This window comes from Impatiens glandulifera, chromosome 4 (assembly GCF_907164915.1).
Source record: "Impatiens glandulifera chromosome 4, dImpGla2.1, whole genome shotgun sequence".
NCBI lineage: Eukaryota > Viridiplantae > Streptophyta > Magnoliopsida > Ericales > Balsaminaceae > Impatiens > Impatiens glandulifera.
This window is the reverse complement of record NC_061865.1, coordinates 3,172,742-3,244,830: the sequence shown is the minus strand read 5'-3', so window position 1 is coordinate 3,244,830 and position 72,089 is coordinate 3,172,742. Positions and strand designations below refer to the sequence as shown.

The following is a 72,089-nucleotide window of genomic DNA, read 5'->3' as shown; positions in this document are numbered from 1 at the left end:
TTGCAAATTTCCTCCATGCCTATAGTTTCATTTTTAATTGGTGGTAGAAATTTTACACTCTCACCTAAGGAGGTAAATATATTTCTATCTTATTTATCTTAATTGTTACATATTTTATGTTCTTATTGATAAATATTTAATTTGTCCTGAATCAGTATGTATTGCCAATTGGAGGAATTGCTTGCATAAGTGGTTTTTCATCCTTTGATATTGCTCCTCCTCTGGGACCTATCTGGTTTGTCATCATATATTTCTCTTCTCTTTTATTGCAAAATTAAATAAAAAATTGAAAAAATTATTAATGAAATTAAAAAGGTAGAAGAAATCTCATACTTAGTAAGATCTTTAATAGCTTATTCAAATACTTTTTTATTTGAATTATATTAGTGTGTTAAGATTTATTTTTATTTTTAAACATTAAAATGTTTAATTTGAGATCTTTGATGTTTTCGTCAAATTAAAATTTTTTAGTTTAAAAAGTTAGAAAATATAAATCATCAATTTTCTCCTAGTCTATCAAACTTGTTTAGACAATTATGTATTAATTTATTAATCTTGATTATGATTAATGTGATCTTTGAAGGACTTTGGGGAACGTATTCATGGGTCGTTACCACACAGTATTTGACCATGGAAAAATGAAAGTTGGATTTGCAGATGCAGCATAATAATAATAATAATAATAATAATAATAATAATAATAATAATAATAATATTGGACACAGTGTTAAATTCATTTATTTTGAGAATGACAAATTTGTTTAATTTACAATAGTTATATTCATATTCAGTTTATTGTTGGGTTATCAATTAAATACTCTTCAGAATAAACATACATTAAATTAAATAATTAAATACTAAAATTTTACCCTCCAATTTATAAATATTAAATAATATTTTTTTTTATAAATTTTGTATTCATAAATTTAAAATAATTATCAAAATAAAATTAAATAATTATTTGAGAATAATTATTGTATTAATTAATTCTAAACTAAGGTCAAAATAAAATTAAATAAATAATTTGGAAAATAAATATAAATTAAATTCTAAATTAATATTAAAAGATTTCAAATAAATCAAACAATTATTTAGAAAAATGTGATAATCATTTAAATTTCAAAATAATTATTTATGTATCTTTACAATAAAAATAAGTAAAATAAATTTTATGTTTATTAATAAATGTTGTGTATTTTGGATTAAAATAAAGTCCAAATGATGAAAGAATAACCGAATTCAAACAAATTCTTAAGACTTAAGATGACTTTGATCTAGTGGAGTCGATTTCAACGAAGAAGGCTGCAGTAGACTAGACAACCATAAATAACCATCGAACAACCATAGACAACCATAGACAACCATCGAACGACCACCCATTTATCATCCAACGGACGCCAACCTATCGCGTCAAACAAAGCTGCAACTAAGAAATTAGAGGTCGGCATCGGGCCAGCCCGTCCCAACTTGTCGTGCCAAACAGTGATACATGTTGTTCCGTATCGTGTCGTGCCTCATGTTAATTGTGTCGTGCTCGTGCCGTGCTTAACAGTAAAATATATCCGCCCAGTCCGGCCTATAGGCCCATGTCGTGTCGAGCCGTGCCGTACCATGTCGTGCTTCCCGTGCCGAGCCGTTCTGTGTCGTACCGTGCCAACGGGCTGGACCGGACCGTATAACAACCTTGTTAGTCTTCTAAAAATATAATTTTAAAAAATATGGGGTCACACCCTTTCGAGTTGCCTACGTATCTTACAATGCATACCTCAAATTTGTAAAAATCAAACCCTCACGTAGTTATAACTTACCTTAGATTAAATATGAAATGTTCTATAATCAGTTGTCTCCTACACCTTCGTCGGAATCGGTATCAGATGTGCCTTCAGTTTCTCGCATAGAACCTTGATATTGTTCATTAATCCAAATGTTCGACATCTCTTAGTGTTAGTGTTATCTGATCCTGTTGTATCAACTGAAGGCGCAACCATATTTGGAGCAACCATATTTGGAGCTTGTTCTTGGGTTTCATCATCGACTTGGAGTTCAACATGTTCATCCTCTTGATGATGAAATGGTGAGACATCTTCAATGACATGTCTTCTTTGTTCGTGCACTTGTTGCATCACTAGAAAAAGAATTTCCAAATTTTTTGCCAGTAGTGATTAGTAGAAAAAAAAAGTAGATTAAATGAGAAATGATAATTAAATGTTAAAATTTGAGAGAGAAAATCAATTAATGAGGTTAAGCCATTGAAAAAAGATAATTAAGAGAGAAGAATAAGTAATTTGAAAATAAAGAGAAATATTCCATTTATAGAGTCTGTAAATTTAGGTGTGAATTTTTTTTTTATATTAAAAATAAAAATATTATAAACTCATTTTAATAAAAAAAAGTATAACTATATAAAAGAGATAAAATAAATCAAAGATAAATATTATTATGTATATAAAGTTTTTTTTTTGATAAATAATTAATTCTTATTAAATTAATTGGAAGTTACAAATACAAAATTAATTAACAATAATGTAAAATAAAACTTACAAAATCAATAGAAACCATTGATATTAAATAGTAATAACAATTTAAAAAATTAAAATTTATAAAGATCTAATAATATTGCAATTTGTTCTTAAATAATGAAGGGTGAAGTAAAGCAAGTCAAATAAATCAATAAAACATTATAAGGAGAATCTCTTTTGAGCGTCAGTTGAAATTATCCTTAGCTGAGGGTTAGTAAGTAACGTTGAAAAATGTCATTCCAAATTATAATTGACCATCTACATATACAGTCGAAATAATAAGATATTCGTACAAATTATGGGAGGATATTTCTAAGAGAGCCTCCATATTAAAGATCAAATCAAATAACTCATTAGTGAAAACATGAAAAATAACACAAAATCCGACAATTTTGTCTCCTTTACTGCTAAAAATGGGACAGACACGGACTCGAAAAATATCAACAACACAATCGAATGATATGAACAGCAAATGACACACTGAAGATTGTGAGAATTATTCAGATCACAAAAAACGGGATAATTCGATCATGTTAAATAAGATGTTGTATCGAACAAAATATAACACCAACTCAGATCTGAGTGTGTAAAGAAAAAATAAGGCACCCTCCAATGTTAGAAAAACTATCAGATGGGCTAAAAAGTAACGTCTTTTCAACTTCTCTAAACTTTTTTCTAGAGGGAAGAAACCGAAGAAGAATATATATATATATATATATATATATATATATATATATATATATATATATATATATAAAGTTAATAGTGTAATGATAATTTGAGTAAAGTTGGAAAGACCTTTATTTACCAATGACTATTCTAGCATCGAAGGATAAAAATTGAACCAAATAAAAACATAATTGTAAAATGGGATTTCTCAGAGTTTTTTCAATAGTTTTGGATCAAAATGTGATATACTCTCTTTTTCTTCATAATCTATATATATAATGATGCTTAATTTTTAAAGTGTCCGGATTGTCGGGTCGAGAGCTGTGGTAAATTTGGATATATATGTGAGAGTAAATGAATACTTGGGTCGAATTGTGGGTTGACCCACCCATAAACTTAAAACGGTTAAAAATAAAATTAAAAATGTTATATGTATGGTTCGAACTTGTAACCTAACAATATATGAGAGTAAATGGATATTTGGGTCAGATTATGGATTGACCCTATTGAGTTATGGAGCCTATACTTATAATAAATTCTACAGTGTTAATTAGAGTTTATTGAATTTTCTTTTTGGTTTTGAGCTTGGGCCTGACCAAAGTTATTTAGGTTTATTACCTGAATGTTTACCCTATAAATATGTGATTATTAAGGGTTTACATTGTGGAGACAGAATTCTAGAGGGATAAAGTGTGAGGCAAAAACTCTGTATTCCTTTTTCTTCTTCATAGTAAATCTGGTGGTGGCTGAAGTGGATGTAGCTCAATTTGAGTGAACCACTATAAATCTGTGTGTTCTTGTGTTCTTCTTTCTTGTGTTTTTACAGATTGTTTTCAAGCAGGTCGGATTTGGGAGATACAAATCTTAACAACTGGTATCAGAGCAGCTAGGCTAGATCTGAGCATTGGAAATGATGGCAAGTGAGAACAATATAGGACATGGGATTGGAAGATTTGATGGGACAGATTATGCCTTCTGGATAACGCAGATTGAAGATTATCTTTATGGAAAGAAGCTTCATGTTCCTTTGAGTGAGAAACTAGAGAAGATGGATGGAGCCGAATGGAAACTCCTTGATAGACAGGTTTTGGGAGTTGTCCGATTGACGCTAACCAAGATAGTTGCTCACAATGTAGCAAAGGAGAAGACCACCATGGGTCTGATGAAAGATCTTTCTGATATGTGTGATAAACAATCTGCTAACAACAAGGTACACTTAATGAAAAGACTTTTTTACTTAAGAATTGTTGATGGTACTTCTGTCACTACTCATTTGAATGAATTCAATACAATTGTGAATCAATTGCTATCTGTTGAGATTGATTTTGGGGATGAAGTTAGTGCCCTGATTTTGTTAGCATCTCTACCAAATAGTTGAGAACCTATGAGGGCAGCAATTAGTAATTCAGTTGGAAATGCTAAACTGAAATTTGTTGAAGTTAGAGATCGTATTCTTGCTGAATAGGTTCGTAAAATTGATTCTGGTGAAACATTCAAAGGTTCTGCTCTGAATGTGGAAAACAAGGGAAGAGATAATGATAGAAATTTCAACCGAGGTAAGAGCAGATCTATGTCAAGGAGCAGGAGGAGTCAATCCAAGTCTGGGAGGACATTTGAGTGCTGGAATTGTGGTAAACAAGGTCATTTAAAGAGGAACTGCAAAGCACCGAAGAAAAATGGTGATGATAAAAACGATGCAGTCAACGTTGTTACAGAATCTGTCACTGATGCGTTACTTCTGTCTGTTGATAGCCCGATAGATTCATGGGTTTTGGACTCGGGAGCGTTTTTCCACACCACTGCCCACAAAGAATTAATGGAGAATTATGTGGCTGGAAACTGTGGGAAAGTTTATCTCGCAGATAGTGAGCCACTGGATATTGTTGGCATGGGGGACATCAAATTGAAGATGGCAAATGGTTCTGTTTGGAAGATTAATAAGGTGAGACACATTCCAGGTTTAATGCGCAATCTGATTTCTGTTACACAACTTGATGAAGAATGTCACAATTTCAGTTGTGGAAATGGTGCATGGAAGGTGACTAAAGGAGCAATTGTTGTTGCTCGAGGTCACAAAACTGGAACGTTATACACGACTTCAACTTGTAGAGAAATAGTTGCTGCTGTAATTGATGACTCGATTAACAAAGAGCTATGGCATTGCAGGTTGGGCCATATGAGCGAAAAAGGGATGAAAATTCTTTTGAAGAATAGACAGATTCCAGAACTGAAGTCTGTTGAATATCAGTTATGTGAAAACTGCATTCTTGGAAAACAGAAACGAGTGAGTTTCTTAAAAACTGGGAATGAGCTCAAGAAAGAAAGACTAGAGTTGGAACACACTGATGTGTGGGGACCTGCACCTGTTTCTTCTATTGGAGGATCATACTACTATGTGACTTTTATAGATGATTCAACAAGAAAAGTATGGGTTTACTTTATGAAGCACAAGTCTGAAGTATTTGCTATTTTCAAGAAGTGGAAGGTTTTTGGTTGAAAATGAAACAAATCAGAAAGTTAAGTGCTTGAGATCCGACAACGGAGGTGAATATATCAATTCAGATTTCAAAGAGTATTGTGCTGAGAATGGGATTAGTATGGTGAAGATTGTTCCCCGAACGCCTCAAGAGAATGGAGTAGCTAAAAGAATGAATCGAACATTGAACGAGCGTGTTAGAAGCATGAGATTGCATGCAGGGCTGCCTAAAACCTTATGGGCAGAAGCTATAAATAATGTTGCCTATTTGATGAATAGGGGACCCTCTGTTCCTCTTGAATTCAGAATTCCTGAAGAAACCTGGAGTAATAAAAAGGTAAACCTTTCTTATTTGAAAGTGTTTGGTTGTTTATCATATGTTCATATTAATGAATGTGATAGGAGCAAGCTTGATTCAAAGTCTAATAAATGTTTTTTCATTGGTTATGGTGATATCGAGTTTGATTATCGTTTCTAGGATAATCAAAATCAGAAGATCATTCGTAGCAGAAATGTTATCTTCAATGAACAGGTTCTCTACAAAGATTGTGTTGGGAAGACATCAGATGGTGATTCCAAGTTGAAAGAGACTGGTACAGTCGATTTGAGAGAATTTTCAGCTGAATATATACCGGTTGTCGAAGAAGAACAATGTGTTATTGAAGATGAAATCGTTAAGAACGTGGCCCTAGAGGTAAATTAGAAAACACCGGTTATACAGTTGAGAAGATCATCAAGGAATCGAAAATCAGTTGAGAGGTGGTCTCCATCTCTAAACTATATCTTGTTGACAGATAGAAGTGAACCTGAATGTTATGAGGAAGCAATACAATCTGATGAATCGATTAAGTGGGAGTCTGCTATGAAAGATGAGATGGATTCTTTGATGTTGAATCAGACTTGGGAGCTCACTGAGCTACCAAAGGGAAAGAAAGCACTTCACAACAAATGAATCTTCACGATTAAAGAAGAACATGATAAAACCATGAGGTACAAGGCAAAATTGGTTGTGAAAGGATTTCAACAAAAAGAAGGGTATTGACTATAATGAGATCTTCTCTCCAGTAGTTAAATTGATGACAATTAGAACTATTTTGAGTTTGGTTGTGAAAGAAGACCTTCATCTTCAACAAATGGATGTCAAAACTGCTTTTCTTCATGGTGATTTAGATGAAGAGATTTATATGCGACAACCAGAAGGATTTGAAATCAAAGGAAAAGATGAGCTTGTGTGTAAGCTTCAGAAGAGTCTGTATGGTTTGAAACAGGCTCCAAGGAAATGGTACAAGAAGTTCGATAGCTTCATGAAAAGTAACAATTTTCTAAGGTGTGAAGCTGATCATTGCTGCTATATTAAGAGGTTTGATAAATCGTACATTATTCTGCTCCTCTATGTTGATGACATGTTGATTGCTGGAGAAAGTTTGTATGAGATTAACAAGCTCAAGAAAGAGTTGCTTGAAAAGTTTGCAATGAAGGATTTAGGTGCTGCTAAACAAATCCTTAGGATGAGAATTTTCAGGGATGAAGAAGTTCTCAAGCTTTCACAAGAAGAATATGTGAAGAAAGTTTTTAGTAAGTTCAACTTGTATGATGCAAAACCAGTTACTACCCCCTTTGCTAGTCACTTCAGACTATCTAAAGATCAGTCACCTTCAACAGAGAAGGAGAAAAATTACATGGCCACTGTTCTGTATGCCTCTGCCATTGGTTGTATTATGTATGCAATAGTTTGCACAAGACCAGACATAACACATGCAGTGGGAGTTGTTAGCAGATTCATGAGCAACCCGGGTAGACAACATTGGGAAGCAGTAAAGTGGATACTACGATACTTAAGAGGAAGTACGGGTCTCTTTTTGTGTTTTCGAAAGTCTAATATGGGTTTGGAATGATACGTTGATGCTGACAATGGTGGTGATGTTGATAGTAGGAAGAGCACAACAGGGTACATTTATACTCTGGGAGGTAATGCAATCAGTTGGGTTTCAAAATTGCAGAAGATTGTTGTTCTTTCTAGTTGTGAGGCAGAGTTTGTTGCTGTGACAGAGGCTGCTAAGGAGATGATGTGGTTACAACCCTTTTTGCGATAATTGGGTCAAGACTACGAGGGAAGTATGTTGCGATGCGACAGTCAGAGTGTCATTCATTTGGCAAAGAATCCTGTTTATCATGGCAGGACGAAGCATATACAAGTTCGTTATCATTTCATCCGATCAGCTTTAGAAGATGGAGTATTAGCTCTTGAGAAGATTCCCAAGAGTGAGAATCCAGCTGATATGTTGACGAAATCTGTGACAAATGAGAAACTGAAGTTGTGTGCAACTTCAGTTGGTCTTCTTCGTTAAGACATTGGATGGAAAGCCGCCACCGATCGAGAGATGATGAAGTTAGTCTCCAAGTGGGAGATTGTTGAGTTATGGAGCCTACACTTATAATAAATTCTACATTGTTAATTAGAGTTTATTGGATTTTCTTTTTGGTTTTGGGCTTGGGCCTGACCAAAGTTATTTAGGTTTATTACCTGAATGTTTACCCTATAAATATGTGATTATTCTATAGAGATAAAGTGTGAGGCAAAAACTATGTATTCCTTCTTCTTCTTCATAGTAAATCTGGTGATGGCTGAAGTGGATGTAGCTCAATTTGAGTGAACCACTATAAATCTGTGTGTTCTTGTGTTCTTCTTTCTTGTGTTTTTACAGATTGTTTTCAAGCAGGTCGGATTTGGGAGATACAAATCTTAACAGACCCGCCCATAAACATTTTTACCGTAATATGTTTTTCACAATTTTTTATATTATTACTCGTGCAAATGCACTGGATCAATGCTAGTTGTTATAAAAACTCTTTAAAAAAATGATAGCATTAGTAGAAAGCTTGAGAATCATCCGTGGAGTGTGTTGTGATCATGTCATATTTGTTTTTCGCTAATGACACGCTTTGCATGGTTAATGCCATATACAAGAATATTAAGCATTTTAAGGATATTTTAAAGTTATTCGGTGTTTGTTCTAGTCTTTGAGTTAATATTAATAAGTCAAATATTTTTTTCTCAGATTCTGTTTTGAATATGAGAAGAATGAGGTTCAAAATATTTTTGGGGTAATAATTGGTGTTTTTTGTCAACTTCTCTTTGTATGTCATTGAGTGCTAAATTACTCTTCAAGGTCTTTTGAGACCAGATTATTAAAATTGAATGTAAGCTATCTAAATGGAAAAAGACGATCAAACAATTTCCAATCATGGTCTTTGTGGATAGGAGCATACATATAATATACAAAAAGAAACTTCAGATATTTGAGATCTTTCTCTTTGAATAAAATCTCAATTCCAGTGACGGTTTCATTAGATATCTTACAACTAGAATCCCTCATTTTTCCGATCTAGGTCCTCCACCACCGTGAACCCTAGTTAGAGTCAAGCATGCTACACTTTTTAGTTATTGGGAAAATTCAAGTACTCTCTTTAGGATTCAGGAAACAACTCTCAGAGATTATTTTTCCTATTAGTGAAAACATGAAAATAACTCAAAATATGACAATTTCGTTTCATTTGCTGCTAAAAATGGGACAGACACAGACTCGAAAAAATATCACCAACACAATCGAAGGATATGAGTAGCGAACGACTCACCAAAGATTGTGAGAATTATTCGGATCACAAAAGTCCAAGATAATTCGATTAGGCTAAATAAGATGCTGTATCAAACAAAATACAACATCAACTCAGATCTAAGTGGTGTAAAGAAAAAACGGGACACCCTCTAATACTAGAAAACTAAATTCGGGATCGATCAAGTTAAATAAGATGTTGTATCGAACAATATATCAGACTGAATCCGGAATAATTCGATCAGGTTAAATAAGATGTTGTATCGAACAATATATATAAAGTTAATAGTGTAATGATATTATATAACACTTTTTTTCTTTTCTATGTAGTAAAAAAATTGAGAAAAAGTTGAAAAGACCTTACTTCTTGGTCGTTTCAATGACTTTTCTAGCATTAGAGGGTGCTTTATTTTTCTTTTCAGCCCTTAGATTTGAGTTGGTGTTGTATTTTGTTCTATGCGACATCTTATTTAGTCGGGTCGAATTTTTTATCCCATATTTTTGTGATCCGAATAATTCTCCCAATCTTTGGTGGATCGTTTGCTACTCGTATTGTAACACCCCTAACTCCTATCACCTAGACCGAGTGAGGGATGTTTTGAAACGTGAACATACTTAACGGAAAACAGAAACATAAGCGAAAGAGTTTTATCATTTATAAATAAGTGGTGCTACAAATTTCGGTTTATGAAAACAAGATACGTTCCTTTAGTTATAAAAATACAGACTTTCAGTTTTAGACCCTAAAAAGTACTTGATTGTCCCTCCTTTCACATACATTCCTACACCTTACCCCACTCCAAGCCTCCCTTCACTTTTCATAAAAAGACTATAGTTGTGTACCAACACCACAAGCATAATGAGTCTAAAGACCCAGCAAGTATTTAAAAAGATTATAGAAAACAATTTTAAAATCTTCTTTGAATCCATATGCTGGTTTATAAAATGGTTTATCATAGTGATTGTACAATTACATTTCGAGCACATATTTGGCCCTTGACCTTGAGAGCTGATCCTAAAGGTGGGAAATCTGTTTTGAGCACATATTTGGAAGGACACTCTTCGGAGTGTCTATCTTTAAAGTCCACAAAATGTTTAGACACATTCTATGTAGGTAGATATTCTGATAGTTCATGTTTAGAAGTCAGCCCCATAATATGCTGCCATTATTTTGGAATCGGACTACCAGAGCTCATGTTGGTTAGCCTTCTTCCCATAATCGTCAATTCCTTTATCAATGTTCACTATAATTCCATAAAAACATTTAATGCTTTGGAAAACAGACCCTTTTTAGAAAATAGACCATTCTTAAGAAAATAGAACTTTCTTAAGAAAACCGACCCTTGTTTAGAAAACAAACCCTCGTTTAGAAAACAAACCCTTGTTTAGAAAACAAACCCTTGTTTAGAAAATAGACACTTATTTAGAAAATAGACCCTTCTTTATAAAAAAGACCCTTCTTTATAAAATAGACCCTTCTTTATAAAACAAACCCTTCTTTAGAAAACAGACCTTTATTTAGGAAACAGGCCCTTGTTTAGAAAACAGACATTTCTTTATAAAACAGACACTTCTTTAGAAAATAGACCCTTCTTTAGAAAATAGATCCTTCTTTAGAAAACAGATCCTTCTTTAGAAAACAGTTCATCCTTTAAAAAAACAAATCATCCTTTAGAAAACAAATCATCCTTTGGAAAAATTATCATACTTTCTTCATTATTAAAGATATTGATATGCAATGAAATCATGCTATAAAAACAATATGCATCATTAATAAAATATATATGAATTATATAGGTATGTGTGGGTTTTTAAAGAATGTTTAGAAAATGATTTCTTGCCTTATACTTTGAAGCTGCTAAGGATAGTTGTTCATCAATGGCTTCTAAAGGTTGGCTGTTCTTCAAGGCTTCTAGAGCATGTCTTATATTTCTTAGTGAAAAGGGAAATGGATTGATATCATTTAATTAATCCATGGTGAAGTATATTTGTATAAAGATTCATGGTCAGTTGAGGAAACATGGGTTAGTAATCTTGCTAATTAACATTGCAAGGCATGGAAATATCTAGCATGAGGTGGATACTTAATCATTAAGGGTGTTGGTCATAGACTTGTCATAGCATGGGGAGTATACTTTCTAATTAAGAGTGTTGGTCATAACCTTATCATAGCATGGGCTGGGTAACTATTAATGAAGATGGCTGGCCATGACCTTGTCATAACATGGGTTGGGTAATTATTAATGAAGATGGCTTGTCATAGACTTGTCATATCATGGGGTGGGTGAAGCACTACAAAAATATGGGCAATTAGCGACGTTTTTTATCTGCAGTTTTAGTGATAGATAAAACTTTTGCGACGAAAATTCCATCATGAAAGTTAAGTTTGCAAAATAGCTCGTGGGTAAATCTTTGATGGCTACTCAATCAGTCAGAAAGTACTTGTGACGGATCTTCTGACGTAATATTTGCGACGAATCATCGGACGTAATATTTGCGACGGATCTTCTGACGTAATCTTTGCGACGGATCTTCCTATGTAATAATTTAGCATTCTAATTTGTCACGAAATTTTCCACGGAAAAGAATTAACTTTTTTGTTAATATTTTCGACGATTTAACTAAAATTTTGAACATTATTTATTTTAATATTCGTTGTATTTTTTGTTATTCCATTCAAATTAATATTATATAATTATTTTAATATTTTAGTAAAAAATAATTTTATTTTATATTAAACATTATTTTATAAAATCTCATAAATCAATCAAATACATTAAAATTAAAATTAATATATTCCAACCATAATTTACCACATAAAAAAAATTAAATTAAACCTTATTGAAATAACACAAATCATTCTTATATCTAAATCTAAAAGGTTAAAATACTATATCATAATATAAAGTCATAAAACACTTATATTCAAATTAAACCTTAAAAAAATATCTTCATATCCAATCCAAATGCTTAAAATTCATTAATAACCTACAACAATTTCAACAAAGAGATCTAAATTAGACAATTATTTTCACATAATACTCATATTTAAACATAAAATAGACAAACAACAAAATAAGAGTTAATAACCACATTATACAAATACAAAAATTCATCTAAATTACTAAAATCAACATAAGTGAATTATAACAACAAAAGGAATCAATAATGCCAAATTATACAAATTTGTCAACTAACCACATAACTAATTTACTAAAATCAACACAAAACAGAACTAAATTATAACATTTGATTAATCATATTTAGTTTGACGTCTTAACTATTTTATTTTTTTAGATTTTAAGATAATTTGAAGTTGATTAGATTATGTTTTAGATTTTACCTAATTAGAGTGCAGGCTAAAATGTGAGCAAACAACTAAGAATAATTGATTGTTTTAATAATTTGAAACTCAAGTAAAATGAACATATCAGATTTACCATTGAAAACAGTTCATAGTTAAACACATATACACAAATTTATTGAAGTCTAGATCTAGATCTCAAGTGTTTCTAAATGGCACATATTATCATAATAATTTTATTAAAGAAATCACTATTTTTGCTAGACAAACCTAGTGGCTAAAAATAATTCTTACAAGAAGTTCTAAAATCCTCTATTCAGTTGAGGAGACCTAGATTATTATTGTTTGGTGACATACTTTGGAAATACTGAATAGGCAGTTTTTAAAGATATATTATCAAAACATGTCATTATCTAAGACTTGTTTGTGTCATCATCAGTATATAAATCACAACAACTACAATAATGTTACTCAAATTTTTAATAAATAAACAAACTGATCTAATTATGAAATCAAATTAGGTTTGCACAATTAATCGATCCAATTCAATGTAATGAAATATGTAGACAGGCGAAATACTCAGGTATACGGTTATAGAAAAGGAGAGAGCTTACATTGAGAGAAATAATTGTGATGAGAGTAAGTATAATTGATATTTAAATCTATATCTATGATAGTTAAAGAGAAAACCTGATCTAGTGAATCGATTTTGATGTCATGGGCCTCATGGCACTGTAATAAATTATGGACTAGGGCCAGTTCAAGCCAATCTCCATCTGTCACACCAGGCATTGCACTAGGGCTACTTCAAGCAAGGAAACAACTGAATTCAAAACAACCATGTTAAAAACTGAAACAAAATTATGGAAGCTTAAAAAACTTATTATTGCATATTACATCTTATCAAGTATGCTCATGGAATACAATCAGTCAAGCCATCCTATCTTATTATCAAGTAAACATTGCAAACAAGAACCGATACAAAGTGTACTCCAACAATGTCCATATAAATATCCCGAAATTACCATCAAACCAATCTCTGAAATTGTGTGACCCATTCTCATTGACATAGAGATAGACCAACTTACAACCGGCAGCCAAATTAGAGGAATTGTCCACCAATGTGTAAGGGTTATAAACTGCTTCCAGTTCCACCAACAAAAAAGTAATAATAGTATTGAGTTTATTCGAAATGCTAACATTATTGGTGTTTGATACGCTCAAATATGTTTGGCAATAATCCCACATGAGATTTTTGAAATTGAAAGGATGCCCTTTTTTAGAAAAAGCGATTTACCTCCCAAAAAGCATTTTGGAAAAAGCGTGGGCCTTCCTTGGTGGCTATATAGGCTGGTGAACTCATTCTTGATAAGCTTCTCCAAGGTGGCCTACCTATCATGTGAAATAAAGGAAACACATATGAAATGATAGCTAAGCTAAGCACCTCTTCAATCAACTAAAACTGTCATATAGTTGATTAAATTAAATCCAAACACATTTTTCATCGATATGAAACAAAAACTCGGATTCAAATCCAACTAAGAGAATAAAGATCTCAGGTTCGATTTTCACTGACATTGCCCGCCCGAGAGGCTCAAAAAAGTAATCACAATAAAAAATAAAACATAACAAAATACTGTAAGCTAGAGGAGTAAGGAAGGTGATGATATTAGACCTGATTAGACCTGGAACACCAGTGATTTATTCAAATCCACTATAAAGCCTTGTGTCACCATCTTCCTGACCTAGCTAGGTTTGCACCTAAAAACCATTGACAGCGTCACAACAACTTTGAAGAACAAGAAGTAGAAGAACATACCTATATAATTAATAAAAACGATTTCAATTTCATAGTTAGTCACTCTTAATTTCATCTCATGACGCTTCGTTTTTGCTTCCATGGCATGGCGATACCGTAACTCATTTAACCTCTAAATTTATAGAAATTGATACTAGTAAATAAACCTAACGAATATTCTTTTCGTTCGTTCATCTCAATTCTCTCATGACGCTTCGCTTATAACTTATTCAACCTCTAAATTTTTTGAAATTGAGACTAGGAATGAATACAAATTAGATAGATAGAGATGGAGTGAGGGAACTTACTTGTGCGAAAGAAGTCGGATCGATTACGCTAACTTACTGATGCAAGAATAAACAAGAGAATGTTGCTAGCTTATTTGTTCATTATTGATGATTTTGATAATAAAAACAAATAAATGGGGGCACATATATCACTCATTATGTGCATATAATGGGGATGACAACATGTTTAGTTCCGATCATAGTGATGATCAATTGAGAATGAGGCTTGGGAACATGTCCATTACACCCTGCCAGGTTTTTTTGGTTTTGATTAAGCTCTACTTTTTCCATGAATGGTGATTTTAATGACATGAAGAAATTAATGGTACTTTGCATAGGTCATCTTTTCCATGGCTGATGAGTATATACCCGAGTATGTCAGCAAAGAAGGCATTAGTCGACAGGCAAGTGTGTGTGTTCTTTCTGCAGATTGTGCAGAGCATTGGGAGGGGCAGAGAAAGGGGGATTGAACATGGAAACCATTCATTGTCTAATAGAGTTTAAGACGTTGTTCAAGCTACAATAGATTTTGTTAAAAGAGAAGGTCCTAATTAAAGGGTGTGACGACCTCGTAGGGTATATACCGATTAGTTAAAGTCCAATCGGTATTTCCCCGTACCGATTGATTAAAGTCCAATCGACATGCCTTGAATTCATACTACCGAGAGAGCTTCGAGCGATCATTAATGACCATATTAAATCAAATTGGTGTTTCCCTATACCGATTGAAAATTAAGGTATTACTAAGCTGAAACCGAACAGTATCCTCACTTTTTTTCTAGTGAGGATTGATACGGTGTTATATTTAAGTTTTTAGTGATTTCATGCAAATATATATTCAAATATAACGTATTAATTTTAAAAAAAAAAAAAACACACAAATTGATTAGATTGACATATAAATTAGTGAAACTTGTCTTAAAAAAACATTCAATATATATCAAAGTCTTTAGATATTTAGGCCATCACAATTTCAAATTTATAACTTCTAACAATTTTGTGTGATTTTTTTTTGAAGAAATTTTACATGAGATCTTATTAACTTCATTTAAATAAGTTCAAAACATGAATAAGATAATAGTATAGAAGAAGGCTAAGCAATTTTAAGAGCCAACATGTTATGTTATTTGATTTTTTTTTAATTCTTTATGGCATACGTACTGAGGTATATATATAGTCAAGTTCTAATATATAATAAATATATATAATTTTTTATTTTTTAGTTTGATTTAGACGTGATGTCAACTAATTTATTTTTAAACATTAATAAAATTAAATAAATAATATTTGAAATAGAAATTTATTTAAATTTAAATAATTTGGTGTGAAATGTTTTTGTTTATATTGAAAATAAAAATATTATAAACTCATTTTAATAAATAAAAAATATAACTATAAAAAAGAAAAAAAAAGATAAATATTAATATATATATATATATAAAGTTTTTTTAATAAATAATTAATTCTTATTAAATTAATTGAAAGTTACAATAGAAAATTAATTAACAATAATGTAAAATAAAACTTACAAAATCAATAGAAACCATATATATTTTATAAATAGTTATAACATTTAAAAAAATTAAAATTTATTACTGAAAATATGAAAGGAACTCAACTCATTTGAGTTCGTAAATAATGAAGGCTGAAGGAGAACCCGTCAAATAAATTAATAAATGAATATAAGGAGAATCTCTTCTAAGCGTCATATGAAATTATTCTTGGTTGTGGGTGGGTAAGTAATGTTGAAAAATCTCATTTCAAATGATAATTGACCATTTTTATGGTAGGATATTGGTTAGGGCGCCTTCATATTTAAGATCAAATTAAATAACTCATTAGTGAAAAATGAAAAATAACTAAAAATTCGACAATTTCATCTCTTTTGCTGCTAAAAATGGGACGAACACGGACTCGAAAAAACATCAACAACACAATCGGAGGATATGAGAAGCAAATGACACACCGAAGATTATGAGAATTATTCGGATCACAAAAAACTGAGATAATTCGATCAAGCTAAATAAGATGTTGTATCGAACAAAATACAACACCAACTCAGATTTGAGTGGTGTAAATAAAAAGTAGAGCACCTTCAAGTGCAAGAAAAACCATCAGATGAACTAAAAAGATGAACTAAAAAGGAACGTCTTTTCAACTTCTCTAAAAAAAAATTCTAGAGGGAAGAAACCGAAAAGAAACATCTTTTCAATTTCTCTAAACTTTTTTCTAGAGAGAAGAAACCGAAGAAGAATATATATATAGCACTTTTTTTTCTTTTATATGTAGTAAAAAAGTTGAGAAAAGTTGAAAAGACCTTACTTCACTAATGACTTTTCTAGCATCGGAGGGTGTTTTGTTATTCTTTTCAGTACTTAGATTTGAATTGGTGTTGTATTTTGTTCGATGCAACATCTTTTTTAGTCGGGTCGAATTTTTTATTCCAGATTTTTGTGATCCGAATAATTTTCCCAATCTTTGGTAGATCGTTTGCTAATAATAAATATCCTCCGATTGTTTTGGTGATGTTTTTTCGAGTTCATGTTCGTCCCCTTTTTAGCACAAAGGAGATGAAGTTATCAGATCTAAAGTTGTTTATCATTTTTCTAATAAAGAGTCACATAATAAGATCTTTCAGTCGGAGGTCCTCTTACAGGTATCCTTCCATTATTTATACGGGTTTCTCACTTTTTGACCATATATGTAGATGACCAATTATCATTTGGTATGACCTTTTTCGACGTTACTTACTAATTCTCGGTCAAGGATAAAATTCAGTGTCGGTCATAATATTTTGTAGAGATTTTTTCTATACCATTTGAATTAGTTGTTTGATTTGCTCTACTCCATCACTCACCGTTAAAGCTCTTTGGAGTCGCCCTTAAGAAATTGTAAGATTTTTCGATCTTCTTCATTAGAATTTTAGTTATTGCAAATGTGTCATATTATTTAACAATTATGTTTTTATTTAGTTGCTTTGATTTTGTAATTTCATTTTGGATTGTTTGAATGAAAATTAATTTTTTTTTTAAATGAGACAATTTCAATTATTAATATTACATTATATAAAATTTTCATAGGTCATATATTTAATTGAATCGGTTAGTATAAATGAGATTTATTCATATTTTTGTTTTATAAATATGAATTGATATTTAGAAAAATATTTAAGATAAAAATTAAATTTTATCAATAGGGACATATTGTCATAAAAATTTATGTGACAATGGACTAAACATTTTAATAACACAATAAAGAAAAAGAAAATTCATATGTTAAAATAATAATTAAAATAGAAAAATTACAATAAAGATGTTTTTGAAATATAAAGATTAAATTTATTAGAGAGTACTATTACATCCTAATATTGCATTTAAAATAATTTGATAAAACAAAAACTAACAAATTTAAATATATAACTATTTAAACAATAAATTACGATAATATTGTCAAGATGAATGAATTATATATGCATAAGATGTACTCTACAAGATCAAAGTTATATGAATGTATAAATAATATAAGTTGTATATGTTATTATTATTTGATATGAATTATAAAAAAAATGATATAATTCGTATATATTTTATAATTTTATGTTTGATATATACTTTAATAATGAAATTAAAATATAAAAGTGTTATATAATTCAAAGATAAAAGTGTTATATAATAATAAAAAAAAATGGCATAAGTGGTATATATTTTATAATTTTATGTTTGATATATAGTCTAATAATGAAATTTGTTATATAATTCAAAGATAAGAGTGTTATATAATAAAAAATGGTATAATTTGTATATATTTTATATTTAATATTTAATATTTGTTTTAAAATTTTATGTATTATTATAAATATTTGTATATTAAAAAAAATATTAATCACATGTATAAAATAGAATATGAATAATAATAATTTTAATAAAATAATATTTGAAATTAAAATGGTATAAGTATAAATGATAAATTAGTATAGAAATAAATGATATATATATAATTTGTATTAATTAATTAATAATATTAATACTAATAATATATATAATTAATTATAAATTTAATTTATTAATAATGAAATATAAATTCATTTTATAAATTAATTATTATATTTAATTATGTATAAAATTATTACATAAAATTTTTTTATAGTTAAAATAATATAATTTTATTTACAGAGATAAACACACATATTATATATATATATATATATTAAAAAATAAAATAAAAGTAAGTAATTGCATATTTATTATTATTTAAATTAGAAAATTAAACACAGTTAAATATTAGTTAGTTTATTATTATTATTATTATTATATTTTAAAATATAATAAAGATATTAATTTTTTAATTAATTTATAAAATTAAGTAGTAAAACATGAATATTAAATTTTATAAACTTATACATTCTTGTAACATTAAAAAAAAGTTGGTATTAATTAAATTATACCATTTTCAATGTATAAGTCATATCCCATACACATTTGTATTTAAACTTGATAAATACATAATTTCATTCATTCAATAATCCTTTATGTTGATGAATCGTGCTAAAGACTTAAAATAAAAAAGATGAACTTATATATTTTACAATCTTAACTACATATATAAAAGTTATATCATACTTTTTTTTTCCATTAGAAGGAAATGGGACAGTGTGTTTTTCTTCTCATTTATTATAGGAAGAGAGTACATTCAAATATTGATGGTTTTCCTCCTCTATACACAAATGACAATACTGGGTGAATATACTTTCTTTTAATAGAAGGGGTCGTGTGTTTATTTTTCAAATTACATAAAATATATAAAAATACAATTTTATAAAGAAATAAAATAGAAATAAATATATACTAAAAGCAAAATGATCGAATAAAAGATTGATCCGAGACATTTGTTAAACATTTTTCCCTTAAAATAATTACAATGTTTCTCTCTTGTTTTTTGTAGTTTATCGCATGACTGATTGTCTCCTATATTACAATGAATCTAGCTAGTCATTCTACTCTAAAATTACTATGTAACGAACTTGACAAAGTAACTGAGCTATCATTAAACCACCAAATTAAATAAAACCATATAAACATATATTAATTTATATTAACAATAAATATTGCTCCTTCATTTGTCGATTAATATATAACTAATAAAAAATTATGGACTCTTTGCATATATATTGATTTAATGAAATACAATGTTTAGATTTAAAATAATTAAAATATAAAGTCAAAATAAAATAAACAATTATTTGGCATAAATGTTATATTTATTGATCCTAAATTTATTAAAATATTTAATGTGAGATATTATTTAAATTTTTGAGTTATAATATTTAACATGAGATATTATTTTTAATTTTTGAGTAATTTTTGTTGAAAAGTTAGATAAAAGATAATAATATAAAAAAAATAAGAAATCCAGAGAAAAAACATAATTATTATTTGAGGAGTGATAGGGGAGGGAATTTGAAGGAGGGAATGGGGAAGAGAATGATGTGTCACTACATCACTATCACCAGTTTGAAAAAGATAAAAGGTGAGGAGAGAGAGAAAAGAGAGAAATTTTGTTATTTTTTTTTTGCTAATCAAATTATGCCGCATCATTCTCTCTCATATTCCTTCCTCAAATTCTCTCTCCCAATCATTTCTCTTATTATTTATATATTTATAATTTAAAAAATAATTTTCATATTTATTAATTAAAAATCTTAATACTATAATCTATACTTCTTCCTAAGAATGATCAAGTATATAAGCGTGAGAATAGATTAATTCGTCTTAAAAATGAAAAGAGATAAATTAATTAATAAGAAAGATAAATTGATTAGTGAGAGAAAAATAATTAATAAAAGAGAAGAGAGATAAATTAATTAATTAATAAGGAGAGAGTGAGATAAATTAATTAACATAAGAAATGAGAGAATATTCTATGATTAAACCGAATATCAAATATTCGAAAGTGTATATATATAATGATGCTTAATTTTGAAAGTGTCCGGATTGCCGGGTTGAGAGTTGTGGTTAATTTGGATATATATGTGAGCGTAAATGAATTCTTGGATCGGATTTTGGGTTGACCCGCCCATAAACTTAAAACGGTTAAAAATAAAATTAAAAATGTTATAGGTATGTTTTGAACTCGTACTTAATAAAAAACAATTACAACTCTTTGACCAACTAGGTTAATAACACTTTATATTTTAAATTTAACACCAAATTTGATGAACGCGGGACTTTGAAACAATATGTTAGGATTTTTAATTATGGCCGAGCCTTTCAAGTTCTTTAATTCAAGAAACGGGTTCTTGATGATGGAATTCAACACTCTAGCGCAGCGGATATAGAATTAGAGGAGAATTCGAGGTTAGGGAGAGAAGAGCCGAGGGGGAGGAGAGAAATACCACTAGATCACACCTAGCGGTCCAAGAAGGGGGAGGAGTGCCGAGAGATAACTTAAACACCAAGTTCCAAAATATTCAATTCATAGCCCCAAAAAGTGGGGTGGGCATCACCATTTAAAGAGGCTGATTTACCCAAGAGTATTCGGTTACAACAAACTTCCAACATAATAGAATTCAGTTTCAAAAGAAATAAGAGAGAAAGTAAACAAAACAGAATTATTCCATAAAAAACATAAACGGGCCCATATGCACACTTGGGCCGAGAGATGGATGCATAAAATATTTTAGGACCGAGGTTTTTGATGAGCCGCACGTAACATAATCCCCCCCTTCGAGATTCGTCGCCCTCGACGAAAAGAACGTGGACTGGTCAGCCTCTAATATGCATCTTCAACTTCAAAACTATTGCTTCGGTCGGGCTTCGGCACATTCAGCAAAAGTCGCAGCATAAGACCGTATTTTCACAAAAAACTTTCGGCAGAATCGCTTCAGTAGTGGAACTGGCCCGGTCCTTGCGGTCCTTTGTGCTGCCAGGTCGCTTGCCACTCCGCCCCTGTCTAGAATTTCTGTGCACCCAAGGTCGAGTTTTTCAGTGTTTAGAGCTGGCCTTGGTTGCTGCAATGTCCCCAGCGCCTGGTGCAAAAATAATTTCTTACAACTTCGATTAAACTCCATACTTGGCTCAAAAATCCATGCCAAGTCTTTTTCCCGAACCAGCATAACAGCAGCATCAAATGAGCCATAGCTTCTAATTAGATCATTAGGAATATCTTCCAAAGTCATTGCAGCTAGTGAAACAGTTTGGCCTTCGGGCTTACTCTTTACTTGCATTTTGGCAGCAACATTATATTCATCTAAGGTCTTTTCCAGCTGGTTTCCATGCATCAAACTGGCCTGCGACCGAGGAATCCCTTTAAGGACCGTGGTTCTATCTTGCTTATCATAAGATAGGGTCAGCTTTTCAAAGTCCCAAGAAGACGGGCCTAGAGTAATCAGCCATTCAATTCCCAATACAATATCATATCCGTCCATGGAAATTACCTTCATTTCTGTTTGGTATTCATTGCCTTCCATCGACCACTTCAAGTCCTTGCAAACACTAGAACATAAAACATTAGATCCATCAACCACTCTAACCGATTGTACCTGGGTTGCTATGCTTTTGTGGTCTATTTTCTCCAAAATCCTGCTATTGATAAAATTATGGGTGCTGCCTGTGTCGATCAAGATCACCACCGGCAGGTTCCCAATTTTGCCAAGAATCTGGAGCGTTTGGAAGGCTTTAGACCCGGTCAGTGCATGTAAGGATATGGCTGGTTCATCCCTTGAGCCGAGCAATGAAGGAAAATCATCCAAAACAGGTTCTTGGTCAGGTTCTTGATCTTCTTGATTGGCCGAAACCATGAATAACTTGGATTTACACCTATGGTTTGGTTGCCATTTTTCATTGCAAGAATAGCATAGACCCTTCTTTCGCTTTTCATCCATTGAGGCTGAGTCTAATTGCTTAACATGGCCCTGGTTTGCATTGGAAGAGGGCCCATACGATGAATTCTTGAAGTCAGTATTGGTGCTCGGCCCGGCTGTGTTGGTATTGGATGGCGTGGGCAGCAATGATGCTTCAGCGCTGTACAAGTTACCACTGCTCATTAAGGACCGATATGTTGCTTCTTGGACTTTAGCCATGGCCATTGCTTCGTTTAAAGAATCTGGAAATCGCAGCCTGATGCAGTTTGCAATTTCTTCCCTTAGACCGGACAAATAACAATCAATGACGTAGTCCCTTGGCATATGTAATAACTTTTGAGAGATCGACATGTACCGGAGATTATATTCTTGAACCGACCCAACCTGTTTTAAGTTCATTAGCTGTCTCATTGGTGTATCATGTATAGATGGCCCGAATTGAGTCAAAAGGTCTCTCTTGAACACGGCCCAAGATAGGGCCTCCGTATGATTTCGGTTTTGAAGATATGACCCGTACCACATTCTTGCTTCTCCAGAAAAATGAATGGGGGCGATTTCTAATTTCGTGGCATCCTTAGTTTTGTCCACTCTGAAAAATTGCTCGGCAGAAATTAGCCAGCCCTCGACATCCGACCCATCAAACCGAGGAAAATCGACCTTGGTTAGCCGAGTAGGAGGAGCATAGTGTTGATCGCGGTTCTGGCCAGGGTGCGGGGGCCTAAATGGTGAAGGACCGTGGCAAGAATTATCATCATAGGGTCTGTGGCGGGGTTCTTGCATGTTTCCAGATGCCCCGCTCTCAAGGGCCGCCATTCTTTCTTCGGCCACATCAAATCTACGGTCTATGGCAGCTTGCATTGCTGCTGTTTGCTGGGACAAGTTTTCGATCAGGGTCTTGAGCGCATCCATTTCCGATTGCTGGCGAGTTTCTACCATGTTGAGAATCGGCCAGCTCTGATACCAAGATGTTAGGATTTTTAATTATGGCCGAGCCTTTCAAGTTCTTTAATTCAAGAAACGGGTTCTTGATGATGGAATTCAACACTCTAGCGCAGCGGATATAGAATTAGAGGAGAATTCGAGGTTAGGGAGAGAAGAGCCGAGGGGGAGGAGAGAAATACCACTAGATCACACCTAGCGGTCCAAGAAGGGGGAGGAGTGCCGAGAGATAACTTAAACACCAAGTTCCAAAATATTCAATTCATAGCCCCAAAAAGTGGGGTGGGCATCACCATTTAAAGAGGCTGATTTACCCAAGAGTATTCGGTTACAACAAACTTCCAACATAATAGAATTCAGTTTCAAAAGAAATAAGAGAGAAAGTAAACAAAACAGAATTATTCCATAAAAAACATAAACGGGCCCATATGCACACTTGGGCCGAGAGATGGATGCATAAAATATTTTAGGACCGAGGTTTTTGATGAGCCGCACGTAACACAATATAAGTTCAATTTTTTAACTAACTAATATATATATATATATATATATATATATATATAATGATGCTTAATTTTGAAAGTGTCTGGATTGCCGGGTCGAGAGCTGTGGTTAATTTGGATATATATGTGAGAGTAAATGGATACTTGAGCCGGATTCTGGGTTGACCTGCCCATAAACTTAAAACGGTTAAAAATAAAATTTAAAATGTTATAGGTATGTTTCGAACTCGCAACCTAACAAAACAAGTACAACTCTTTGACCCACTATACTAATAACATTTTATATTTTAAGTTCAACACCAAATTTGATGAATGTGGAACGTTGTAACAATATAAGTTTAATTTTTTAACTAACTAATCTATATATATATATATATATATATATATATATATATATATATAATGATGCTTAATTTTGAAAGTGTTTGGATTGTTGGGTCGAGAGTTTTGGTTAATTTGGATATATATGTGAGAGTAAATGGATACTTGGGTCGGATTCTGGGTTGACCCGCCCATAAACTTAAACGGTTAAAAATAAAATTAAAAATGCTATAGGTATGTTTCGAACTCGCAACCTAACAAAAACAAGTACACCTCTTTAACCAACTAGGCTAATAACACTTTATATTTTAAATTGAACACCAAATTTGATGAACGTGGGACGTTATAAAAATATATTTTTATCCGCATGCATCGCACGAGAATTTTCCTAGTCGTAAAATAATTTCAGTATCCATACCATGCCTTAACCTTTTTTGGTATACCTTAAAAATCAATATTTTTGATATATTGAGATACAATGTTTTCGATATACTTTTAATATCAGTAATTTTTCTCATCCCAAAACAAATGACAAGAACTCAACCTTAACCTTAAGTCATTAAAACCTTAAGTCATTAAAACCTTAAGTCATTAATCAATCTCCTTCAACACATTAAAATTTATAAGTTTTATTTAGTTTTAATTTCCTTTTTTTTACCAATATTCTAAACTCAATTCTAGTTCATTTTTCATTATTTTCGACATTTTAGATATTGTCATTTATTTAATATTTTAAAATTTAAAATGTCAAATTTAAATATATGTCTAAAATTTGGAAAAATAATTAAATACATACAACATAAAAATATAATTCACTAAACAGTAAAACTTATGTGAATTAGAAACTGTTATTTAAAATTAATTTCTGAACTAATTTTAAAATAAAAATTTTTTAATAGAAGAATAATAGGAAGGGAGAAATTGAAGAAAAGAATAATGTGACATTATGATGAGAAAGAAAATTTATTATTCACTGTTTCCTTTTATAAATTCCCTCTCTATATAATTTTAAAAATAAAATTTCTTTGATCAAATTCTTTTATTGAAATAATTAAAAAATAGAGTAAGTTATGAAATTTGATTACCAAAATTCAAGATTTTAAAGATTGAAAAATGAATGTGAACCTAAAATTTGATTATTGAAATGGTCGGATTCAGAGAATATAACACTAAATCTGGTTCATTTTCTTTACCGATGTTTTTCCGTAGTCACTGACCCAATCATACAGTGAACGCATCTTTTCAGCTCTAGAAATGTCTATATCCAAATCGTCATTCTTCTTGCACTTCTACTTCTCATTCGTTTTGCATTTTCTGAATCAAGTTCTTCATATCGCTTTTGCAGGTGGTCAAGCATGGGAACAAAGTTTAGAGCAGCAGTTATCACTCTTTTTCTTTCATCCCTCCTTCTTCATCAGCTGGTGTTTTCTGAATCCAACGATGGATTCGTTAGAATTGAACTGAAAAAGTTTAAGTTGGATGAAAACAACCGCATTGCTGCTCGACTTATCCCGCAACTACCGGATACTTCTCCAAATGATGGCGTCATTGTAGGGCTAAAGAATTACCAGAACATGCAGTACTATGGTGAGATTTCAATCGGTACACCACCACAGAAATTCACTGTGCAATTTGATACAGGAAGCTCTAACTTGTGGATAACTTCCTCAAAGTGCTACTTTTCCGTAAGTTTGAATATCATATTTATACACAAGATTATACTATATGAGGGGAGAAAGTTATGTTGAATTTGCCTCTGTTTCTGCTGCAGCGTGGGTGTTATAATCATTACAAATACTCTGCCCGTAGATCAAGAACATATAAAGTGAACGGTTGGTATCTGTTGCAACTTTTATAGAAATAACTTCATGTAAGCATGAAGGTGATATTGACTTGAAACATAATAATGTTGTTGATTTGCACAGGAACATCTGCTAAGATAGGCTATGGTATAGGTTCAATATCTGGCAAGATTAGCCAAGACGATGTTTCAGTTGGTGGTTTAACAATTAAGAATCAGGTTATATATATATATATATATATATATATATATATATATATATATATATATATACAACATAGACTTTCCAAATCATCATGAATTCTTTAATACTAATATTATACTTAAGTTTACTACAATTACAGGACTTCATTGAAGCAACAAGACTGTACGGTTCTGTGTTTGACTTTACTAAGTTTGATGGCATTCTTGGCCTTGGATTTCAGGAGATATCAGTTAGAGATGTTGTTCCAATATGGTATATACTATCTTATGTTAAATTAAAATTTATTATGATATTCCTCTTAAAATAAGGAGTAACCACTCACATTTGCAGGTACAACATGATGAACCAGGGTCTGATTCGAAAACCAATATTCTCATTTTGGCTAAATAGAAAAGAAAAAGAAAAGAAAGGAGGTGAACTTGTGTTTGGTGGGTTTGATTCAAGACATTACACGGGGAACCATACTTATGTCCCTGTGATCCGCAAGGGTTATTGGCAGGTTGAGAAGTTTATATACATATTTTTATTTTTTATGATTGTTTATTTTATATCCTTATAGTTTGTTTGCTCTACTAGTTTGATATGGATGATGTGTCCGTCAACGGTAAATCAATAGGTAAGCTCTTTCATTAATCATTTTTTGAACTAAGAGATATTGTTTAACGGGAGGTCATGCATGTTGGTGTAATGAAGGAAAAAAAGAGAGAATATGTCATTTGTTGACTATATAGTACATTTTCCAGGTGTTTCTGGTTTTAATGCCATAGCGGATTCTGGATGTTCTTTATTGTTTGGTCCAACTGTATGTAAATCTGAAAAATAGTTTTATTTTGTTGTTCTTACAATGGTCGATAAATAATGAATTATTTTCATAAGTGTAGGTTGTGATTACCATGTTAAACCATGAAATTGGAGTCGACAGAGAAGATAACCCTAAATGCAAGTCAATTGTAAGAATGCATGGACAAACTATTCTGAACATGCTCCTAGTAAAGGTTTGTTATTTTTGTTGTTGAAATCTGATTTTCCTTAAAATACAAATTCTAATATTGTCTTATCTTTTAATAAAAGAAACGTGAGAAAATTTGTTCCCTAAGTGGATTATGCCGAATTGATGGAAAGAAAAGTAATAATAGTAGAAGAATATTTAAGTGCAATACTTGTGAAATGATAGTTGTGTGGATGGAGAGTCAGCATAAGAGGAATCAAACAAAAGATGTTATTTTAAACTACGTTAATGAGGTAAATAGTTATTATTCTTACATGAAATAATTAAAATTAACATATGAATCAAATAAATAATAAAAAGAATGTTTACATCAGCTATGTGATTCGATGCCACAAAATCGACAAAGGCAATCAACTGTGAACTGTTTGCGAATTTCCTCAATGCCTATTGTTTCATTTTTAATTGGTGGTAGAAATTTTACACTCTCATCTAAGGAGGTAAATATATTTATATCTTATTTATCTTAATTGTTACATCATATTTTATGTTCTAATTGATAAATATTTAATTTGTTCGTGAATCAGTATGTATGGAAAAATGGAGATGATTGCATAAGTGGCTTTACATCATTAGATATTTCTCCTCCTTTCTGGTTTGTCATAATATCTTTCATTTCTCTTTACTTGCAAAAATAAATAAAAAATTGAAACATTTATTGACGAAATTAAGAAGGTAGAACAATACTGAGTGGCTATCCTACTTTAAAGATTCTTAATCACCGTATCTTTGAACATCTTATTCAAATACTCTTTTATTTAAACTATATGTGGGTTAAGATTAATTTTATTTTTAAATATTAAAATATTTAATTTGAGATATTTGATTTTTTAGTCCAATTATAAATTTTTAGTTTAAAAAGCTAGAAAATATACATCATCAGTTTTCTCATAATATATCAAACTTGTCTAGACAATTATGTATTAATTCATTAATCATGATTATGATTAATGTGATCCTTGAAGGATTTTGGGGGACATATTCATGGGTCGTTACCACACCGTATTTGACTATGGAGAATCGGGAGAATCGAGAGTTGGATTTGCGGATGCAACAGAAGAAGTATAATAATAATAATAATAATAATAATATTGGACACATTGTTAAATTCATTTATTTTGAGAAGAAGACAAATTTGTTTCATTTACAATAGTTATATTCATATTCAGTTTATTGTTGGGTTATCAATTAAATACTCTTGAGAATAAAGATACATTAAAATTAAATAAGTAAACACTAAAATTTTACCTTCTTATTTATAAATATTAAATAATATTTTTAATTTTTATATAAATGTTGTATTCATAAATTTAAAATAATTATCAAAATAAAATTAAATAATTATTTGAGAATAATTATTGTATTAATTAATTCCAAATTAAGGCCAAAATAAAATTAAATAAATAATTTAGAAAATAAATATTAATTAAATTCTAAATTAATATTAAAAGATTTTAAATAAATTAAACAATTATTTAAAAAATGTGATAGCCATTTAAATTTCAAAATAATTATTTATTTATCTTTACAATAAAAATAAGAAAAATAAATTTTATGTTTATTAATAAATGTTATGTATTTTGGATTAAAACAAAGTCAAAAAATGATGAAAGTTAATTGAATTCAAACAAATCAATAAGACTTAAGATGACTTTGATTAGTGGAGTCGATATCAACGAAGAAGGCTACAATAGACTAGACAACCATAACCATAGACATCCAACGGACGCCAACCTATCGCGTCATCTGCTGAAATGAAAACAAAGCTGCAACACATAAATTAGAGGTCGGCATCAGGTTGGCCCGTCCCATCCTGTCGTGCCAAACAGTGATACATGTCGTGCCGTACCTCATGTTAATCGTGTCGTGCTCGTGCTGTGCCTAACAGTAAAATATCTTGGTCCAGCCCGGCCTGTTGGCTCATGTCGTGTCGAGCCGTGCCGTGCTTCCCGTGCTGAGACGTGTCGTGCCTTACCATACCGTGCTTCCCGGGACTCCGTGCTTCCCGTGCCGAGCCGTTCCGTATCGTACCGTGCCAACGGGCTGGACCGGACCGTATAACAACCTTGTTAGCCTTCTAAAAAAATAATTTTTAAAAATATAGGGTCACACCCTTTCGAGTTGCCTACGTATCTTACAATGCATACCTCAAATTTGTAAAAAACTAGACCCTCGCGTAGTTCTAACTTGGCTTAGATTAAATCTGAAATGTTCTATAATCAGTTGTCTCCTACACTTTCGTCGGAATTGGTATCAGATGTGCCTTCAGTTTCTCGCATACAACCTTGATATTGTTCATTAATCCAAATGTCCGACGTCTCTTAGTGTTAGTGTTACCTGATCATGTTGTATCAACTGAAGGCGCAACCATATTTGGAACTTGTTATTGGGTTTCATCATCGACTTGGAATTCATCATCTTCATCCTCTTGATGATGAAATGGCGAGACATCTTTAATGACATCTTCATCTTCTTGATGATGAAATGGCGAGACATCTTTAATGACATGTCTTCTTCATCGTGGTTGCATCACTAGAAAAAGAACTTCCAAAATTTTTTCCATTAGTGATTAGTAGAAAAAATGTAGATTAAATAAGAAATGATAATTAAATGTTAAAACTTGAAAGAGAAGATCATTAAAATTAATGAGGTTGAGCCGTTGAGAAAAGATAATTAATAGAGAGAAGAATAAGTGATTTTAAAATGAAGAGAAATATTCAATTTATAAAGTCCGTAGACTTAGGTGTAAAATGTTTTTGTTTATATTGAAAATAAAAATATTATAAACTCATTTTAATAAAAAAAAAAGTATAACTATATAAAAGAGAAAAATAAATTAAAAATAAATATTATTATGTATATAAAGTTTTTTTTTGATAAATATTTAATTCTTATTAAATTAATTGGAAGTTACATATAGAAAATTAATTAACAATAATGTAAAATAAAACTTACAAAATCAATAAAAACCATTGATATTAAATAGTAATAACAATTTAAAAAATTAAAATTTATAACTGAAAATATCTAACAATATTGTAATTTGTTTTTAAAAAATGAACGTTGAAGTAGAAAGTCAAATAAACCAATAAAACAGGATAAGGAGAATCTCTTCTAAGTGGCAGTTAAAATTATCTTTAGCTGATGGTTAGTAAGTAACGTTGAAAAATGTCATTTCAAATAATAATCGACCATCTACATATATGGCCAAAATAATAAGATATTTGTACAAATTATGGGAGGATATTTGTAAGAGAGCCTCCATATTAAATATCAAATCAAATAACTCATTAGTAAAAACATGAAAAATAACTCAAAATTCGACAATTTTGTCTCCTTTACTGCTAAAAATGGGACAAACACGGACTCGACAAAAAACCGGGATAATTCAATCATGCTAAATAAGATGTTGTATCGAACAAAATACAACATCATCTCAAATCTGAGTAGTATAAAGAAAAAACAGGGCCTCCGATGTTAAAAAAAATCATCCGATGGACTAAAAGGAACATATTTTCAATTTATATATATATATATATATATATATATATATATATATATAAAAAGTTAATAGTGTAATAATAATATATATATAACATTTTTTTTTCTTTTATATGTAGTAAAAAATTTAAGAAAAGTTGGAAAGACCTTTATTCACCCATGACTATTCTAGTATCAGAGGTATTTTGTTTTTCTTTATCACACTTAGATTTGAGTTGGTGTTATATTTTGTTCGATGCGACATCTTATTTAGTCGGGTCAAATTTTTTATCCTAAATTTTTGTGATCCGAATAATTCACCCAATCTTTGATAGATCGTTTGATACTCATATCTTTCGATTGTTTTGGTGATGTCTTTTCGAGTCCATGTTCATCCCCTTTTTAGCATAAAAGAGATGAAGTTACTGAATCTAAAATTGTTTTTCATTTTTCTAATAAAGAGTCACATAATAAGATCTTTCAGTCGGTGGTCCTGATACAGGTATCCTTCTATTATTTATACGGATTTCTCGTTTTTTGACCATATAATGATTTTTTAACTAACTAATCTATATGTATATAATGATGCTTAATTTTGAAAGTGTCCGGATTGCCGGGTCGAGAGCTGTGGTTAATTTGGATATATATGTGGTTAATTAAAAAATAGAGTAAGTTATGAAATTTGATTACCAAAATTCAAGATTTTAAAGATTGAAAAATGAATGTGAACCTAAAATTTGATTATTGAAATGGTCGGATTCAGAGAATATAACACTAAATCTGGTTCATTTTCTTTACCGATGCTTTTCCGTAGTCACTAACCCAATCATACAGTGAACGCCATCTTTTCAGCTCTAGAAATCATCCAATATTTCCAAATCGTCATTCTTCTTGCACTTCTACTTCTCACATTCATTGCGTCTTCGTTTTGCTACGGAGGCGTCTGTAGGTGAGTTATCTTATACATGTCGTGTTAGTTAATTAGTCGATCGTTTTCTGCATTTTCTGAATCAACTTTGCAGGTGATCAAGCATGGGAACAAAGTTTAGAGTAGCAGTTATCACTCTTTTTCTTTCATCCCTCCTTCTTGATCAGCTGGTGTTTTCTGAATCCAACGATGGATTCGTTAGAATTGGACTCAAAAAGTTTAAGTTAGATGAAAACAACATGATCGATGCTCGACGTACAACGCAAATACCGGATTCTCAAAATGATACCGTCATTGTAGGGCTAAAGAACTACGAGAACGTACAGTACTATGGTGAGATTTCAATCGGTACACCACCACAGAAATTCACTGTGCTTTTTGATACAGGAAGCTCTAATTTGTGGATAACTTCCTCAAAGTGCTACTTTTCCGTAAGTCTGATCATATTTATACACAAGATTATTATACTAGAGGGGAGAAAATTATGTTAAATTTTTCTTTGTTCTGCTGCAGCGTGCATGTTATTACCATTCCAAATACTATGCCCGTCGTTCAAGAACGTATAAAAAGAACGGTTGGTGTCTGTTGCAACTTTTATAGAAATAAATTTATGTAAGCAATTAAGCAGGAATGTGATAATTGACTTGAAACATAATAATGTTGTTGATTTGCAAAGGAACATCTGCTAGAATAGGCTATGGTTCAGGTTCAATATCTGGCAAGATTAGCCAAGACGATGTTTTAGTTGGTGGTTTAACAATTAAGAATCAGGTTATTATATCTATACAACATATCCTTTCATAGACTTTCCAAATCATCATCATACTTAAGTTTACTACAACTACAGAACTTCATTGAAGCAACAAGACTGTACGGTTCTGTGCATAAGATTACCAAGTATGATGGCATTCTTGGCCTTGGATTTCAGGAGATATCATCCCGAGGTGTTGTTCCAATATGGTATATACTATCTTATGTTAAATTAAATTTATTAGGATATTCCTCTTAAAATGATGAGTAACCACTGACATTTGCAGGTACAACATGATGAAACAGGGTCTGATTCGGAATCCAGTGTTCTCATTTTGGCTAAATAGAAAAATAAAAGAAGAGAAAGGAGGTGAACTTGTGTTTGGTGGGTTTGATTCAAGACATTACACGGGGAACCATACTTATGTTCCTGTGATTCGCAAGGGTTATTGGCAGGTTGGGAAATTTATATACATATTTTATTTTTTATGGTTGTTTATTTTATATCCTTATAGTTTGTTTGCTCTACTAGTTTGATATGGGTGATGTCTCCGTCAACGGTAAACCAATAGGTGAGCTCTTTCATCCGTTATTTCTTAAATTAAGAGATATTATTTAACAGGAGGTCATGGTTGTGTATTGAAGAAAAAAAGAGAGAACATGTCATATTTGACTATATAATATATTTTCCAGGTATTTCTGGTTTTTCTGCATTGGCAGATTCTGGATGTTCTTTATTGTTAGGTCCAACTGTATGTAAAACTGAAAAATATTTTTTTTTTTGTTCTTACAATGGCCGATAAATTATGAATTATTTTTATAAATGTAGGTTGTGATTACCATGCTAAACCATGAAATTGGAGCCGATAGAGAAGATAACCCTAAATGCAAGTCAATTGTAAGAATGTATGGACAAACCATTCTGAACATGCTCCTAGTACAGGTTTGTTATTTTTATTTTTGAAATCTAATTTTTCTTAAAATACACAAATTCTAATATTGTTTTAACTTTTAATAGGAGAAACCTATGAAAATTTGTTCCCTAATTGGATTATGCCGAGTTGATAGAAAGAAAAGTAAAAAAAATATATTTAGGTGCAATACTTGTGAAATGATAGTTGTGTGGATGGAAAGTCAGCATAAGAGAAATCAAACAAAAGATGTTATTTTAAATTACGTTGATGAGGTAAATAGTTATTATTCTCACATAAAATAATTAAAATTAACATATGAATCAAATGAATGATAAAAAGAATGTTTACATCAGCTATGTGATTCGATGCCACAAAATCGACAAAGGCAATCAACTGTGAACTGTTTGCGAATTTCCTCAATGCCTATAGTTTCATTTTTAATTGGTGGTAGAAATTTTACACTCTCACCTAAGGAGGTAAATATATGTCTATCTTATTTATCTTAATTGTTATATATTTTGTGTTCTTATTAATAAATATTTTATTTATCCTCAATCAGTATGTATTGAAGACTATTGGAGGTGGTTGCATAAGTGGCTTTATGCCCTATGATATTGCTCCTCCTCTTGGACCTTTCTGGTTTGTCATAATCTCTTTCTCTTCTCTTTACTTACAAAAATAAATAAAAAATTGAAAAATTTATTGATAAAATTAAGAAGGTAAAACAAATCTCATACTTAGTGGCAATCTCACTTTAAAGGATTCTTAATCACGAGATCTTTAATATCTTATTCAAATACTCTTTTATTTGAATTATTAGTGTGTTAAGATTAATTTTATTTTTAAACATTAAAATGTTTAATTTGAGATCTTTGATGTTTTAGTCAAATTATAATTTTTTAGTTTAAAAAGCTAGAAAATACACTTAATCAGTTTTATTAAAATTGTCTAGACAATTATGTATTAATTCATCAACCTTTGATTATGATTAATTTGATCTATGAAGGATTTTGGGAGACATATTCATGGGTCGTTATCACACAATATTTGACTATGAAAGATTGAGAGTTGGATTCGCAGATGCAACATAATAATAATAATAATAATAATAATAATAATGGTGATGGACACATTTGTTAAATTCATTTATGTTGAGAAGAAGACAAATTTTATATTCATATATTGTCTTTTTTTGATGAGTTATCAATTAAATACTCTTTATGATTAAACATGCATTAAATTGATTCATTTTTTTACGCACTATAATTTTACCACTCAAATTTATAAATATAAAATGATTTTTTTATAAATGTTGTATTCATAAATTTAAAATAATTTCTAAAATAAAATTAAATAATTATTTGAATAATTATTTTATTAATTAATTCTAAATTAAGACCAAAATAAAATTAAATAAATAATTTGAAAAAAAAAATTCATTAAATTCTAAATTATTTTAAAAGATTTCACACAAAATTATTTAGGAAAATGCGATAACCTTTTAAAATAATTATTTATGTAGCTTTAAAATAAAATAAAATAAAGTAAAATAAATTTTATGTTTATAATAATTTTTGTGTGTTTATTTTCAGAATAAAATAAAGTGAAAAGATGAAAAAATAATCGAATTCAAAGAAATCCTTAAGGCTTATGACTTTGATCTATTGCAGTTGATACCAATGAAGAAGGCTACAGCTAACAGACCAGACAATCCTCGCATGATCGTCATTAGGGCGGGCCCTGAGATATTGGGCTATGCAAATTTAAATTTTGGATACTAAAATAGTAAAATAATAATAATAATAATTTTAATTAATAAAATAAAATATAAATATAAATAATTAATATATTATAATACGAGACTAAAAAGAGATAAAAAAATTATTTTTATAATATATATTTAATATTAAAGGAGAAAAAAAAGAAAAAAATAATATTAATAATATGATATTATTAAATATAAAAAATGGGGTCCTATAAAAGTGGGGGTCCCTATGTAAGTGCATTGGTTGTCTTACCCCAAGGCCGTCCCTAATCGTCATTATCATCTAACGGACGCCAACTTACCGCATCCCCGCTGCAACAAAAACATCGTCGCACAATATAAACACAACATAAAACTCTAACAAAGTTAAATATAAAAATATAAACTAAAAAAATAAATAAAAAAACTAAAAGGTAAAGCATAAAAATTATTTTAAAGGCCAAAATTGATTTAGTAAAGACCTACAGGGCGTTGTGGGACATAACTGTCACTTTGACCCTTTCCCACACGTAACAAAACGCCTAACTCGAAAAAAAACCCTACATTTGTGGCGTGCATGGGCCTAAATTATTTTCCTAATCTTTTAAGAAAATTAGGTGGCGACTATCTAGTCGTGAGGTTGTAATCGAAAAAATCTAAAAAACCTATGGTTAACTTCCCATTAAAATCTTTATTTCAGGTTCAACGAGATGTGAGTTATAGAGTTTCCTATAAAGTCTCAATTTTGACGCTTAATTTTTGATACTGCGTAAAAATTAATTTCCATCACAAAATTAAAATAAGAAGCATATATAAATGGTATAAACTTTCAGAACCAAACTAGACAGTTTTTATCGTGTACAATTTTCAAATGATAGGCTAACATCTAGCACGCAAAATGCCCAACGCACGATCGCGACCTAGGTCGTCTTTTTCCTCGCGTCGCCTGAATAAGAACATACTACAATATTTAATTTTTCAAAGATTGAATCTTCGCAAATAGTCAACTAAATGACGGAATTAAAAAAGTTAAATGATCACCCTAGCCTGTGATCATTTCGCCTATAATCGTAGCTCGAATGATAACCTAAATGGGTAAGTATCGCTAGATCAAGACAAAAGTCATTCCCAAATTTGATCCAGCTGATTAACAAATCTGACTTAACTCGATTATAAATAGCTTCTCAAGGTCATGACGAAAGAAGAGAATCAATTTTCAACACACAAATCAAGATCCATAAAAAATATGCCTTTAAAAATTTTAAGCTTTTATGTTTTTTTGAGATATTGTAGATTATTTAAAAGTTTCAACCGGAGTTTAGAAGTGTTTTTCAACTCACGATAATCGCATTTATTAGCATTTATTTAATTTTTTAAAACATTAAATGCCCAATAAATAGTTGTATGTCTAGAACTTGAAAAATAATTGGTCAACTAAAACATAATAAACTAAATTTTCAAAAAATAGCCAAATTTTTTTGAAGTAGATATCGTTTATAACGGGCACGAAAGACATAAAGCGATATATACATACAAACTTAAAAGAATCTCAAGAAAATTACGTTTATATACATACAAAATTATGTTTTTCCTGTGATTAACACGATCATGTAGTGAATGCCATATTTTCATCAACAAAACTACTTTGGAGGAACAACTTCAGCTCTAAAAATGTCGCAATCCATCACTATTGCCAAGATGAAAAAGAACAATGAAATCCGTAAACAACAAAATATTTCCAAACGTCATTCTACTTCTTGCACTTCTACTTCTCATTGATTTTTTTGGGAAAACGGTTAAAACCATTTCATTAAAATCCAAAAGTGGGAGGGTCATAAATCAAAGCTAGACAAACCCTAGATATGATTAAGCATGACAATCAAAATACCCTAAAAAACTGATTAGTAGCATTCATACATTCTAAAAAAAACAGAGATTACAAACAGAAAAGACCGCATTCAAACCTAACTATCCTAGTCTGAGATTTTCGCATGTCATCTATCTTCATTAAGAGGCCTTCTTCCCCTTCCTCTACCTCTTCCCTTTCCTCTGACGATGTAAGGAGATTGTATTGAAGAGGATGATAAGTATTGTTGTTTCTCATTTTGAATTCTCTCTTTGTACGAGCCCGTTCTGATTTAATAGAAAAAAATGTTTCTGAGAATTTCAAGGCTTTTACTTTTGTTATCTTTAACTTGAATTTTTGTGTTTTTGTCTTTCTTATCATTGGCTTCAGCTTCAGACTCCACATCGGTTTTGGAATCTTCTTTATCGGCTTTTAAATTCTCTGTTTCAGCTTTGAAATTTTGGGTGTCTTCTTCTTGAGTTTCCTCAACAACAACTTGACGTTCATCTTCCATTTCTATCCCGATCCTTTGCATTATAGAAAATTTTCTTTTCCTCTTCACCTTGATTCCTTTTACTTTCTTTCCTTCACTTTTTTCCTTTTTCCCAGATTCCTTCTTGCTTTCTTCTACAACTGTTTGATCTTTGAGTTTGGCCTCATCTGTTTCCTTCTTTTTATTTTTTGCTTCCTTACTTTTCTAGTTTTTTTGCTCTTCTTCTTTAGCTTTATCACATTTATTGTGCAGAAAAGTATTATCGAAAGCACACCTCTTTGGTTTCCATTCATAAGAGATCTCCATGACATTGTGCTTTCCTTTTCTGTCAACAACTACCATTTTCATTGGCAGAACACTCCTATGATGCACTTCAATGCTAATATTAGCAAATGACAAGTGCTCTCCTCCTTCAGTTATTGGGTCCATATATAATGGTTTCCCAATTGTACTTGCAAAATGACTAATTACTTCAGCATTATACATGTGGGCTGGAATGTTCCAAAGCTTGAACCAAATCTGGGTTGTTTCTTTTGGTTTGCTTTGTAGATTCATATTTTCTGACCACTTTTCCAGCTTCATGCAATTTGATCCTATATAAGTATGCCCTTTCTCCAAGATTTCTTTCAGATTTGAGCCTTTTTGAACTGCAGGAAGTAGAGATCATGTATATTTGCAGAAACTTTTTCAAACCCCTTTTCTCTCCACTGTTTAATTAAAGTCTCTTTGGTAGTTGGAAATGATACTCTATTTTTCCTAATGAAGTTTCCAACCACTACAAACTTTCAGTCTTCAATACATGCATTTCTCCTCTGCTTTAGAAGATAGTTTGAATTCAAAAAGAGAGTTGAGTACCTCTACCTTTGTTTGGATATCTCCCAAATAGATTTTTCCCTTATAGGCATGATCTTCAGATTTTTTTCTGCTTTATTCTTCCATACCTCGTTGACTTTCCATGTTGAATTACTCCTGATAGTGTAGGTCTTGGTTTTGGGAGCCTTCATCAACTCTTTCATTACATCAACTGACCATTTAACTATTTCCTCATATTCTGTTTTCTTCAGTAAATTCCAGTCTTGGAGATAATGAATATTGAGTTGGACTGTTATTTGATGAGCTTTCTCTTTACTGATTGTGATTTCACCCTTCTTAGCATGCATTAGAAGATTGGTAATCTGGTTTTTAAAACCAAACATGTTGGCTCTTTCATTATAACCAACATTCCAAATTACTTCTTTCTTCCCCTATTTTCTTGCAGCATTTTTTTCAGAATTTTTAACAGCAATTGGTTCCTTACCTTTGCTGCATTCCTGTTTTTCCTAGATTATTTCTTCAACAATCATATCAATTTTCTTTTCAGCCACCTCCCTTAAACCTTTCATTACAAATTCTTTGACTTCCTTATACTTATTGTTTTCCTTTCTTCCCATTTTAATGAAGAACAGAACAAAACAACAAAGCAATTGAGAAGAACAATTGCAGAATATGGTATACCAAAAACCATAACTATACAGAATAGGGTAAACCAGAAACCATAACTTTCCAACCAAGCTCTGTAGATGAATGACTGACCTAACAATTAGAGCCGATACCGTGTCGTTCGTGTCGATTGTGCCTATTGAGCACACGTTTGACAATCGACACTAAGCAACTAACAACGTGATAACAATAAGCGAATCGAGACCTTGATATCGTGAAAATCGTGTCGTTCGTGACGTTTGTGTCGATCGTGTCGTTTGTGCCGATCGTGCCGATCGTGTTATTTGTCTATTCGTGATGAGAGAATTTGCTACCGGAATTTTCGCAGAAAATCTAAAATCTCCAGAGCTTTTCTCTCTCTCTTCCTTGAGTCTTTGGGTGTAATTCTCATTGGTTTTTCTACGTACGCGGCGTCGTCTTGTCGGTGAGTTGTCGAAATGGTATTTCTACAATCTATTCCATTCTTTGTAGTATAATATATATGAATCAAGTTCTTCAAAACACTTTTGCAGGGCATGTGAACAAATTTTAAAGCATCAATTATCACACTTTTTCTTTCAATTTGTCCTTCAGCTGGTGTTTTCTAAATCTAACTGGATTCTCAAAATGCTGACCGCATTGTAAGGCTAAAGATTCACATGGACACACAATACTATGGTGAGATTTCAAAAGGTACACCATCACAAAAATTCACTGTGCTTTTAAATACAGAAACTCTAATATGTGGCTACCTTCCTCAATGTGCCACTTATCTGTATGTTTGATCATATTTATACACAAGATTATAAAGGTCTATCATTCATATAAATTTGATTAGAAACAAAATTACATTGAATTTGACTATATTTTTATTGCAGATTGCGTGTTATTTTCATTCCAAATACTATGCCCGTCATGCCCGTCGATCAACATATAAAGTGAACGGTTCATGTCTGTTGCAACTTTTATTTAAACTAGCATGTATCCCGTGCATTTGCACGAGTAATAATTAAAAAATCGTGAAAAAATATTACGGTAAAAATGTGATAGTATTTTTAATTTTATTTTTAACCGTTTTAAGTTTATGGGTGGATCAACCCACAATCCAACTCAAATGTCCATTACTCTCACATTGCAGAATGATCTCCAAAACAATTGATACAGTTTGATTCATCAACTCAATTAGTTTGACCTCTAGAGTCCACTTCTTCCCCATACTACGAGTGAAAGGGAAAATATAAAACTACCATTAAAGTAGCACAGACGAGACTTACTATATCCATAAGAATTATGTCACCTATCTCTATAAATATGACGAAATTCTTCCATTTTTGCTCACTAATAATAGTGAAATCTATAGCCCATAGTCAAAAGAGAATTATGATCGATTAAAAATTATTGATGAACCACCGCGTTCATCAAATTTGGTGTTGAATTTAAAATATAAAGTGTTATTAGTCTAGTTGGTTAAAAAGTTGTATTTGTTTTTTAGGTTGAAAGTTCGAACCATACCTATAGCATTTTTAATTTTATTTTTAACCGTTTTAAATTTATGGGCGGGTCAACCCACAATCCGACCCAAATATCCATTTACTCTCACATATATATTCAAATTAACCACAACTCTCGACTCGACAATCCGGACACTTTAAAAATTAAGCATCATTATATATATATAGATAACTTCATTAATTCTCATCAACAAACATAAATAATAACATAAATTATTCTTTCATTTATTGTTCTATATTATATCTATTTTAAATCTCAATTTTATCTTCGTTTATGATCGATCTTCGAATAAGGTACGTTTATTCTTTCGCATAAATCTTAGTATATTATCAGAGTGAGGTTAAAAAGAAAAACAACACATTCGACTCAATGACTTGCACTAGTAAAAAAGTAACATTTAAGGGCGGTTTTTACCGCCGTTATTGTATAATTTACCGCAGCTAAAAGACAATTACGGCGGTAAAATTACCGTAGTCAACCGCCGTTAATAGTTCCGCTGTTAAAGAGATTTTGACAATTAAGGGCGGTAAATTTACCGCAGATACTAGCTTTTAACTGCGGTTTATAAAACCGCAGTTAATAGTCTCTAACTGCGGTTTATAAGACTGCAGTTAATAGTCTCTAACTGGGGTTTTTAAAACCGTAGTAAATTGTTTACTTATAAAGGCGGGATTTTCACCGCAAGTAATAGTTTCTAACTGCGGTTTAAAAATCGCAGTTAATAGTGACTATAAAGGCGGTACACAAACTGTAGTTAATAGTTAGTTGGATATATATAAATGCGATATTTTTAGCGTAAGTAATAGTCTTTAATAACCACAATTAATAGTGTTCATAAGTTAACAGTTAGTTGGCTATATATAAAAATAATATTTTTAACACAAATAATTGTCTCTAATTACGGTTTAAAAATAGCTGATAGTTATAAGTGTAGTTAATAGTCAATTGACAACAATAAAAATCATTCAAAATAATATTATATAATTAACACTCCATTTTTATATTATAATATTACCTAAAAATATAATTATATCCAAATATAATTACATCAAAATATAATTATATAGTATTTAAAGTCATACAAAATAAACATTGTTATATCAATAAAAATGATCAAATCCCAAAATTTGAAACAACTTCTCTTCCTTTTCTTCCTTCTCCCTCTTCTTTTTCTTCCTTCTCCCCACCTATAAAAGATTCAAATACAAATTTATCAATTAGTAACAAATTACACTTTTTTACTCTCTTTTTAACAAACAAGAACTAAGTAAAATATTTCCTATATTAAATAAATTGATATAAATTACATTTGATAAATTAATTGGAAGAGAGAATTCATAGCGCTGCAAAATTCCCTCAAAAATCCATGTATTTGTCCTTGTCTTAAATTGGACTTCTTGGACGTTCCAAAAGAGATCACTATCACTTAAATAAAATTATGGGAAAAAAATGAGGAAATGAATTTAGAATATTAATTAGTTTTTTCAAATTTATATCAATGACAACCACATCTTGATAACCTAAAATTCATAAATAAAGTTAATTATATTCAATGACCAAATTTCTTTCATGCTTCTATTAATATACCATAATACAACTTAATAAATGCATCTTTACAAAATTACAAATAATCATTATCTATAAGATGGAGGACCTGGCCGATAAAACAAAAGTACTATACTTACAATGTAGAAATCTTCTTCAAATGTATCGGAGCCGGAGCCAGATGAAGCTATGCAAAAATCTTCTTCAAATGTACCGTGAAGCACTAGAAAGATAATAGGGAAGGTAGATAATGAGCAAAAGAGAATAGGAATTTAGATAGTGCTCGATCAACTAGAGTAGGTTGAAGCTCCACAAAAAGAGGAAGGTGAAACGTGGAGAAGAAAATGGAGGACTAGGTGAAGTGGAATAAATAACCCTTAATTTATTAATATTTTTATTATTTTATATAATTAAAAATTACATAATATTAAATACAATAATTCTCAATTATATTTATAAATTTACATATTATATAATTCAAAGATATTATATGCATTTCATTTTTTAATTAAATTCTTATATTTTTTATTTATATTTAAAAATTACAAATTTTATTTTATAAAGTACAAATATTATAAAATATAAACACTAATATTAATTAAAACTGATATATAATTATAAATTTTATAAACAATAATTTTTTATAAAATGTACTAAAAAGTTTATATTTTCTGTCGCTTTTATTATTACTTATGATTACTAGATTATTAACCATCCTAAATATTTATCTAAACATAAATTAAAAATAAAATAAAAAAAATACTTTCACACACTTTCTTAATTAGTGTTTTTTTTTTAATTTTCATTAATTAAAAACCAAAAATATTTTTATTGTATTTTATAATTTATAAATTAAAATACAAAAAAATATTATTAATAATTAAACAAATTACAATTTCAAATACCTTTGAGTTTAAACTAAATTCAAAAACAAATATAACAAAAATGCTAAATAAATAATTGATGACAATTTATCTCCATTAATCAATAAGAAAATAGTCATTGAAATGATCAAATCTTCATTAAAATATTTTATGAAAGTAAATGAGATAAAAATGACTAGTCTTCCATATTTTTAGAATTTATTTGATAAAGAGTTTATCATAATATATATATCAAATTATAAAAGTTTACACAAAAATGATAAAGAGTTTATTTTAATATATATATATATATATATATATATATATTTATATATATATATATATATATATATAATTTTATAAAAGTAATTTAGATATAAATTTTGACTAAAATGATAGAGAGTTTATCTGCAATTAAAATATATTAATATTATATATATATATATATATATATTATTTGAAATTTAGATATATTATTTGTAAATATGATTAAATTATTTAATATAAAATTAATCTTAAATAAAAAAATTAAAAATATTTATGTAATTGTGATGAACTGTACAAATTACCTAGTTTTTATGTCGTTTGTTATCTATATAAATATAAAGTTATAAATTAGACTTTTGTTATTAATTAAAATTTAATTTTATGAATTAATTTGAGATGAATTAGTCTATTATTTAATTTATTATTTAATTTATTATTTAATTAGTGATTAAATATTAATAATATTTAATATTATTTTTAGAATTATTTATAAACTAAATATATATAAAATTATGAAACTAATTTTTTTTATGATATAATAATTTAATATTTAAATTTATAATAATATATAATTATTGAATCAATCACTATATATATTTTATAATAATAAATATATTAGTGGTTATAACTAATTTAATTACGGTTTAAAGTCTTAATAATGTTAATTAGTATATATATATATATATTTATTATATTATTTCAAGAATTTAATTAAAATATAAGTTAAAAAAATAATACAACAAAATGCTAAGTAAATAATTGATAACAATCAATAAAAAAAAATCTTGACAATATCAAATCTCTATTAAACATATTTTAAGAATCTAAATGAGATAAAAATGACTAATTATTCATATTTTTAAAATTTATTTCACTTAAAAAGATAATAGCGAATACCAAATTATATAAAGGTTTATACAAAAATGATAAATAGTTTATCTTAATATATATTTATATATTATTTTATAAAAGACATAATTTAAATATAAATTTTGATTAAAATAATAAAATATTTATCTTCAATTAAAATAAATATAATATATATATATATTATTTGAAATTTAGATATAATATTTGTAAACGTGATTAAATTATTTATCATTAATTGTGATAATTACCTTAACTAATCTTAAATAAAAAATATATAAAATTTTTATATAATTATGATTCACATAACAAATTACTTTGTATAATTTGTATAAGACATTTGTTTATATAAATATAAACTTATAAACTAGATTTTTTTTATTATTTTGAATTTTATTTTATAAAATATTTAGTGATGAATTATTCTATTAAATTAGTGAAAGAAAAAAATATTAATAAGATTTAATATTATTTTTAGTATTATTTATAAACTAAATGTATATAAAATTATGAAACTAAATTTAATTTAAATTTAATCGATATAATTGGTTAATATTTTAATTTATAATTATATATAATTATTGACAAAGTAACTTCTTTAAACTTATATTTAAATTAAATTTCTAAGATAATGTATAGAAATAATTAAAATTAAAATAATATTTATTTTTAACATATTTTTATACAAAAATAAATAAAAAAAATTATATATACATATGAGAGAGGATTGAGAGGGAACTTAGGGGAGGGAATGACGTGTTAATTGGTTGAAAAAACTAAATAACTTTCTCTCTTCTATTTTTTATTTTTCTCACACTCTTTCATTTTTTCAACTTCAAATCATTCTTCATCGTATATAATATATATATATATATATATATATATATATTCAATATTTCATTTTAATTAATAAATATACTAGTATATACTTGTACCTACATTACGGTTTAAAAGTCTTAATATTTGTTAATATATATATATATTTATTTATTACATTATTTTATAAATTTAATTTGAATATAAGTTTAAAAAATAATACAACAAAAATTCTAAATAAATATTTGATAACAATTTATCTCCATTAATTAATAAAAAAAATAGTCTTGACAATATCAAATCTTCATTAAACATATTTTAATAATGTAAATAAAAAAAACTAGTTTTCTATATTTTTAAAATTTATTTGACTTAAAAAATATAATAATGCATACCAAATTATAAAGGTTAAAAAATAATAAATATTTTATCTTAATATATATATATATATATATATATTATTTTATAAAAGTAATTAGTAATAAATTAGTCTATTATTTAATTAGTCATCAATTATGAGAGAGAAAAATATTAATAAGATTTAATATTATTTTTAGAATTATTTATAAACTAAATCAAGTGGATCAAGTGGGTAGGATATAAAACTATATATAAATATGAAGTCTTAATATAATATTTTATTATTTCGTTTTTTTTTTTTTGTTAATTCATGTAAGATATGTTTATTGAACTGATAAAATAATATTTTACAAGTATATATATTTTAATTAACTTATCTAATATTTTTTTTTTAAAACTTATCTCAATTAATTTTTAAAATAATAAAAATTAAAATTTTTTAATAATTTTTTTTATGATTTATAATAATATAAGACTTTTAAATGTGGATTTATATAACGCAGTTAAACGTAAGATTTTAATTGAGGTGTATAAAAAACAAAAAACCACCGTTAGAGATAAGACTTTAACTATAGTATAAAAAACCGCAGTTAAAGATAAAACTTTTAACTACGGTTTTTATATACCACAGTTAAATGTAAGACTTTTAAAGGCGGTTTTATATACCGTAGTTAAATGTAAGACTTTTAAAAGCGGTTTTATATACCACAGTTAAAAACAAGGTATTAACTACGGTTTTAAATACCGCCGTAAAATTTCGCCGTTAAAAACAAATTTTTTACTAGTGTTGCTCGACGGATTAGAAAAAGTTTGTAAACCTAACTTCATCACAAAGATGAATCATCAAACAAATCGGTCAAGAACAACCAATAACAACCAAGATCAATGATCAATAAACTATGGAGGATCACAAGATGTTTAAAGAATAATTCAAAATATTGAAAGAAATAAAAAAAAGTTGTTGGAGAACAAAGTAAGTCTTCTAACTATGATTAATATTTTTCGTTTTCTTTCAAATAGAGTATGAACAAAAATGTTTTTAACCAAAACAAGATAATTAAACTAATAAATTTAGAGTTAGTAACTCAAACAAATTTGAAAACAATATAATTCTTACTTGACAAATGAATCAAATAGAATTATTTTTGAAGTTAGAAATATAAATATTTTTTGATTTGATCCATATAAATATCTTTGTAGACATAAAAAATTCGTTAACATATATTTTATATATGTTAATGATCATACTAGATCTACATGAATATTTCTTTTTAAGAAAATCAAGATTTGTGTTATTGTAGTTAAAAATCAATTTTATTTCAATATTAAAATAATGAAAAGTCGTAATAGCACTTTAATTGTAGAAAACATTTTTGATCTCATACACATTGATGTATAAGGCCTTATAAAGACTATTCATTAACTAATACATCTTTTATGTTGACTAAAGTAGTTGATTACTCAATATGTATATGAACATTTCTTTTGAAAAACAAAACAAGTGTTTTTATCAAATTAATAAAAATTCTCACATTAGTCAAGAATCAATAGGTAAGAAAATTTTAAAATAATTAGAAATGATAATGAGACATAATTTGTTAATTCTAGCTAGGTATACACAACTTTTTAATGAATTGAGATTTATTCCCCAAAGAACTTGTATTTACACCCTACAACAACACGAGATTGTGAAAAAAACAAAGACATTTAATCGAAATAGCGAGATGATTTTTGAATAATTTGAATTAACCAATAATTTATGTCATTATCACCTCTTGTTGTAATATTTGTAATAAACAGATTGCAATAGAAGTTTTAAATTACAAAACACCACATTTCATATTGAACAAGTATGAAGCAAATTATAAAATTCTCAAGATTTTTGAATGTTTATGTTATATGTCTAACAATAATCCTAAAAAAAATAATTGAACATAAAAGAATCAAATGCATATTTATAGGATATATTTCAAATAAAAAGGATACATATTATATCAAATTGATTCAAATAAAAGAGTGACATCAAGAGATGTAGCATTTCATGAAAATATTCTCCCATTTAATCAGAAAATAAATAAAAGACTGAAATTCCTCGAATGAGTGTTAATATATTATATCTTCAAATGAAGATAATGAAGAGTCTGATAATAATTTAGTGACTGAGTTACAGATGAATAAAAATCAGAATATATCATTGTCAATATAATAGACATAATGATCAGAAAATTACAGTCTTTCGGGTATACGTAGATGATATTTTGATGGCTAAAATTATATATATTAGACATTATAGAAACAAAACTTTAGTTGATTCAAAATTTTCTATCAAAGACATTGGAATTGCAAAAATAAAAAAATCTTAATTTTTTGAACTTTCTATTTTTAGAATTGAATATGTACAAAATCTCCGTAAATAGGATCAAACTTATTTATTAATCTTAATATTGTACACAATGTAGATATTATTAATGTAACCAAAAGAATCATTATTATGGATACTTATAAGATCCTGGAATTGCAAAATTCGTTATTGGTCTCAAAATTAAACACGATGCCGATGTTATTATTGTAATGAAAAAATATTATTATGGATACTTAAAGATTCATTGACTTTAAATCAAAATTAAAGAGATTGGAATCATAAAAAATTATTTTTCTCGAAATTTTAAATAATATCAATGGTATTTATCAATGATGTTGATGTTGGCCCAATGGGCTTTGTAAATCTGCTAAAACAATCATAGTTATGAGCATTAAACTGCATGAAAAATTCTAGGAAAAGATATCAAATTACATGAAAAAAATGCATAAATCTAATTATGAACTAATGAAGGGTATCAAACTATATTATATATTGCATATATCTAACTATAAACCCAATCTAATCATGAATCCATGAATAGGTATATATCAAATTGCATAAAATATTGCAGAAATTTAAATATAAACCCATTGAGGGATATCAAACTGTATAAAAATTACATAAATTTAATTATGACCCATAAAGAAGTTTCAAACTGCATAATTTTTCTTTTGCAGGAATTTAACCATGAATTCATTTAGGGATATCCAACTGCATAAAAATTACAAAAATCTACTTATTAATCCATGATTAGGGATATAAACTACATGAAAATTTGTCAAAATTTATCAAGGAATCGAGTAAATTGAAAAGACTTATTAAAAAATTATTATATCTAAATTATAATTAACAAGCGTAATATGCATATATTGTATAACAATAATCTCAATTCACGAATAAATTATCTATATGACTTATTGTGAAGTTGTACTCATTATTATGTCGAGGGTTGACCAATATTTGAATTCTTTTATGGAGTATCATTGTGATTCATTGGGTGATACACGAGTCTTTGGATATTATTTGTAAAATTTGAATTGATGCGACTAATATGTCAGGCCTACATAATTGGGTTACCATCCCAATTATTTTTTTGGTGGACTATCTAGTTGGAAATAAATCGTCAAACTTTCACTGATCGTAGTTGTCCGATACGGATCATTCATAATGTTATTATTATAATGGTTTTTGATATTCATTCCGGAACACCAGTAGAGTCCGTCGGGAGTTAATCGTTTTTTCTCGAAAACTTATGAGCTCGATAAACTATTGAGTAACGTTTTTATTTATTTATTTATTTTCTATTTATATAATGTTTTTTATCGTTGTATTCAAACAATTTTATCATTTTTAATATACCTATACTTTTTTTAAATAATAATAATAATAGTCACATATTTATTAACTTCATTTATGTTAGACAAGAACATTTGGGTCAAATTTGTTTCATTTACAATATTTATAGAGTCTATTGGATATTTTTATTTTCTTTGAACTAATATTATATGATATTTTTTATATGATAAATGATTGAGTGATAAAATAATATTTTTATGAAAAAGAAACAAATGTAAAGAGAGATAATTAGAAGAGTATATTCAATTTCCACGAAGAAACTCCAATAGCCATTCATGCAATTCGATGCCGCCTGTAAATATTAACTAGACTCTTCTTTCTTTCTTGTTCATATTTATTTATTTATTAATTGTAATCCTCCACTTGTAATTCAGGATTATCTTTGGGAGATTCTGTTTATTTGGAAATTTTCTCTCTCATCCTAATCTTGATTTTGATACCTGATTTTGATAAGGAGTGAATATTAACTTTAAAGATTCGAGCCCGTTAAGCGATAAATTTTGTATCTACTTAAATGGTTAAATGTGTTTACGGGTTACCTACTTAATTTGTTGTCCTATTTTTACCCCATCAAAGTAGTTTAGATAAGAGTCAGCTCAAGAGACCAAAATGTCACGGATTCGATTCCATCTGAAAACGTTTTAAATATAAGCGGGGCAATGACTGTAGTGTGTTGTGCTAGTTCTCATTTAATTCCCAAAAATAAATATGACCGCGACAGTTCCAAATATGCTATAAATATTATTATTTGGATGTTCTCATTTTACCTGTAATACTTGTAATGTAAATATTGAGAGGTTTTGAACTTAATAAGATTGTGTTTTAAATATATAATTTACAATGAAATATAAAATATATAAAGAAAACAATAATATTTAAGTATTTTTATTTGATTTATTCAGCATATTATAATCCAAATCAATGAGAGTTTGCAAATACAAAATAATAAAGTTCAAACTTATTAAGAATTAGTCCCACTGTTGCAAAACCAATGATTTACGAGTGAAGATGCGGTTAAGAACTGCTGCTAGACGAACCCCACCTTGGGCGAGCCTCTTCTCCACGATAGGCAGCCGCGAATAGAAGTAATCGTCTAAACCAAAACCAAAACCAAAACCATGAACAATAGTCAGTTTTTGATAAGCCATTTAAAAAAATAATACATTTACCGTCTAAGGTGGTTCCTGGCGTAGCATTTCTGTAGACATATTTGCAAGCCAATTTAATACTCTCAGATGCATACCTGTAAAAAAAAACCATAATCATAAATCATAATAGACAGAATATCTAAAATGGATTTTTGATTTCTTTTCTTGGGAAAGATAAGATCCTTACGAGCCTGGACAAATAACTCTAGCCTTCGCGCAATCTCCCCAGTTCTTTAACTCATCCCGCCATCCATCCTGTTACAAGAAAACAACTAAATCATTTTCCTTCTTTTGTTCAATCAAGGTCTTAAAAACAACAAGTTAATACAGTAATGTTCTTTCGAATCGACTTGATCATGACACCAAGATCTTCTGAGTAGAGTGTCTTCATTGCAGACTCTATGAATAGAGTATCCCATATCTGTTAATAAGTAAAAAAAATTAAGAACCAAATAAAAGTATAATCGAAAAAGAAACAAGATTCTTACATGATGCAAATTAGATCTCCTCCTGTACCAATGTACATTGATGGTGTTTCCTCCTAGATCGCCAACAAAACCAACATGTAGAGGCTAACAACCAAAAATACATCGATTTTTTATCAAACAAAAGTGGGAAATTTTAGGGCAATACACACACACACACACACCTGATGAACATCTCCTATGAAATGAGCTAAGAACATCAATGCCTCTGTTAGATTATCTGCAGATTGCAAACATGAAACATGAAACAGAACATCAATGCTGTTTCTATAAGAAGCTGATATTAAAATCGTACATCTCTTTGAGGAATAAGTGTCTTTGTAAGACATAAGCTGCGTTGTGTAGTTATTTATGGCTCCCGTAACACATCTTTTTTCCTGTCCTTTAGTGTCATGACAGTCTCCTATATAAATAAAGGGTATTTACTATTAGCAGCAAAACAAAGAGAATAAGGGATGAAATCTTGAACTCACTTTTGAAAACATAGTTACATCTGAAATCAGGAGTGTCGCTGTAGTGAAGAGCTGAACTCCAGCGATAACGGAACCTGCTTTGATCAGGCCATGCACAGACATTGGCTAAATCTCCTTCGGCTATACGAGGAAGTAATGATTTCACAGCAGCTGATGCACCTTTAGTAAGATAGGCCTAATGTATAGAAACCCATAAAAGTTATATATAACCAAATTCAAAATCCCCATAGGATATTCAAATTTTGGAAGAAACTTTGAATCAACTAAAATTAACACAACCATAACTGATGGGTTCTTATTTGATTTGAGTTTTACCTCTGCAATCTTGCAGGTAGCGTAATGCCCCAGTTTTCCCCAACCCAGAATCCCTGGAATCAGATGAAGGAGAAGAATCACAAGTCCAGCACACAAGAAATCAGACCTGCCCATTTTTAGCTAATCAGAGGAAGAAGAAGAAGTTATATACATATTTTTAACTTATACCATCAGAATCGATCCCTGGATTGCAAAGGGGTACGTAGTATCATCTGGCCTTGGCCTTTTGCAAGTAAACAAGAAAAGCATGAAAAAAAGAATGATCATTTTTCTCCATAAAATAGTATCAATCCATGCCTTGCACGTTTTGTATTACCAACCTAGACATTTGAGAGTTCTTTAAAAAATTTGAAATAAAAGCTAAAATTTATTTCAAAGTATAAATTTTTTTTTAAAAAAAAAAAATACCTTAATACCATCCTTCTTACAAAGAAATATTTGAGTATAAAACAATAATTATTAATTATAATAATAAAAAAATTGCATTTCATTCATGTGAAAAATAATGAAACATTCTATCAAAAATTTTAATTATTATTATTTAAAACTGTATGAAGAGAAAATATTATATTAGGTTAGTCATATGTTACGAGATTGTTGAATCGGCAATTCACTTACTTTTGCATTATCGAATGTGGCTCGTATGTAGAGTCTTATGGAGAGTATTACTGGGATTCATTGGGTGATGTCCAAGTCTTTAAATAGTTGTTGAAAAGTTTAAATTGATGTTGCTGATATGACATACATACATAATTGAATTACCATTCCAATTATTTTTTGATGGATTATCTAGTCATATAGAAATCGTCGAATTTTCAATAATCGTAGTGGTTCGATTCGTATCATTCATAATATTATTATTATGATGTTTTCTGAGATCGGTTTAGGAATATTGATAGAGTCGGTCGAAGAGTAAATCGTTTTTTCTTGATGACCTACGAGTTCGATAACTTTAAGTAACTTTTTTTTTGCATAACATTTTTATCGTTATGCTTAAATGATTCTTATAATTTTTAATATACGCAGACATTTTTTAGAAAATAACTCTATCAAAATAAATTTAAAATGTTTGACATAAATAAATTTTACAACAATCCATAAACAAATTAGCAAGTTAAAATTTTGAAAATTTTGTCCCTATTTAATGTTTAATCATGCAAAATATTAAATATGACAACACATTAATTTAAACAGCTAGCATGAATCATGTGCATTTGCACGGATAAAAATATATACAATAAATTATTTATTTATAAATATTTTATATACAATTAATATTATTCAAATCTAATTAATTTAAAATTGGTTCTAATTTGTAAAAATTAAGTTTAATCTTAAACTTAATGTTAACATATATTTTATCCCTCGGCGCCCCACTTAACCCCTCAATTGACCATCATCATGTGACTCACACTTTTTTATATATCTTTTTCATCCTCTCGGCAAATCACCATCAATCTTAGTCGACCTCAATTGATGACAAATCTCTTATCTCTCATCGAACTCAACCACTAACCCCCCAATTGACCATCATCTTGTGACTCATACTTTTTTCAATGTATATTTATTCCCTCAACAAACTACCCATTGACCTTAATCTTGTAACTCGCACTTTTTCATATGCCTCTTTATCCCTTGACAAACTACTCACCAATCTTAGTCGACCTCCCTTTTACTCTCACTTCAACAAATCAACAACCAATCCCAATTCACATACCTCCTTATGCAACAACCACATGACGTCGACCTTATAAATCTTCTTCGAGCTCGACAAAAGTGTCAATGCCCTATTCAGTTCAGGAACGGAGAGAAAACAAAATCAAAAGGGCTTGGAAGGATCTCCATCAAGATGAAGGAAGGACTGAGTTATATTAACAATGTATTATGTGTGTCGAGCTTAAGTCAAAATTTACTCAGCCTCGGACAATTGGTGGAAAACGGGTATAAGTTCTACTTCGATAATAATGAATGTATTATCTTTGATAGAAAAGATAAGTCAAAGGTATTCACCAAGATATAAATGGTCAATCGAAGTTTTTCTCTCAAAATCAACTATGTCGATTTACAAGTTCATCGAGTTTCTACCTTGAATTACCAAACCTCAACGTTATGGAATCAACGACTTTTCCATCTCAACTTTCAAAGCCTCAAGTAGTTGTCTAGCAAGAGTATGGTGCAAGGACTTCCTCGCAAAGAAGAAAAAACAACACGTATGCGAAGGATGTGCATTCGAAAAGCAACGCCGACTTCCTTTTCTAAAAGGAGTATCATGGAAAGCTAAATAAAATTGGAACTTGTCCACACCAATGTTTGTGGAACAATGGAATCCCTTTCTCATGCACAAAATGGGTACTTTTTCTATTCATCGATGACCACACTCGTCTGACTTGGGTCTATTTCATGAGACAAAAGTCCAAAGTATTTACAGTAATTAAAAATTTCAAGAGTCACTTTGAAAAATAAAGTTGAGCTTCATCAAAACTTTACAAAATGATAGAGGCAAGGAATAAAAATAAGTAATGGCATATTTATTATTATTATTATTTAAATTAGAAAATTAAACACAATTAAATATATATATATTTAGTTTATTATTATTATTATTATTATTATTATTATTATTATATTTTAAAATATAATAAAGATATTAATTTTTTAAATTATTTATAAAATTAAGTAGTAAAACATGAATATTAAATTTTATAAACTTGTACATTCTTGTAACATTAAAAAAAAGTTGGTCTTATATTATACCATTTTCAATGTATAAGTCATATCCCCCCGTATACATTTGTATTTAAACTTGATAAATACATAATTTCATTCATTCAATAATCCTTTATGTTGATGAATCGTGCTAAACACTTCAAATAAAAAAAATGAACTTATATATTTTACAATCTTAACTACATATATAAAAGATATATCATACTATTTTTTTTCCATTAGAAGGAAATGGGACAATGTGTTTTTCTTCTCATTTATTATAGGAAGATAGTGCATTCAGACATGGATGTTTTTCCTCGATATACACAAATGACAATAATTGGAGAATATGTTTTTTTTAAACGGCTTAATGTCATTTTATTAAAAACCCGAAAAGAGGGAAAATGAGCTTCAAGAAACAAAGCTAGATAGAACCTAGCTATGTTGAAAATGTCAGAATAATGTAGTAAACAAGAAAACAGGGAAACAGGGGAAACCTAAAAGAAGGCAAAAGACAAATGGAGGGTTGGTTTTAATTAGATGACAAACTTCAAAGGGATGAGAAACTAAACTTTAAGGATGTTGATGTAAACTAAGAATGGAGAAATAAATATGTTTTCTTTTAATTGAAGGGGTAGGTGTTTTTTGTTTTGAAATTACATAAAATATATAAAAATACAATGTTATAAAGAAATAAAATAGAAATAAATATATACGAACAACAAAATCACCAAATAAATGATTGATCCGAGACATTTGTTAAACATATTTCTCTTAAAATAATTACATCGTTTCTTTCTTAACCCAGAGTTTATCATAGATGACTGACTGTCTTCCATGTTACAACGAATCTAGTATTCTATTTTAAAATCACTATGTAACGAACTTGAGAAAGTAGCTGACCTATTACTAAACCATCAAATAAAACCATCGAAACATTTATTTATATCAACAATAAATATTTCTCATTCATTTGTTGATTAATCTATATATATAACTAATGTTAAAATATATTGTTTAGACATCCCATGCTAATAAGTCTTATATGATATTGTATTCATAAATTTAAAATAATAAAAACTTAAAGTTAAAATAAAATAAATAATTATTTGAGTTAAATGTTATATTTATTGATCCTAAATTTATTAAAATTTAAGTCAAAAATAAAATAACTAATTTTGGATAAATAAATCTATAAATAGATTAAAAAAAAAAATAAAAGCCAAAATAAATAACTATTTGAGATAAATGTTGTATTAATTAATCCCAAATTAAAGTCAAAATAAATTAAATGATTATTTGAAAAAAAATCTTATATCAATCCTAAAATTATTATTTATAAATTTCAAAAATAAAATTAAAAAAAGGAAAAAATAAATTTTATATTTATTAATTAAATTGGTGTATTTTGTCGATAATAAAAAAAGTCAAATGACTAGACAAATTTTCATTTTTCATTCATAACACATTTGTATCGAAATCGTCAAATTCAGTGTATTGAAATCATCGAATTTTTAATATCGTAGTCATTCGATTCGTATCATTCATAATATTATTATTATAACGTTTTCTGAGATCCGTTTAGGAATATCAATAGAGTCAGTCGAAGAGTTTATCGTTTTTTCTCGATGACCTACGAATTTGATAACTTATTAAATAACTTTTTTTGCATGTCATTTTTGTCGTTATGCTTAAATGATTCTTATCATTTTTAATATACGTAGACATTTTTTAGAAAATAACTCTATCAAAAGAAATTTAAAATATTTGACATAAATAATTTTTACAACAATCCATAAACAAACTAACAAGTTAAAATTTTGAAAATTTTAATGTTTAATCATGCAAAAGTATTAAATATGATAACACATTAATTTAAACTAGCATGAATCATGTACATCTGCACGGATAAGAATATATACAATATATTATTTATCTATAAATATTTTAAATAAAATTAATATTATTCAAATCTAATTAATTTAAAATTGGTTTTAGTTTGTAAAAATTAAATATAATCTTAAACTTAATGTTAACATATATTTTATCTTTCGGCGCCCCACTTAACCCCTCAATTGACTATCATCTTTTGACTCACACTTTTTTATATGTCTTTTTCATCCCCTCGGCAAATCACCATCAATCTTAGTCGAACTCAATGGATGATAGATCTTTTATCTTTTGTCAAACTCAACCACTAACCCCCCAATTGACCCTCATCCTGTGACTCACTCTTTTTCAAATGTATATTTATCCCCTCAACAAACCACTCACTGACCATAATTTTGTAACTCACACTTTTCATATACTTCTTTATCCCTCGACAAACCACTCACCAATCTTAGTCGACCTCCCTTTTACTCTCACTTCAACAAATCAACAACCAATCCCAATTCACATACCTCCTTATGCAACAACCACATGACGTCGACCTTAGAAATCTTCTTCGAGCTCGACAAAAGCGTCAATGCCCCTATTTAGTTCAGGAATGGAGAGAAAACGAAATCAAAAGGGCTTCGAAGGATCTCCATCAAGATGAAGGAAGGATCGAGCTATATTAACAATGTACTATGTGTGTCGAGCTTAAGTCAAAATTTACTCAGCCTCGGACAATTGATGGAAAATGGGTATAAGCTCTACTTCGATAACAATGAGTGTATTATCTTTGATAGAAAAGATAAGTCAAAGGTGTTCACCAAGATCTAAATGATCAATCGAAGTTTTGCTCTCAACATCAACTATGGCGATTTATAAGTTCATACAGTTTCTACCTTGAATTACCAAACCTCAACGTTATGGAATCTACGACTTGGTCATCTCAACTTTCAAAGCCTCAAGTAGTTGTCTAGAAAGAGTATGGTGCAAGGACTTCCTCGCATAGAAGAAAAAACAACACGTATGCGAAGGATGTGCATTCGAAAAGCAACGCCGACTTCCTTTTCTAAAAGGAGTATCATGTGGAGCTAAATAAAATTGGAACTTGTCCACACCAATGTTTGCGGAACAATGGACTCCCTTTCGCATGCTCAAAATGGGTACTTTTTCTATTCATCGATGACCACACTCGTATGACTTGGGTCTATTTCATGAGACAAAAGTCCAAAGTATTTAAGGTAATTAAAAATTTCAAGAGTCTCTTTGAAAAACAAAATGGATGCTTCATCAAAACCTTACAAAATGATAGAGGCAAGGAATACACTTCTAAGGAGTTTCACAAGTTTTGTGAAGACGAAGGAGTATAACGAAAACTAACAGTAAGGTACACTCCTTAACAAAATGGTGTTACTGAGAGGAAAAATCAGACGATCGTTGAAATGCAAAAATCAATGATTCATAAAAAAGATTTACCCAAATCCTTCTAGGCTAAAGCAGTTCACACCGCCGTTTACCTATCCAACCGATGTCCAACCACAACCATACCAAAAAAGACTCTGTTTGAAGCGTGGAGTGGTAAAAAATCATCGGTAAACCATCTCAAGATATTCAGAGGTATTTGCTATTCTCAAATCCCAAATGTGAAACAAAGTAAATTTGACGAATCGAGCAAAAAATGTATTTTTGTTGGCTATAGTACCATGAGAAAAGGCTATAAAGTGTTTAGCCTAAAAGAAGGTCAAGTTATTATCAGCCGAGATGTTCAAGTTGAAGAAAATTCTTCGTGGAATTGGGAAGAAAACACAGTTGAGAAAAATAACGTTCTAATCATCACTAAAAATGATGAACATATTTCATCAGTGCCAAGTACACCAGATCCGAGTTTAGATCAACTCAATGAAGAAACTCGTAACTCAAATAATCCGACTTCATCCCGAGTTCAACCTTAAAGAGGTAGAAATCAATAGACAATATATATGTTACATGCAACTATGGTTTAGTTGAACCCAAAAACATTGAAGAAGCAATTAAAGAATAAACGTTGAGAAAATTAATGGAGTATGAAATCAATGTGATCATAAAGAATTAGACATGGAAGCTTATTGACAAACCAACCGAAAAAGAAGTCATTGGTGTGAAATTGATCTACAAAGTCAAATATAATACAGATGAATCCATTCAAAGGAATAAATCAAGACTCGTTGAGAAAGGTTATTCTTAACTACCAGGAATTGACTACGGGGAGACATTTTCCCTAGTACCTCGGCTAGACACAATCCGAGCTATAATTGCATTCGCTACCAGTAAAGGAATGAAGTTTTATCAGCTCGATGTCATGTCAGCATTCCTCAATAGAGAACTAAAAAAGAAGTGTTTGTAGATCAACTTCAAGGCCTCATTTTGAAAGAAAAAGAAGATAAAGTCTACAAGCTCAAAAAAGTTCTATATTGACCAAAACAAGCTCCTCGCGCTTGGTATAGTGAGATCGACAACTTCAACTAAACATGATTCAAGAGGAGTATGAGTGAAGCAACCTTGTTTGTCAAAAGACAATGTATCGATATTTTTTAGTCGTTATGTATGTTGATGATCTAATTTTCACTAGAAACAACAAGAAGTGATCGAAGAGTTCAAAGATGACATGACTCAAAAGTATGAAATGAGCAATATGGGTCTACTTCGACATTTCTTGGGTATGGAGATCTACCAATAAGAAGATATTGTCTTTATCTACCAAAAGATGTATGCAAAAAAGATTTTGAAGAGATTCAACATGTTCGGATGTAATCTCATCTCTACGTCACTAATTGTGGAGGAGAAGTTGAAGAAAGAAGATGGAGGAGAAGTAGTAGATGTCACTCATTACCGTAGCCTCATTGGTAGTCTACTATATCTTACAGAAAGGGACCTCATCTCATATATGTTGCAAGCCTACTCTTGGTGCAGCATAACGTGTCCTACGCTATGTCCAAGGAACAACCAACTTCGGTCTGAGCTTTTAGAAATATCATACATTTAACATTATCGGTTATTGTGATAGTGATCTTGATGGATACTTAGAAGACATGAAAAAACATTGGGATATTGTTTTTATTTTGGTTTAGCAATGTTCTCATGGTTGTCCAAGAAACAACAAATTGTTGAACAATTATCCATTGAAGTTGTGTATGTCTCAGCATCACTAGCCACTTCACAAGTAATATGGCTTCGAAAAATTTTAGCTGATGTGAGTCATCATTATAATGAAGGAGTCATGATGTACTACGACAACAAGTCTACAATTTCTATGGCTAAGAACCCAGTTCACCACAGTCAAACTCGACATATAGCACTCAAACATCATTTTATCTAACCTCTTGTTGGTTACCATGTTCAGGTTCATATTCTCTTCTGCATACTCGCAGTTGTTGCACCTCCTATAGTATTTAGAGGATATCCATTAATGTAAGTTTTTATTTCGGAAAAATCTTTATCTATATGTATATATGCTAGCGGCAACAAGATTCTCAACCTCCTTGGGGTCCTAGGTTCGAGTCTGTCATGGAACAAATTTTGTTCCTGGTTAAGTGTGTATGCGGGTTATGTGTTTAACCCGTTGTCCCATTTTTTTATATGCTTTCTAAACAATTTTGTTTGTGTTTTTCATTTGAAAGTGGCATCCTCCCTGCATTGGATTTGATGAGTTATAATAATAGTCTTGTTGAGGTAATTCAGTTTTTTTTCATTTCAAATTAGAGTTTATCAAGACATTGATTCTTGTCAGTTGTCACCTATGTGTTTTTACCTACTCTGATATTTTGCTTTGTCGAATTTGGATTGTTTTGTCTGGAGACACTCCTCAGTATATTTGTTATCCAGGTATATCTATTTGTTGTGCAATCATTTCAAACTTAACGGACATATAGCTTGTTGGTTTCCTTGCCTAGAATATTCTTTTTGGGTGATTGTCCCACATAGGAAGTGAGCAAGAAAAATGTTTTGACCTGACCCTATAAATAAAAGGCTTGGGTGTTAGTTTTCTCTTAAATTATTTTGAGTATCTGTAATCCCTGTTAACGATTATAGTGGAATATTTTTCAGTGGCTCTGCCCGTGGATTAGTCAGCACTTTTGCTGGATACCACATTAAATCGGGTGTCGCTTTCATTCTGTCTTTTACTATTATTATTATTATCATTGTTCTCGCATCCGTTATAACATAGCTATTATCGAGGAACTTCTTAGATCAAGCGAGATGATGCCAAGACTACTATAAGAGCAGCAATATGATTCCCGTGGTTCCAAATATGCTATAATTTCGACGTTCTCATTTTACATATAAAACTTGAAATATTTAATATTGAGAAGTTTGTAACTTAATATGTTTATGTTGTAGTTATTTATTTTAAAATGAAATATAAAATATAAAAAAACATTAATATTTACATATTTTTATTTGATTTATTCAGCATATAATCCGAATCATTATAATTTGCATATACAAAATAATAATGGTTAAACTTGAATTAAGAAGTAATCTCAATGTTGCAAAACAATGATTTTGAGCCGAAGATGCCGTTCAGAACAGCTGCGAGCCGAACCCCACCTTGAGCGAGCCTCATCTCCACAACAGGCAGCCGCGAATAGAAGTAATCGTCTAAACCAAAGCCATGATAACCAATTCACCATCAATAATCAGTTTTTGATAAGCCATTTAAAAAAAACACATTTACCATTTAGGGTGGCTCCTGGCATGGCATTTATGTAGGCATATTTGCAAGCGAATCTAATACTCTCTGATGCATACCTAAAAATAAAACCATCATCATATATCATAATAGAGAATATCTAAACGGGATTTTAGATTTATTCATAGGTAAGATAAGATCCTTACGAGCCTGGACAAATAACCTCAATCGTCGCACAAACTCCCCACTTTCCTAAATCATTGGAACATTCATCCTGTTACAATAAAACAAATAAATATATTTTCCTTCTTTTGTTCCATCAAGGTTTTAAAAACAAGAAGTTAATACAGTAATGTTCTTTTGAATTGACTTGATCATGACACCAAGATCATTTGAATAGAGTTTCTTCATTGCAGACTCTATGAATAGATTATCCCATATCTGGAAATAAGTAGAAAAAAAAAAAAAAAACCAAATTAAAGCATAATTGTAAAATGGGAGTTCTTAGAGATTCTTAAGAGCTCCAAGGGATAAAAAAAATATGATTCACTTTTTTTTTTTCATTGTTATGGAAACTTTCTATAAAATAATACTCTTCTTAAAAAAAAAAAAAGAAAAAAAAAAAACACTCATCCATGAAGTTAGTTCTGAGACAATGAGGACCATATCATATTTATTTTCCGTTAATGACACGTTCTACATGGTTCAGGCCACCTACAAGATTATTAAGCATTTTCGAAATATTTTATAATTATTCGGTGAATATTCCGATCTTCGAATTAATCTTAATATGTCAGACATCTTTTTCATAGATTCTATTTAGAATAAGAGAATAATGAGGTTAACAAATATTTTGGGGTTCAGAATTTGTGTTATTCCGTCAACTTTTCTTTGTATGTCATTGAAGTGCTAAATTACTATCAAGATTTTTTTGGGACCCCGAATATTACTGTAAATTATCTAAATAGAAAAACAAAATAATCTCAATAGAGGTCAGTTAATCCTCGTTAAAGTGATTTGTCATCTATACCCATATATTTGATGTCTTTATTCATTATTTTTTCCAATAGATTAACGGTGAAAATTGAGAGAATAATGAGTACATTTTTATGCGGATTTTCTAACTCATAGTTCTGTCGTCTAGTTAGTTAGGATATAATTAAATATTTTAAAGATCAATGATGTCCGAATATTTGAGATCTTGTTTTCTTTAATGAAGAGTTCTTCTATCGAAATAGAGTAGTAGATTTTCAACGGAGCCGAATAATCTTTAGGCATCGATGATTAGATGTAGGTATGGTCAAAATAGGTCTTATTGGTTTACCAAAATATCTAATTATCCAGCGGAGTGGAGAATTTGAAGAGAAATTTATTATATATGAAAAACATTTGACGAGTAGTCCAGATTAATTATGGGCAGGGGCGGATCTATGTAGGGGCGCTCGGCTTACAACGAAAATATTTTTTTTTACGGTTTGAGAGAAATCGTCAAACTTACAAAGATTGTAGTTTTCTGATGCATATAATTCATAATGATATTATTATGATATTTTTTAAATTGGTTTTGAAAAGCTAGTGAAATTAGTTTAGGAATTAATCGTTTTTTTTAAGAATTTACGAGCTCGATAACCTATTGGATAACATAGTTGTATTATGTTTTTATGTCATTTTAATCGTTATGCTTCAACAATTTTTAAAAATATTAATATATTTGAAACATTTAAAAATAATAATAAATAATAAAACAAGATTCTTACATAATGCAATTTATATTTCATCTGATACCAATGTGTCTTATACCAATGTACATTGATTGTGTTTCCTCCTCGATCGCCAAGGAAACCAACATGTAGAGGCTAACAACCAAAAAGACCTCAAAATTTTAACAAACAAATTCAAAAGTGTGAAATTTCAGGTAAATACACAGAAACACACCTGATGAACATCTCCCATGAAATGAGCTAAGAAAATCAATGCCTCTGTTAGATTATCTGCAGATTTCAAACATGAAACATGAAACAGAACATCAATGCTGTTTCTATTAGAAGCTGATATTAAAATCTTACATCTCTTTGAGGAATAAGAGTCATTGTAAGTCATAAGCTGCATTGTGTAGTTATATATGGCTGCTGTAACACATCTATTTTCCTGTCCTTTAGTGTCATGGCAGTCTCCTACATAAAGGGTATTTACTATTAGCAGAAAATCAAAGAGAATAAGGGATGAGATCTTGAACTCACTTTTGAAATCATAGTTACATCTGAAATCAGGAGTGCTGCAGAAGTGAAGAGATGAACTCCAGCGGTAATTTAACCTGATTTCATCAGGCCATGAACAGATATTGGATAAATTTCCTTTGGCTACGCTAGGAAGTAATGATTTCACAACAGCTGATGCATCTGAAGTAAGATAGGCCTAATAGATAGAAACCCATAAAGTTAAATTCAATAACCTAATTGAAAATCGCCATAGGGGATTCAAATTTTTTAAGAAACTTTGAATCAACTAAATATAACTGTTGGGTTCTTAATTGATTTGAGTCTTACCTCAGCAATCTTGCAGGTAGCGTAATGCCCCTCTTTTCCCCAACCCAGAATCCCTGGAATCAGCTGAAGAAGAAGAAGAAGAAGAATCACTCGTCCAGCCCACAAGAACTCAAACTTACCCATTTTTAAGATAATCCGAGGAAGAAGAAGTTCTATATATTAACATATATCATCAAAATCGAGCCCCGGATTGCAAAGTGGTAGTATCATCTGATATTTTGCAAGGAAACAAGAAAAGCATGAAAAAAAGTAATTCATTTTTATCCATAAAGCATATTCAATCCCTTGCACGTTTTGTATTACTGTCCTAAAATAATAATAGGCATTGGAGATTTGACATAAGTTTACGTGAGTGGTTCGATTTTGTTTGGTTAATTTCACGAATGCACGTTTAAAATGTTGTCTTCGTTTTACTAAATTTAAAATCGTCGATTTACCAGGTTTGACAGGTTAAAAGAACGATTTAGTCGTTTGAACAATTATCAAATTCTAAAATATCTCCTATTTAGAAATCAAATTGTTACACGATATCCCTAATACTGAATAGTTTACTCGTAAGTTTAATAGACTCAAGTTAAGTTCTATAGTGGAGATTATTACCTAGATAATGTAGAAGTGGTTGAATTGAAGTCTGAAATCTAAAATGTTTAGTTCAGTTTTTTTTAATTAAGTGAAAGTTACCTAATCTATCTATCTATATATATATATATATATATCTATATATATATATATATATATATAATATTTAATTTTAAAAGTGTCCGGATTGCCGGGTTGAGAGTTGTGGTTAATTTGAATATATATGTTCCAACGATGACTTTTTTAGTATCTCGTTTTCTTTCTGCATTTAGATTTGAGTTAGTGTTGTATTTTGTTTGGTGCGACATCTTATTTAGTTATAGTTTATTCTTATCATTATATTTTAAAATATAATAAAGATATTAATTTTTTAATTAATTTATAAAATGAAGTAGTAAAACATGAATATTAAATTTTATAAACTTATACATTCTTGTAACATTAAAAAAAAGTTGGTATTAAATTATACCATTTTCAATGTATAAGTCATATCTAGATAATTATGTAAATTATAGCACATACACAATTGTCTTTAAACTTGATAAATACATAATTTCATTCATTCAATAAACCTTTATGTTGATGAATCGTGCTAAAGACTTCAAATAAAAAAAGATGAACTTATATATTTTACAATCTTAACTACGTATATAAAAGTTACATCATATTTTTTTTTTCCATTAGAAGGAAATGGGACAGTGTGTTTTTTTTCTCATTTATTATAGGAAGAGAGTGCATTCAGATATGGATGGTTTTCCTCCTATATACACAAATGACATGGTGAATATGCTTTCTTTTAATCGAATGGGTTAGGTGTTTTTCTTGAAATTACATAAAATATATAAAATACAATATTATAAAGAAATAAAATAGAAATAAATATATACAAAAAACAAAATCACTGAATAAATAATTGATATGAGACATTTGTTAAGCACATTTCACTTAAAATAATTAAGTTGTTTCTCTCTTGTCCTAGAATTTATTGCATATGACTAATTGTCTTCCATGTTACAACGAATCTAGTCATTCTACTATGAAATTACTATGTAACGAATTTGAAAAAGTAGTTGAGATAGCTATCACTAAACCACCAAATAAAACCATTGAAACATCTATTTATATCAACAATAAATATGTCGATTAATCTATAACTAATAGACATTTATGGTCTCTTTGCATATACGTTGATTTGATGAAATATAATGTTTAGACATTCAATCCTAATAACTCATATATGATATTGTATTCATAAATTTAAAATAATTAAAACTTAAAGAAAATAAAATAAACAATTATTTGGGATAAATATTATATTTATTGATCCTAAATTTATTAAAATTTAGGCCAAAAATAAAATAAATAATTTTGGATAAATAAATCTATAATTAGATAAAAATAAAAGTTCAAATAAATAATTATTTGAGATAAATATTGTATTCATCAATTCCAAGTTAAGGTCAAAAAAAATAGATAATTAATTTGAAAAAAAAATGTTATATCAATTAATCCTAAAATTGTTATTTATAAAGTCCTAAAATAAAAATAGAAAAAATAGGCAAAAATAAATATTATATTAATTAATTAGATAATAAAAAAAAGCCACGCGGATGTCAAACGAGTTCGACCAACTAAACAAAGCAAACAGATAGGGATGCAAGACTAACGAAAGGGACCTGGAACGCCAACGCAATGAAACACAGATGGAATGCCCAGGCAACACATTCGCGACCTCGAGTCATTTTCTTGCGACATCATATAAAGAGGACAATTTTATTTGAAAAATCGCTAAATCCTTATCTCAGTCGTTTCACAACCTAACAAGAAACGCAAAAATGAATTGATCAATGTGATCATTTCACCTACAAGTCAGCTTGTACCATTACTTATGTTGATAGAATTTTGTCAAGCAAGTTGTAATCATTGATGATCTTTTGTCCGGAATTCGACCGAATCAAGCCTCAATCGATCTTGGTTGGCTATAAAAGTGACTTCCAGGTAGAGACGAATAAAATGGGTCGGTACGGTATATCTTGATTTTTAATTCATACCTTATACCTTACCAAAAATTTTGGTATACAAAATGCATACATTTACCTTACATTGATTTCGGTACGGTATTGGTATTATATCTTTGATACCTAAAAGTCATATTAATTTAAACAAAAAAATTATTTTAATATAGTTACTATGTAATGTTACACAAAACTAAAAAATAAATATATTTATCATAAAATAAAATATTCTTTTTAAAATCCAACATTTGTAAAAACTAGCAAATGTTAAAAATTAAAGTTAGTTAAAAAAAATTGAAGTTAAAAAAAATAAACATAATTATTGTCTTCAAGTTATACTAAAGTGGAGGCGAGAGGGTGAAATTCAAACGGTCTTTTCAATTGTATTTGTATCTACAAATTTGTTTTATAAACTAATAATATAACTCAAGTTAGATAATAATAAAAATAATAAATATGAGTTAATTTAGACTTAATAAATAAAAAAAATCAATCTTCAATTTTTTTCAATTTTCTTAAACAATTCAAGTTCATCGTCTGTAAGATATTTTTATAAGTTGGATTCTTCTCATTTTAGTCAATCATTTGTGCACATCAATGTTTTTACTATTTTAGGATTCAAAGTTCTCATAAAAAGATCCACTATCATTTTATCAAAGCTGAAAATATACTCACTAACAGCCGTTAAGGATGAGATTGCAAAAATATACTTGACGATAATTGAAAGGATTGAATATCAAATTTCACTTCCTTTTCACAACTTGAAAAGTTTGAAAATTTGGTTGGATCATTTTCAATCTTATCATTAAGGTAGAAATTGTATATATTGAATAATATTTCAGTATAGTTATATAATTTCCAAAAATTATAGACAATGAATGATGTTCTTTTCCTAAACAATTTATCCTCAACTGACGTTGAACTATATATCTGCACTTGAAATTTCTAAATCTCGTGCGTTAGTTGCATATCAATGCATGGCATGCATGGCTTACTGTGTTTCTATAATTAAATTAATATTAAATTTATTTATTTTCTTATAAGTATTATATATTTTAATTTATAAATACTATATCGGTAGTTTGGTATATCTTGATATACCAAAATTTTAAAAATTACATACTTTTATTGTACCAATAATTTCAGTATATATATATCATACCTTACCTTTTTTATGATTTACCTTAAAAATTAATATTTTGATATATTGCGGTACAGTATTTTCGTTATACATTTAATATCAGTAATTTTTTACAGACGAAGGACAAGAACCCAACCTTAAGTCATTAATCAATCTCCTTCCACACATTAAAATTTGTAAGGTTTTTTTAGTTTTAAAATTTTTTTAAAAGAGATTTTAAGCTCAATTCTGGTTCATTTTAAAACTTTAATAAGAGTTTATGAGCGTTTTTCATACCATTCTCCATTATTTTCGACATAAATCGTAAATATCAATATTTATTTAATATTTTAAAATTTAAAATGTTAAATTTAAATATATATATATATTTATATCTAAAATTTTAAAAAATAATTAGATAAATATAACGTAAAAATCTAATTTTCTAAATAATAAAATTTTTGTGAACTAGAAACAGTTATTTAAAATTAATTTTAAAATAAACAAAATTTTAATAGAGGATTAATAGGAAGAATAAAATTGAAACAGTAGAGGAGAGAAAAAAAGAAAAAAAAATTATTATTCACTTTTCATTCTCCATATTACCTTCACTCTTCCAAATTCTCTAGAATATATCATTTTTTAAAAATTAAAATTTCTTTTATTAAATTCACCTTATCAAGTTCTTTATCTGTTTAAAATTAAAAAAAAAAAAAATAGTAAAAGTTATGAAATTTGATTACCAATATTCAAAATTCAAAATTTTAAAGATTGAAAAATGAAGGTGAAACTAAAATTTGATTATTGAAATGGTTGGATTCAGGAAATATTACACTAAATCTGGTTCATTTGCTTTACCGATGATTTTCCGTCGTCATTAACCCGATCAACCAGTGAACGCCACCTTTTCATCAGCAATGTCGATATCCATCAATATGTGATCTTATATAAATGTCGATCGATCGCCAAGACGAAGAAGAAGAAGAAGAAGAAGAAGAAGAAGAAGATACACAATCATCCAGCTTGCGTCTTATTATCATTCCAGTTACTATTCCCGTCGATCAAGAACATATAAAGTGTACGGTTGGGTGTCTATTGCAACTTTTATGGAAATAACTTAATATAAGCAAGAAAGTGATATTGACTTAAAACATAATGTTGTTGTTTTGCACAGGAACATCTGCTAAGATACACTATGATTCAAGTTCAATAGCTGGCCACTTTAGCCAAAACAATGTGTTAGTTGGTGGTTTAACAATCAAGAATCAGGTTATGTATACAACAAACATATCTTTTCATAGATTTTCCAAATCGTCATGCATGAATCCTTAATACAAATACTATACTTAAGTTTACTTCAACTACAGGACTTCATTGAAGCAACAAGAGTGCCCAGTTTTTTGTCATTGTTTAAGAAGTATAATGGCATTCTTGGCCTTGGCCAGGTTATGTGTTTTCTATATGAGTAACGTTTCAATCAATAGGTAATTAGCTCTTTCATCAATCATTCATAAAAGAATAGGTCACTTATTAAACTAAGAGATAATGTTTAATAGGAGGTCATGTTGGTGGAATGAAAAGAAAAGGGAAAATGGGGAACATGTCATTTATTGATTATAGAATACATTTTTCAGGTGTTTGCAATTGCGACTCTGAATCTTCTTTGTTGTCAAGTCCAATGGTATGTGAAACTGAAAAATGGTCTTATTTATAATGAATAATTTTCATAAGTGTAGGCTGCGATTACCATCATAAACCATGAAATTGGAGCCACCAGAGGCGTAGTTAGCCATAAATGCAAGTCAATCGTTAGAGTGTATGGACAACCATTCTAAACATGCTCCTCCTAGTAGAGGTTGTTATTTTCGTTGTTAAAATCTGATTTTTCTTAAAATACACAAATTATAATGTTGTTTTAACTTCTTTTTAAGGAGAACTTGCCTGACAATTGTCTTAACTTTTAATAGGCTCAATCTGAAAAAATTTGTTCCCAAATTGGATTATACCCAATTGATGGAACTAAGCGTACCTACAGTGTTTTGGAGAAGAACAATAATAATATATAGTAGAACATCATATGTTTTCTCTATGTGCAATACTTGTGAAATGATAGTTATGTGAAGGGAGAGTTAATATGAGAGGAATCAAACAAAAAAAAAATGTTATTTTAAACAATGTTGATAAGGTAAATATTTATTATTCTCATTTAAAATAATTAAAATTAACTTATGAATCAAATAAACGATAAGAAGATTGTTTACACTAGCTATGTGGTTCTTTTCCAAGACCATATCGACAATTATATGTGAATTGTTCGCGTATTTCTTCATTGCCTAAAGTTTCGTTTTTAATTGGTGGTAGATTTTTTACCCTCTCGCCTACATTCGTAAATAAATGTTTATCTTATTTTACCTTAATTGTTATATATTTTGTGTTATTATTGATTTGATTGATAATATATTTAATTTGTCCTAAATCAGTTTATAAAGACTAGAGAAGCTTATGTGCCTAAATGCTTAAGTGGCTTTATTTATTTATTTTTGTAGATGTTCCTCCTAGTGATAACTCTCGACAGGAATGTGAATAGATTTATTTAATCCTCATTATAGGATTATGCATTGTCAATCCCCATGGCTGCTTCAACTTTATCAATCTATATCATATCTGATGATTTCTCTTCAGAATTCAACTTCATACTTATGTTGAACCACTTGCTCCTGTTTGATTTCTGTCAAATTGTTGTATTTCACAAGGATGGCTGTAAATTCCTCCAATATTGTATTGTAAATCATTGATGGTCTTCTGTCCGGAATTTGACCACTCAAGTCTCAACCGATCTTGGCTAGCTATTCAAGTGACCTTCGGGTAGAGACGAAGGACAAGAGAGCCCAACCTTAACTCATCAATCAATCTCCTTCAACATCCGCCATTAAAATTTGTAAGTTTTTTTTTAGGTTTAGAAATTTTTGTACAAAGCTTCTAAACTCAATTATGGTTAGTCTAAAGTTTTAACAAAAGTTAATTATGAGTGTTCTCCAACCCATTGTAGTATTCTCAATTATTTTTTAAATCAATTGTAGGAATCTAAAATGTTCATAACTCATTTATTTAATATTTTAAAATTTAAAATGTTAAATCTATATATATATCTAGAGTTTGGATAAATAAAACGTAAGAGTCTAATTTTTCTAAATAACATTTATTTTTGTGAATTAGAAACCGTTTTATAAAATTAATTTTAAACAAAACAAACTTTTAAAATTAAAATTTATTTTTATCAAATCCATCTTATTAAGTTCTTTATATATTTTAAATTCAAAAATAGAGTAAGTTATGAATTTTGATTACTAAAATTCAAAATTTTAAAGATTGAAAAACGAAGGTGAACCTAAAATTTGATTATTAAAACTAATTAATTTTCAACGAAATTAAAAAAAGAAAATCCTACCGACCAAACTTAGGGCATCACAATTCTTTTGTCGATTCTATTGGGTACCTTAAAATTGTTTAAATCTATTAAAAGAATTACATTTTTACGTTTTTAAACTTGACAATAGACCCATTGGAAGGGCATGTGACCCAAATAATGGTAAGGCTTTACCCGAATATTTGTCTAGACATATAATGAAATAGTACATAATTTTATTTGTTTCAGAAGTACATGAAAGACTATAATACTTCTATTAATTAAATGAAAATTTGTCGATATAGAACTACAACTTGTTACAAACCAAGAGATGATGTGAGAGGTTTGAACTAGAATGCAAGGGACCGATAATTCTCTTTTCTCTTTGGCAATGAGTTTTCTTTCAGGATATAGAAAAATTCTCAATTGAATATATATTTCCCAATTTATGATGGTGTTAACCTTTCCACTATTTTTGAGTGATTCACCGTTATAATAAAATTCCGAATACATTATCCAGATGCCCAAACAATAAATCCACGTCACTAAACTATTATGTGACTATTATATATATATTATGTGTATACATTTATGGACAAATAAGCATCTACAAGTACGTTCTTTTTTTCAAAACAAAAAAATGTCATTATTCGCTTATTTTCCATGTCTGTTTTACGAATCATGTCCATGTTAGACGACTCCTTATTGGTCCCTTGGATTAACCATTTTAATGAGTTTCAATGGAACTGCAATACGGGTTAAACAACATCATTACATTTATTAACTTCAAAATCAATAAAAAAAAATTCATTATTCAGATGCAAAGGAGATAAAGTCTAATCACCCTAACTTTCTTAATGGGGACATGCAGATGTGCCTACCATGAAAGAATTCAGTCATTAATGATTAACAACAAAACTTTCTACATCTTAAATCGTTTTAAATCAATGTCATTAAGAAAATTATTATGAGAAGAATTCATATATATATATATATATATATATATATATATATATATATATATATATATATATATATATATATCAAAACAACGTTTGAAAGCATATTGAGAAAGGACATCATCGATCTCCAAAAATGGAGCAAATTAGAAATAAATAAAAAATGGAAAAGTCTCTATGATTCCGCGATGGTTGTAACCAAACTATTGATTAATTTTTTCTTGGCATCAACCGACACAAGTCATCATTCAAAATCTTATAAGTTGATTTTCATCTACGCAAGGCAGGTGAAGAATGACCCTTCTAGTATCATACCTTTATTAGTAAAAGAAGCTCGTCTTGGATATTCTACGTCTAACTGCTCGACAAACTCAAATGCATTCCGTCAAAATTATTAAATTAAAATATATAAAATACCAAATTTATTAAAATAAAATATATTAAATAAAAATAAAATACATTTCAGCCTTTTCTTGTTTAATAAATTTTACCATACATTTGACTTTTATTATAATATATATTATTTAAGTCAATTTTATTTTAATTGTTTAGATAAAGAAAAGTTAATAAATTGAAAAAAGTTGAAATGGTCGGATTCAGGGAATATAACACTAAATCTGGTTCATTTGCTTTACCATGCTTTTGGTCGTCATTTTAACCAGTAAAAACTACTTTAGGAGAACAATTTAAGTAAGCTCCAGAAATGTCGATATCCATCACTGTCGATTCATTGCGTCTTCGTTTTGCTACGGAGGTGATCATCAGCAATCTTATATATATATACATGTCGTGTCAGTTAATTAATTAGTCGATTTCTGCATTTTCTGAATCAAGTTTTTCAAATCGCTTTTGCAGGTGATCAAGCATGGGAACAAAGTTTAGAACAGCAGTTATTTTCCTTTTTCTTTCATCCGTCCTTCTTCAGCTGGTGTTTT

At 29.4% G+C, this 72,089-nt stretch overlaps 6 protein-coding genes across 6 annotated transcripts in view; 4 read left to right on the top strand and 2 right to left on the bottom strand.

Moving 5' to 3' along the window:
- Positions 1-668, top strand: part of LOC124936493 (aspartic proteinase A1-like) — a 2,663-nt gene extending 1,995 nt beyond the window's left edge. The window contains exons 10-12 of the mRNA XM_047476997.1: positions 1-72; positions 156-235; positions 584-668. The exon at positions 1-72 is cut by the window's left edge and continues 45 nt beyond it. Coding sequence (XP_047332953.1) covers positions 1-72; positions 156-235; positions 584-668 — 237 coding nt within the window. The remainder of the gene's footprint in view (positions 73-155; positions 236-583) is intronic.
- Positions 669-23,369: 22,701 nt separating this feature from the next.
- On the top strand, positions 23,370-28,368 carry LOC124933848 (aspartic proteinase oryzasin-1-like). The gene is made up of 13 exons (XM_047474288.1): positions 23,370-23,404; positions 25,634-25,973; positions 26,060-26,120; positions 26,214-26,308; positions 26,434-26,546; positions 26,625-26,793; positions 26,871-26,910; positions 27,038-27,096; positions 27,176-27,289; positions 27,366-27,536; positions 27,618-27,740; positions 27,828-27,895; positions 28,266-28,368. The coding sequence occupies exons 1-13, from the start codon at positions 23,370-23,372 to the stop codon at positions 28,366-28,368; spliced, it is 1,491 nt and encodes a 496-aa protein (XP_047330244.1).
- A 3,444-nt stretch (positions 28,369-31,812) lies between these two features.
- LOC124935931 (aspartic proteinase A1-like) lies at positions 31,813-34,463 on the top strand. The gene is made up of 12 exons (XM_047476375.1): positions 31,813-32,139; positions 32,222-32,282; positions 32,385-32,479; positions 32,556-32,668; positions 32,746-32,914; positions 32,991-33,030; positions 33,152-33,210; positions 33,288-33,401; positions 33,477-33,644; positions 33,726-33,848; positions 33,932-34,011; positions 34,379-34,463. Exons 1-12 carry the CDS (start codon positions 31,813-31,815, stop codon positions 34,461-34,463), a joined length of 1,434 nt encoding a protein of 477 aa, XP_047332331.1.
- Positions 34,464-49,829: 15,366 nt separating this feature from the next.
- Positions 49,830-51,432, bottom strand: LOC124933846 (endonuclease 4-like). The gene is made up of 9 exons (XM_047474287.1): positions 51,283-51,432; positions 50,968-51,142; positions 50,790-50,897; positions 50,659-50,714; positions 50,498-50,581; positions 50,338-50,430; positions 50,197-50,264; positions 50,031-50,104; positions 49,830-49,954 (listed from the first exon to the last, which is right to left on the bottom strand). The coding sequence occupies exons 1-9, from the start codon at positions 51,394-51,396 to the stop codon at positions 49,830-49,832; spliced, it is 897 nt and encodes a 298-aa protein (XP_047330243.1). The 5' UTR covers positions 51,397-51,432.
- An 8,850-nt stretch (positions 51,433-60,282) lies between these two features.
- On the bottom strand, positions 60,283-63,219 carry LOC124936742 (endonuclease 4-like). The gene is made up of 9 exons (XM_047477262.1): positions 63,076-63,219; positions 62,770-62,944; positions 62,596-62,703; positions 62,465-62,520; positions 62,287-62,385; positions 60,878-60,970; positions 60,736-60,803; positions 60,575-60,648; positions 60,283-60,498 (listed from the first exon to the last, which is right to left on the bottom strand). Exons 1-9 carry the CDS (start codon positions 63,196-63,198, stop codon positions 60,368-60,370), a joined length of 927 nt encoding a protein of 308 aa, XP_047333218.1. The 5' UTR covers positions 63,199-63,219; the 3' UTR covers positions 60,283-60,367.
- Positions 63,220-69,301: 6,082 nt separating this feature from the next.
- Positions 69,302-72,089, top strand: part of LOC124936507 (aspartic proteinase-like) — a 5,397-nt gene continuing 2,609 nt past the window's right edge. The window contains exons 1-2 of the mRNA XM_047477011.1: positions 69,302-69,309; positions 72,019-72,089. The exon at positions 72,019-72,089 is cut by the window's right edge and continues 257 nt beyond it. Coding sequence (XP_047332967.1) covers positions 69,302-69,309; positions 72,019-72,089 — 79 coding nt within the window. The remainder of the gene's footprint in view (positions 69,310-72,018) is intronic.

Coding starts and splice junctions, on each gene's coding strand:
- LOC124933848 (XM_047474288.1), top strand. CDS start 23,370: ATGGCAGCTTGCATTGCTGCTGTTTGCTGGGACAA. Junction 27,741..27,827: donor TTACACTCTCATCTAAGGAG/GTAAATATATTT, acceptor TTCGTGAATCAG/TATGTATGGAAAAATGGAGA. Junction 27,896..28,265: donor GATATTTCTCCTCCTTTCTG/GTTTGTCATAAT, acceptor TGATCCTTGAAG/GATTTTGGGGGACATATTCA.
- LOC124935931 (XM_047476375.1), top strand. CDS start 31,813: ATGGGAACAAAGTTTAGAGTAGCAGTTATCACTCTTTTTCTTTCATCC. Junction 32,915..32,990: donor TTCGCAAGGGTTATTGGCAG/GTTGGGAAATTT, acceptor TTGCTCTACTAG/TTTGATATGGGTGATGTCTC. Junction 33,645..33,725: donor TTTTAAATTACGTTGATGAG/GTAAATAGTTAT, acceptor TGTTTACATCAG/CTATGTGATTCGATGCCACA.
- LOC124933846 (XM_047474287.1), bottom strand. CDS start 51,396: ATGGGCAGGTCTGATTTCTTGTGTGCTGGACTTGTGATTCTTCTCCTT. Junction 50,715..50,789: donor CACTTATTCCTCAAAGAGAT/GTACGATTTTAA, acceptor TGCAATCTGCAG/ATAATCTAACAGAGGCATTG. Junction 50,582..50,658: donor TCATAGGAGATGTTCATCAG/GTGTGTGTGTGT, acceptor TTTGGTTGTTAG/CCTCTACATGTTGGTTTTGT.
- LOC124936742 (XM_047477262.1), bottom strand. CDS start 63,198: ATGGGTAAGTTTGAGTTCTTGTGGGCTGGACGAGTGATTCTTCTTCTT. Junction 62,521..62,595: donor CTCTTATTCCTCAAAGAGAT/GTAAGATTTTAA, acceptor TGAAATCTGCAG/ATAATCTAACAGAGGCATTG. Junction 60,649..60,735: donor GAGGTTATTTGTCCAGGCTC/GTAAGGATCTTA, acceptor TTTTATTTTTAG/GTATGCATCAGAGAGTATTA.